The 72,089-nt window shown below is 47.8% G+C and overlaps 2 pseudogenes; both read right to left on the bottom strand.

The window, feature by feature from the left end:
• Nucleotides 1-33,987: 33,987 nt before the first annotated feature.
• LOC109939752 (uncharacterized) lies at nt 33,988-35,995 on the bottom strand (annotated as a pseudogene).
• A 5,730-nt stretch (nt 35,996-41,725) lies between these two features.
• On the bottom strand, nt 41,726-42,804 carry LOC109939751 (uncharacterized; annotated as a pseudogene).
• Between the last annotated feature and the right edge of the window lie 29,285 nt (nt 42,805-72,089).

Raw genomic sequence — 72,089 nt, 5'->3', positions numbered from 1 at the left:
TCCCTGTTGCAAGAGATAGAGAAAGAGGAAAAAGGAAAAGGATACGAAATCGAACGACGCGGCATACCTTTTCTAACGCGGTTATTACGGCGAAGGCGAAGCGTCGCGCGCTCCTCCCGTCGGAGGCGCCGCCTGTCCCGCCGCGGAGTTAATGCGACGGGGCGAGTGGTTGGCGGGGCGGCCGCTGCGCGTGCGCGATCTGTTCGAGGAACGGGTCACGGGTGCTCCGTCTTCACGCCGTGGGAGGAGGCTCTCTTGCTGTCCCAGGATGAGACGTGAGCCTGGCTGACGACGTGACTGCTGCGCCCGCCCGCCTGCCACCGCCATTACTGCCGGCCCACTTTCGGTCGCTTTGACCGACGCGCCAGGCTGGCGCTGCTGGGTCGCCTCGAGTCGCGGCATAGGCTCCGCAACCGAAGAGGCGCGACGGTGGCACAAGTGGTGGCGCGGTTGCTTGCATGCAGCAACTGGCGCGCCGGTTGCTTGACGCGTGGGCCTGGGCTTCCAAGCTGTCGTGTCAGAAGTCGGAGAAGCGCGTCCACCTGGCGCGGTTGCACGCCGCCTGCATGGCTGCCCGCCCCTTCCGCCCGTTGGTCTGGGAAAAAGTGGGGGGTCGCTTGTAACCGCTGCACGGTCGTGCGCACCACGCGCGGCGGTTTGGCTTCTTCTGCCCTGAGCCGGTTTGCATGACATGCGGGACCCAGCCCCCGAGTCGCAGGGGAGGGCCTTGGAGCGTGTTGGAGAAGACTCAGCCCGCGGCGTCTGGGGGCGCACGTAGGGAGAGCTGCCTTTAAAAGGAGGGAGACTCCTTTTAGAAGGCAACCATGTCTTCTTCCTCCCTTATGCGTCGTGTCTTTCCATCTTCCAAGCCCCCGGATGGGGGGTATCCGCCGCCTTTCCTCCTCCTCGTTGGAGGAACGCAACTCCATGGGAGTTGGTACCTCTCAGCCATCGTTCGGCTTCAAGGATTTTCATCACGCAGCCCGGTCGCACCCCTCCTCCGGCGGTCACCCGAGATGGCGACCTCCGGCTTGATGGTAGGGGAAAGCGAGCCGGGCTGCGGCCTCTGCCCCTCCCTCAGCCTCAAGGATTTTCATCACCAGAGCTGGGGAGGGGAGAGTGCCGAGTTGGGGTCGGCCCCTGCGCGGGCGGTGGCCCGCTCCTTCACTCAGTGATCGGAGGGAAGGGCGGCCGTCGTCCGTGGCGCTGGCAGCTGCAGCGTGCCTGGATTTCGGGCGCGAGTGGCTTCGGAGCCGCTCGCGGTGCCGGCATCCGCCACGGCAGCTTGAAGAGGTTCTGCTGCCGGCGAGATAGCCGGGGCCGGCCACGGACTGACCTCCAACTCTACGGCCTTCTGCCCGTCCTTGCCTCACGAGTTTTGTCGTGGGCGGGGGCCTCCTGGCAGCAGCATCCGCCCTAGGGTCAGTGCTGCCGCTGTTCGACCCCCCGGAGCAGAAGTCGTCGTCGTCGCCGCTGCTGGGGCAGGTGACGGCGCGCCATTCGTCGGCCTTCCGTTGCTCCGCAGGCCTTCCCCCTCGGAGTGGGGTTGTTCGTACCTGCGGAGGGGGAACCGGAGTTCCGTTCGTAATGACACTTCGAATGCCAGTGTTTTTTGTTCATTGTGGCTGTCGAGGCCTGAACATGTATGTAATTTCGGCACGGAGCCGTGTTTTTTCCTCGTTTTCGAGCACTAAGTCTCGCCTGTTGATTATCTGAACCGCTTTACCAAGCATGAGTCGCCCCGTGTCAAGGTGACGAGTGAGGTATCCGTATCCCTGAGGCGTAGGAATCCCTCGGCCCGATCGGCCTTGTTGTCTGGGGCTCCTCTAGCTTAGTTAAAGAGACCCCTCGGTCGCCCTTCGATGAGCCGAGGCCAGGGGTAGCGATATCAGTACGAACAGAGGCGGAGTTGGCTCGAAAATGGGAACCTGGTTGGCCGGAGCTTAGCCGGGTTGCCCATCAGCGGGGCTTGACGTCGGAGTTGATGACCCGAGGCTTCGGGTCGGGCTGGCGCCCTTGGAAGATGCTTGGCCGAGGCCCAGGGGTAACCGGCCGAGCCGCCTGCTCGGGCCGGATTCCCGGAGAAGTCCCCGGACCGCGTCGCCCTCCGAGGCTGGGTCGGACCTTGCTGAAGGCGTCGTCGATGCCGAGGGTGGTACGGCCCCCTTCGGCGTGAAGACCCGAGCCTGCAGGATCAGATCGTCTTGTAGCGTGTGCCTTCTGCGGCCGCCGAGGCCAGAAAACACACCCTCGTCGTGCTTGCGAAGCTGCGTCTTTTTTCCTCTTGTTTCGAGCATCTGGACTCTGTCGGTAACAGGGATGTTTGTGTGAGCGAGAGTTGCTTCTCGCGGAAGGGACGAGTGAGGTATCCGTATCCCAGAGGCGTGGGAATCCCTCGGCTCGGTCGGCCTTGCCGCTTACGCGTACTTTCACCCGTTCATGAGGCCCTGTCCCTGACTTAGTCGAGAAAGCTTGAAGGACTGCTTCGGCAGGAGAGCTTCCGAACGTGAAGACTTGTTCGGTCCACGGAGTCGCTTTATCCGAGCGCGAGTTACTTATCGCAGAAGGTGATGAGTGAGGTATCCGTATCCCGGAGGCGTAGGAGTCCCTCGGCTCGGTCAGCCTTGGCTGCTTACATGTACTCCGTCGTTTCCAGGATCCGCTTTCCGAAGTAGTCAAGAATCACGAAAGAAATCCTGCTAAAAAGAGATCCTTTTTCGAGGAAAAATTTGACGCAGAGGGGGTCTCCCCCCTTTTAGCCCCCGAGGGAGGGTCGGGCTTTGCCGAGGCTAGGCCGACCCTTCCTTGACGACTAAACTTTGCGTAGGTGCGAGGTATATGAACAACTTGGAAACATCTTAAGGGTAGAAGCGACGTAGCTGTTTGATGTTCCAAGCGTTGCCGTAGATCTCGCCTTGATTGTTGGCCAGCTTGTATGTTCCGGGCTTCAGAACTTTGGCGATGACGAATGGCCCTTCCCAGGGGGGCGTGAGCTTGTGCCTCCCTCGGGCGTCTTGCCGCAGCCGAAGCACCAGATCGCCCACCTGGAGGTCTCGGGACCGGACCCCTCGGGCGTGGTAGCGTCTCAGGGACTGCTGGTACCGCGCCGAGTGTAGTAAGGCCCTGTCCCGAGCCTCCTCCAGCTGGTCCAGCGATTCTTCTCGGCTAGCTTGGTTGCTTTGATCGGTGTAGGCCCTCGTCCTCGGGGAGCCGTATTCCAGGTCAGTGGGCAAGATAGCTTCAGCCCCGTAGACCAGGAAAAACGACGTGAAACCCGTGGCACGACTTCGGCGTCGTCCTTAGGCTCCAGACCACCGAGGGGAGTTCCTTCATCCACCGCTCGCCGAACTTGTTGAGGTCGTTGTAGATCCGAGGCTTGAGCCCTTGTAGAATCATGCCGTTGGCACGCTCCACTTGCCCATTCGACATGGGATGAGCCACGGCGGCCCAGTCCACCCGAATATGGTGATCCTCGCAAAAATCCAAGAATTTTTTGCCGGTGAACTGGGTGCCGTTGTCGGTGATGATGGAGTTTGGGACCCCGAAGCGATGGATGATGTTGGTGAAGAACGCCACTGCCTGCTCGGACCTGATGCTGTTCAGAGGTCGGACCTCGATCCACTTGGAGAATTTGTCGATGGCGACCAGCAGGTGCGTGTAGCCCCCGGGCGCCTTCTGCAAGGGACCGACGAGGTCCAGACCCCATACAGCGAAGGGCCAGGTGATGGGTATCGTCTGCAGAGCCTGAGCGAGCAGGTGGGTCCGCTTTGCATAGAATTGGCACCCTTCGCAGGTGCGGACAATTCTAGTGGCGTCACCCACCGCCGTTGGCCAGTAGAAGCCTTGCCGGAAAGCATTCTCGACAAGGGCTCGGGGCGCTGCGTGGTGGCCGCAAGCCCCCGAGTGTATTTCTTGCAGCAGTTCCCGACCTTCGGCGATGGAGATGCATCGCTGGAGGATGCCCGAGGGGCTGCGATGGTAGAGCTCTTCTTCATCGCCCAGCAAGACGAACGACTTGGCGCGTCGCGCTACCCGCCGAGCCTCGACTTGGTCGGAGGGTAGCTCTCCTCGACGGAGATATTGCAGGTACGGGACCCGCCAATCTCGATCAGGCGTGGCCCCGCTCTGCTCTTCCTCGACGTCCAGTGCCTCGCCCTTGGGGGCCGAGGGTACCTCGGGCTGAGCCGAGGGTACCTCGGGCTCGGGCGCGTCGTCGATCTTGACAGAGGGTTGATGCAGATCCCGGGAGAAGACGTCCGGGGGGACCGTCGTTCGCCCCGAGGCTATTTTAGCCAGCTCGTCTGCGGTTTCGTTGTAGCGCCGAGCGATGTGGTTGAGCTCGAGCCCGAAGAACTTGTCTTCCAGGCGCCGAACCTCGTCGCAGTAGGCCTCCATCTTCGGGTCGCGACAGTGGGAGTTCTTCATAACTTGGTCGATGACGAGCTGCGAATCACCGTGGGCGTCGAGGCGTCTGACCCCTAGCTCGATGGCGATCCGCAACCCGTTGACCAGAGCTTCGTACTCAGCCACATTGTTGGACGCCGGGAAATGGAGGCGCAGCACGTAGCGCAAGTGCTTTCCGAGGGGCGAGATGAAGAGCAGGCCCGCGCCGACTCCTGTCTTCATCAGCGACCCGTCGAAAAACATGGTCCAGAGCTCCGGTTGGATCGGAGCCGTCGGCAACTGGGTGTCGACCCATTCGGCCACGAAGTCCGCCAACACCTGGGACTTGATGGCCTTCCGAGGGGCGAACGAGATCGTTTCGCCCATGATTTCCACCGCCCACTTTGCGATCCTGCCCGAGGCCTCTCGGCACTGGATGATCTCCCCCAGGGGGAAGGATGACACCACAGTTACCGGATGAGACTCGAAGTAGTGTCGCAGCTTCCGCCTTGTCAGGATCACAGCATACAGCAGCTTTTGAACTTGTGGGTAGCGGATCTTGGTCTCGGACAGCACTTCGCTGATGAAGTAGACCGGCCTCTGAACGGGCAATGCATGCCCTTCCTCTTGCCTCTCGACCACAATCGCGGCGCTAACCACCTGAGTGGTCGCGGCGACGTAGACCAAGAGGGCTTCTCCATCCGCCGGGGGCACCAAGACAGGCGCCTTCGTAAGGAGCGCCTTCAGGTTGCCGAGGGCTTCCTCGGCCTCAGGGGTCCAAGTGAAACACTCGGCCTTCCTTAAGAGGCGGTACAGAGGCAGACCTCTTTCGCCGAGGCGTGAGATGAAGCGGCTCAGGGCCGCGAGGCATCCCATGACCCTCTGTACACCTTTTAAGTCTTTGATGGGTCCCATGCTGGTGATGGCCGCGATCTTCTCCGGGTTGGCTTCAATGCCTCGCTCGGAGACGATGAACCCTAGGAGCATGCCCCGGGGCACCCCGAAGACACACTTCTCAGGATTGAGCTTGACTCCTTTCGCCTTGAGACATCGGAATGTCACTTCAAGGTCGGAGAGGAGGTCAGAAGCCTTCCTTGTCTTGACTACGATGTCATCGACGTAGGCCTCGACTGTGTGACCGATGTGTTCGCCGAACACATGGTTCATGCACCGCTGGTACGTCGCGCCCGCATTCCTCAAACCGAACGGCATGGTGACATAGCAATACATGCCGAACGGCGTGATGAAAGAAGTCGCGAGCTGGTCGGACTCTTTCATCCGAATCTGGTGATACCCTGAGTAGGCATCGAGGAAGGACAGGGTTTCGCACCCAGCGGTGGAATCCACGATTTGATCGATGCGAGGCAGAGGGTAGGGAACCTTCGGACATGCTTTGTTGAGACCAGTGTAGTCCACACACATCCGCCATTTCCCCCCTTTCTTCCTCACAAGCACAGGGTTGGCAAGCCATTCGGGATGGAATACCTCTTTGATGAACCCTGCTGCCATTAGCTTGTGGATCTCTTCGCCAATCACTCTGCGCTTCTCCTCGTCGAATCGGCGCAGAGGCTGCCTGACGGGTCGGGCTCCGGCCCGAATATCCAGCGAGTGCTCGGCGACATCCCTCGGTATGCCGGGCATGTCCGAGGGACTCCACGCAAAGACGTCGGCGTTTGCGCGGAGAAAGTCGACGAGCACTGCTTCCTATTTGGGGTCGAGCCCGGAACCGATCCGGATCTGCTTGGTGGTGTCGCCACTGGGGTCAAGAGGGACGACCTTAACCGTCTCCGCTGGCTCGAAGTTGCCGGCATGGCGCTTCACGTCTGGCACCTCCTTGGAGAGGTTCTCCAGGTCGGCGATGAGGGCCTCGGACTCGGCGAGGGCCTCGGCGTACTCCACGCACTCCACGTCGCATTCGAACGCGTGTTTGTACGTGGGGCCGACGGTGATGACCCCGTTGGGGCCCGGCATCTTGAGCTTCAGGTAGGTGTAGTTGGGGACGGCCATGAACTTCGCGTAGCATGGCCTCCCTAATACGGCGTGGTAGGTTCCTCGGAACCCGACCACCTCGAACGTCAGGGTCTCCCTTCGGAAGTTGGAGGGCGTCCCAAAGCAGACGGGGAGGTCGAGTCGCCCGAGGGGCTGGACGCGCTTCCCAGGGATGATCCCGTGGAAGGGCGCAGCGCCTGCTCGGACGGAGGACAGATCGACGCGCAGGAGCTTGAGGGTCTCGGCGTAGATGATGTTGAGGCAGCTGCCCCCATCCATCAGGACCTTGGTGAGCCTGACATTGCCGACAACGGGGTCGACGACGAGCGGGTATTTCCCCGGGCTCGGCACATGGTCGGGGTGGTCGGCCTGGTCGAAGGTGATGGGCTTGTCGGACCAGTCTAGGTAGACTGGCGCCGCCACCTTCACCGAGCAGACCTCCCGGCGCTCTTGCTTGCGATGCCGAGCCGAGGCATTCGCCGCATGCCCTCCATAGATCATGAAGCAGTCGCGGACCTCGGGGAACTCTCCTGCTTGGTGATCTTCGTTCTTGTCGTCGTCGCGGGCCCTGCCACCCTCGGCGGGTGGCCCGGCCCTGTGGAAGTGACGCCGAAGCATAACGCACTCCTCGAGGGTGTGCTTGACGGGCCCCTGATGATAGGGGCACGGTTCCTTGAGCATCTTGTCGAAGAGGTTTGCACCTCCGGGGGCTTCCGAGGGTTCTTGTACTCGGCGGCGGCGACAAGGTCCGCGTCAGCGGCGTCGCGTTTCGATTGCGACTTCTTCTTGCCCTTCTTCTTGGCGCCGCGCGGAGCAGACGCCTCGGGAGCCTCTTCCGATGGGCGGCCCTGGGGCTGCTTGTCCTTTCGGAAGATAGCCTCGACCGCCTCCTGGCCAGAGGCGAACTTGGTGGCGATGTCCATCAGCTCGCTCGCCCTGGTGGGGGTCTTGCGACCTAGCTTGCTCACCAGGTCGCGGCAAGTGGTGCCGGCGAGGAACGCGCCGATGACATCCGAGTCGGTGATGTTGGGCAGCTCAGTGCGCTGCTTCGAGAATCGCCGGATGTAGTCCCGGAGAGACTCTCCCGGCTGTTGTCGGCAGCTTCGAAGGTCCCAGGAATTCCCGGGGCGCACGTATGTGCCCTGGAAATTGCCAGCGAAGGCTTGGACAAAGTCGTCCCAGTTGGAGATCTGCCCCGGAGGCAGGTGCTCCAACCAGGCGCGAGCAGTGTCGGAGAGGAACAGGGGGAGGTTACGGATGATGAGGTTGTCGTCGTCTGTGCCACCTAGTTGGCAGGCGAGGCGGTAGTCCGCGAGCCACAGTTCCGGTCTCGTTTCCCCCGAGTACTTCGTGATAGTAGTCGGGGGTCGGAACCGGGTCGGGAATGGCGCCCGTCGGATGGCCCGACTGAAGGCCTGCGGACCGGGTGGTTCGGGCGAGGGACTCCGATCCTCCCCGCTGTCGTAGCGCCCCCCACGCCTGGGGTGGTAGCCTCGGTGCACCCTTTCGTTGAGGTGGGCCCGACGGTCGCGTCGATGGTGCTCGTTGCCGAGGTGGCCCGGGGCCGCAGGCGCGGTGTTGCGCGTGCGCCCGGTGTAGACCGAGGCTTCCCGCATGAATCGGGAAGTCACGGCATGAGGTTCCGAGGGATATCCCTGCCTACGGGAGGCAGTGCTCTCGGCCCGTCGGGCCGCAGCGCCTTCCAGGAGATTCTTGAGCTCTCCCTGGATTCGCCGACCCTCGGTGGTTGATGGCTCCGGCATCGCGCGGAGGAGCATCGCTGCGGCTGCCAGGTTCTGACCAACCCCGCTGGATGCGGGCGGCGGCCTGACCCTGGCATCGTTGGCGACGCGGTGCTGGAGACCTTGGGGCAGGTGACGTATTTCTCCGGCCAGGGGTTGGCCCGCCCATGCCTGCCCGACGTCCCGACGGATCGGCTCAAGCGCTCCTGTTCCCTCGTTGAGCCTGGCCTGTGCCTCGCGGACTTGCTCGAGTTGTGGGTCGTAACCCCCCGCCGGAGCGGGGACCACAGCTAGCTCCCGTGGGATGTCGGCGCGAGGCACCGGCCTAGGAAGATCACCGTCCTCCGGCATGTCGAGATGGTTGCCTTCGGAGGGATCCCCTAGCTCGATGTGGAAACATTCGCGGCTTGGGCCGCAGCTCTCGTCGTCAAGGCTGCGGCTTCCGTCGGAACAGTCGGATAGGCAGTAGTCACATGCGGTCATGAAGTCCCGCATGGCACTGGGGTTGCCAAGTCCGGAGAAGTCCCAACAGATGCTGGGATCGTCATCTTCCTCGGACCCAGAGGGCCCGTAGGTCGAGACGTCCGTCAGTCGGTCCCAAGGTGACCGCATACGAAACCCCAGTGGGGTTGCACTCGCCTCAATGAGAGCGCCCGCCAAAACGTGGTCGTTTGGCGGGTTGAGGCCGAGTCGAAATGATGTAAGATGGGAGTTAGTCGGTACCTTTTGGTCGACGAGGAGCGACGTAGTCACATCGGGGACTGGTTGCACCGTCATCTCAGGTACGAGGGCGACGTCCTGCAGGCTTTCCGCGAGCGCGCCGGCGTCGTCTTCTTGCTCGGGGTCAGCGTGTCGCGGGGGGACGGCGCTTGCCTTCGTCTTGAACGCGAGGTCGACGTCCGGCGTGCCTTCCGTCGGAGCGTCGGGGGCGTCGATTCGCTCAACGGCCGACGAAGCGCGGCCTCCCGCTTGGCCTTGATGGCCCCGCCTCCTCCTTCGTTGGCAGGGGAGAGAACGGAGCGAGCTCGAAGGTTGCTCTTCCACCACGCGGGGAAGATGTCGTCGATTCCACCGCCGGCGGGCGGGTTGTCGGCCGCCATTGTCGTTGTCGCGCGGCGGTGGAAGAAGTATCATGTCGTAGCTGCCGTCGAAGGACATGAACTCAAGAGTCCCGAAACGAAGCACCGCCCCGGGCCGGAGAGGTTGCTGGAGGCTGCCCATCTGGAGCTTGACGGGGAGCTGTTCGTCAGCACGCAGCAGGCCCCTACCAGGCGCGCCAACTGTGGGCGTTTCGAGACAGGGGGTCCCTAAGCCGACGAGTGAGTGTGCTGCGTGCCCCAGCCCAGATGGGTCGAGCGCGTGGGCGAGCGCGAAGGGGGGAGAGGCGAGGTGGCCGGAGCCGAGCGTGAGAGAGGTGGAAGTCCCGCGGCCTTCGTGTTCGTCCCGCGCCCAGGTCGGGTGCGCTTGCAGTAGGGGGGTTACAAGCGTCCACGCGGGTGAGGGAAGCGAGCGGCCCCAAGAGAGCGCCTGTCCCGTCCTCGGTCCCGCGCGGCCAACCTTCTCTCAGAAGGCCCTGGTCCTCCCTTTTATAGTCGTAAGGAGAGGATCCAGGTGTACAATGGGGGGTGTAGCAGAGTGCTACGTGTCTAGCGGAGCGAGAGCCAGCGCCCTAGGTACATGCCAATGTGGCAGCCGGATAGGTCTTGGCACCTTGCTGGTGTGATGTCGTGGCTGTCGGAGGTGCGACGGAGCCTGGCGGAGGGACAGCTATTGGAGCGGTCGAGTCCTTGCTGACGTCGCCCTGCTTCCGTAAGAGAGCTGGGGGCCGCCGTCGTCACAGAGCTTGTGGAGCGCCATCATTGCCCATCCGGCGGAGCTGGCCGGATGGGACGCCGGTCTTGTTCTCCGTGACCCGAGTCGATTCGGGGTAGGATGATGATGGCGCTCCCTGTTGACGTGGCGGGTCTGTGCCCTAGGCAGGGTGACGTGGGGGCTCCTCCGAAGCCGAGGTTGAGTCTGTCTTCTATTGCCGAGGCCGAGTCCGAGCCATGGGGTCGGGCGAGGCGGAGGTCGTTCGGCCGAGGCCAGGGCGGAGTCCGAGCCCTGGGGTCGGGCGAGGCGGAGTTTCGTCGTCTTCCGGGTCTTAGCCCGAGTCCGAGCCCTGGGGTCGGGCGGAGCGGAGTTCGCCGTCTTCCGGGTCTGAGCCCGAGTCCGAGCCCTGGGGTCGGGCGGAGCGGAGTTCGCCGTCTTCCGGGTCTTAGCCCGAGTTCGAGCCCTGGGGTCGGGCGGAGCGGAGTTCGCCGTCTTCCGGATCTTAGCCCGAGTCCGAGCCCTGGGGTCGGGCGGAGCGGAGTTCGCCGTCTTCCGGGTCTTAGCCCGAGTCCGAGCCCTGGGGTCGGGCGGAGCGGAGTTCGCCGTGGCGCCTTTGGCAAGGCCTGACTGCCTGTCAGATTCACTCTGTCGAGTGGCACCGCAGTCAGAGTGGCGCAGGCGGCGCTGTCCTTCTGTTAGACTGGTCAGTGGAGCGGTGGAGTGACGGCGGTCACTTCGGTTCTGCCGGGGGGGCGCGTGTCAGGATAAAGGTGTCAGGCCACCTTTGCGTTAAATGCTCCTGCAATTTGGTCAGTCGGTGTGGCGATTTAGTCAGGGTTGCTTCTGAGCGAAGCCAAGGCCTCGGGCGAGCCGGTGATGTGTCCGCCGTAAAAAAGGGGGCCTCGGGCGAGACGGAAGTCTCTCGAGGTCGGCTGCCCTTGGCCGAGGCTAGGCTCGGGTGAAGCGTGATCGAGTCACTCGTGTGGACTGATCCCTGACTTAATCGTACCCATCAGGCCTTTGCAGCTTTATGCTGATGGGGGTTACCAGCTGAGAATTAGGCGTCTTGAGGGTACCCCTAATTATGGTCCCCGACATATATATTATACCTTGCTAAAAATTGTGTTTTATTCTAATCCTTCATTTATTCATGGATTACTTGCTGGTCATACTAGTTCTGTTCTCACTCTTATGCTTGCGGTGTCTTTTGTAGATGGCTCGTCTTAGACACACTGCACGAAAGTCTGTCATCCCCTTCTTACCCTCTCGTCTCGCGGAGCGTCCGCTTCGCCGTCCCGTGACCGGTCAGTCCAGCCACTTGGAGAGGCTGCACCACCACCTGCATGAGAAGCAGGAGCGTCAACGACAGGAGCAGGAGCAGCCAAGCTCTTCTTTCTCGCTCCAGCAGGAGATAGAGTCTGTGAGGAGCTGCTCCCCCGTGCTTCCCCTGGAGGCGCCCCCCTGCACCACCACTGAGTGCCCCAGCCCCTGGAGTAGCTGCTGGAGGAGACCCAAATGACGGAGGTGGCGATAGCAGCTCGAGCCACGACACCGACTTTTCTGCTGACCAGGAGCCGGAAGGATGGGTTGCTCGACCCATCACTCGCGACGCTGCTCGCGGGTGTCACTTCCATGATGCGCTCGACACCCTGCTACGTCGGGCACTTGACCAGCGTACTTGGTCTATCGAGTAGCGTTGTGTGGTCTTTCGGCACAGTCGCGGGGTCTACCCGGACCGCTGGGAGGCGACCTGCTTGGTGCGCCATCCGGAGAGCAGTCTCCGGGGTGCGGAGGTCTGCTCAGAGCACTATTCCATCTCTGAGCGGGACTCAGCTGAGGCGGCCATGCAAGATGCCGCACGGCGTGCGCTTTCGCACTACCGCTCAGTTCTCGGTGCGGTAGCTGACGGTCTCAACCTGAAGTATTACCCCCGTCGTCCATCTGGCAGCACATGAGGCGTGATTGTCTCACCTGTTGGTGAGGACAATCCTAGGTTGAGCAGCACAGTCAACCTAGCCGCCGTGCTAAACACAGAGCTGGGCCATGCATTAGACGAGCTGAGTAGGGCTCGTGCTGAGATTGCCCTGCTGCGGGCTGAGCACGCGGAACGTCGTCACCTGGATGATGGTTCCCCCGCTCCCGTCGGGACTCAGCACCCGTACCGCTCACCTCGGCGTGGACACCAGCCTTATGGCAATCTGAAAGTCGCCTAGAGGGGGGGTGAATAGGGCGAAACTGAATTTTACAAATATAAACACAACTACAAGCCGGGTTAGCGTTAGTAATAAAGAAACGAGTCCGCGAGAGAGGGTGCAAAACAAATCCCAAGCGGATAAGCAAGTGAGACACGGAGATTTGTTTTACCGAGGTTCGGTTCTTGCAAACCTACTCCCCGTTGAGGAGGCCACAAAGGCCGGGTCTCTTTCAACCCTTCCCTCTCTCAAACGATCCACGGATCGAGTGAGCTTTCTCTTCTCAATCACTTGGAACACAAAGTTCCAACAAGGACCACCACAAGATTGGTGTCTCTTGCCTCAATTACAAGTGAGTTATGATCTCAAGAACAAGCGAGAAAGAAAAGAAGCAATCCAAGCGCAAGAGCTCGAAAGAACACAAGCAAATCACTCTCTCTAGTCACTATGGCGTTGTGTGGAATTTGGAGAAGATTTGATCTCTTTGGTGTGTCTAGAATTGAATGCTAGAGCTCTTGTAGTAGTTGGGAAGTGGAGAACTTGGTTGCAATGAATGGTGGGGTGGTTGGGGTATTTATAGCCCCAACCACCAAAAGTGGCCGTTGGAAGGCTGTCTGTTCGATGGCGCACCGGACAGTCCGGTGCACACCGGACAGTCCGGTGCCCCCTGCCACGTCATCACTGCCGTTGGATTCTGACCGTTGGAGCTTCTGACTTGTGGGCCCTCCAGGGTGTCCTGTGCACACCGGACATGTACTGTTTGCTGTCCGGTGTGCCAGCATGGGCGATTCTGACTCCTGTGCGCGCTGCGCGCGCATTTATTGCTCTGCAGAGAGCCGTTGGCGCGGAGGTAGCCGTTGCTCCGGAGTCACACCGGACAGTCCGGTGCACACCGGACAGTCCGGTGAATTATAGTGGACTAGCCGTTGGAGTTTCCCGAAGCAGGCGAGTTCCTGAGGCCGACCTCCCTTGGCGCACCGGACACTGTCCGGTGTACACCGGACAGTCCGGTGAATTATAGCGGAGTCGCCTCTGGAAATTCCCGAAGGTGGCGAGTTTGAGCTGGAGTCCTCTGGTGCACCGGACACTGTCCGGTGGTGCACCGGACACTGTCCGGTGTGCACCGGACAGTCCGGTGCTCCCAGACCAGAGGGCCTTCGGTTCCCACTTAGCTCCATTGTTGAATCCAAAACTTGGTCTTTTTATTGGCTGAGTGTGAACCTTTTACACCTGTGTAATCTATACACTCGGGCAAACTTAGTTAGTCCAAATGTTTGTGTTGGGCAATTCAACCACCAAAATTAATTAGGGACTAGGTGTAAGCCTAATTCCCTTTCAATCTCCCCCTTTTTGGTGATTGATGCCAACACAAACCAAAGCAAATATAGAAGTGCATAATTGAACTAGTTTGCATAATGTAAGTGCAAAGGTTGCTTGGAATTGAGCCAATATAAATACTTACAAGATATGAATGGATTGTTTCTTTCTATATAACATTTTGGACCACGCTTGCACCACATGTTTTGTTTTTGCAAAATTCTTTTGTAAATTCTTTTCAAAGTTCTTTTGCAAATAGTCAAAGGTAATGAATACGATTTTGCAAAGAATTTTCAAGTTTTGAAATTTTCTCCCCTGTTTCAAATGCTTCTCCTTTGACTAAACAAAACTCCCCCTAAATGAGATCCTCCTCTTAGTGTTCAAGAGGGTTTTGATATATCATTTTAAAATACTACTTTCTCCCCCTTTTGAACACAATAGGAAAACCAATTGAAAATATTCAACACTAAGTTTTTGAAATTGGTGGTGGTGCGGTCCTTTTGCTTTGGGCTTAGTTCTCCCCCTTTTTGGCATGAATCGCCAAAAACGGAGTCATTAGAGCCCTCGAAGTGCTATCTTCCCCTTTGGTCATAAATGAGTTAAGATTTTACCAAAGACGAAGTCCGGTCCTTTTGCCTTGGGCTCTTACTTTCTCCCAAAGACGAAGTCCTTTTCTTTGATGCTCATTTCTCCCCAAGGAATAGAGAGTTGCTTGGAGTGATGGCGAAGTATGAGTTACGGAGTGGAAGCCTTTGTCTTCGCCGAAGACTCCAATTCCCTTTCAATATACCTATGACTTGGTTTGAAATACTCTTGAAAACACATTAGTCATAGCATATACAGAAGAGATATGATCAAAGGTATATAAATGAGCTATGTGTGCAATCTAACAAAAGAAGTTGCGGGAATCAAGAATATTGAGCTCATGCCTAAGTTTGGTAAAAGTTTGTTCATCAAGAGGCTTGGTAAAGATATCGGCTAATTGATCTTTAGTGTTAATGTAAGAAATCTCGATATCCCCCTTTTGTTGGTGATCCCTAAGAAAATGATACCGAATGGCTATGTGCTTAGTGCGGCTATGCTCGACGGGATTGTCGGCCATTTTGATTGCACTCTCATTATCACATAGCAAAGGGACTTTGGTTAATTTGTAACCGTAGTCCCGCAGGGTTTGCCTCATCCAAAGCAATTGCGCGCAACAATGCCCTGCGGCAATGTACTCGGCTTCGGCGGTGGAAAGAGCGACCGAATTTTGCTTCTTTGAAGCCCAAGACACAAAGGATCTTCCCAAGAACTGGCAAGTCCCTGATGTGCTCTTCCTATTGATTTTGCACCCTGCCCAATCGGCATCCGAATATCCAATCAAATCAAATGTGGATCCCCTAGGATACCAAAGCCCAAACTTAGGAGTATAAGCCAAATATCTCAAGATTCGTTTCACGGCCGTAAGGTGAGCTTCCTTAGGGTCGGCTTGGAATCTTGCACACATACATACGGAGAGCATAATATCCGGTCGAGATGCACATAAATAGAGTAAAGAACCTATCATCGACCGGTATACCTTTTGATCCACGGACTTACCTTCCGTGTCGAGGTCGAGATGCCCATTAGTTCCCATGGGTGTCTTGATGGGTTTGGCATCCTTCATTCCAAACTTGCTAAGAATATCTTGAGTGTACTTCGTTTGGCTTAGGAAGGTGCCCTCTTGGAGTTGCTTTACTTGAAATCCCAGAAAATACTTCAACTCCCCCATCATCGACATCTCGAATTTCTGTGTCATGATCCTACTAAACTCTTCACATGTAGACTCGTTAGTAGACCCAAATATAATATCATCAACATAAATTTGGCATACAAACAAGTCATTTTCAAGAGTTTTAGTAAAGAGTGTAGGATCGGCTTTGCCGACTTTGAAGCCATTAGCAATAAGGAAATCTCTAAGGCATTCATACCATGCTCTTGGGGCTTGCTTGAGCCCATAAAGCGCCTTAGAGAGCCTATAGACATGGTTAGGGTACTCACTATCTTCAAAGCCGGGAGGTTGCTCAACATAGACCTCTTCCTTGATTGGTCCGTTGAGGAAGGCACTTTTCACGTCCATTTGATAAAGCTTAAAGCCATGGTAAGTAGCATAGGCTAATAATATGCAAATTGACTCAAGCCTAGCTACGGGTGCATAAGTTTCACCGAAATCCAGACCTTCGACTTGGGAGTATCCTTTGGTAACAAGTCGAGCTTTGTTCCTTGTCACCACACCATGCTCATCTTGCTTGTTGCGGAAGACCCATTTGGTTCCTACAACATTTTGATTAGGACGTGGAACTAAGTGCCATACCTCGTTCCTTGTGAAATTGTTGAGCTCCTCTTGCATTGCCACCACCCAATCCGAATCTTGGAGTGCTTCCTCTACCCTGTGTGGCTCAATAGAGGAAACAAACGAGTAATGTTCACAAAAATGAGCAACACGAGATCGAGTAGTTACCCCCTTATGAATGTCGCAGAGGATGGTGTCGACGGGGTGATCTCGTTGGATTGCTTGGTGGACTCTTGGGTGTGGCGGCCTTTGCTCTTCATCCTCCTTGTCTTGATCATTTGCTTCTCCCCCTTGATCATTGCCGTCATCTTGAGGTGGCTCATTTGCTTGATCTTCTACTTCATCAACTTGAGCTTCATCCTCATTTTGAGTTGGTGGAGATGCTTGCATGGAGGAGGAAGGTTGATCTTGTGCATTTGAAGGCTCTTCGGATTCCTTAGGACACACATCCCCAATGGACATGTTCCTTAGCGCGATGCATGGAGCCTCTTCTTCACCTATCTCATCAAGATCAACTTGCTCTACTTGAGAGCCATTAGTTTCATCAAACACAACGTCACATGAGACTTCAACTAGTCCGGTGGACTTGTTAAAGACCCTATATGCCCTTGTGTTTGAGTCATAACCGAGTAAAAGGCCTTCTACAGTTTTAGGAGCAAATTTAGATTTTCTACCTCTTTTAACAAGAATAAAGCATTTGCTACCAAAAACTCTAAAATATGAAATGTTGGGCTTTTTACCGGTTAGGAGTTCATACGATGTCTTCTTGAGGATTCGGTGAAGATATAACCGGTTGATGGCGTAGCAAGCGGTGTTGACCGCCTCGGCCCAAAACCGATCCGAAGTCTTGTACTCGTCAAGCATGGTCCTTGCCATGTCCAATAGAGTTCTATTCTTCCTCTCCACTACACCATTTTGTTGTGGCGTGTAGGGAGAAGAGAACTCATGCTTGATGCCCTCCTCCTCAAGGAAGCCTTCAATTTGAGAATTCTTGAACTCCGTCCCGTTGTCGCTTCTTATTTTCTTGATCCTTAAGCCAAACTCATTTTGAGCCCGTCTCAAGAATCCCTTTAAGGTCTCTTGGGTTTGAGATTTTTCCTGTAAAAAGAATACCCAAGTGAAGCGGGAATAATCATCCACAATAACTAGACAGTACTTACTCCCGCCGATGCTTATGTAAGCGATCGGGCCGAATAGATCCATGTGTAGGAGCTCTAGTGGCCTGTCGGTCGTCATTATGTTCTTATGCGGATGATGAGTGCCAACTTGCTTCCCTGCTTGGCATGCGCTACAAATCCTGTCTTTCTCAAAATGAACATTTGTTAATCCTAAAATGTGTTCTCCCTTTAGAAGCTTGTGAAGATTCTTCATCCCAACATGGGCTAGTCGGCGGTGCCAGAGCCAACCCATGTTAGTCTTAGCAATTAAGCAAGTGTCGAGTTCAGCTCTATCAAAATCTACCAAGTATAGCTGTCCCTCTAACACTCCCTTAAATGCTATTGAATCATCACTTCTTCTAAAGACAGTGACACCTATATCGGTAAAAAGACAGTTGTAGCCCATTTGACATAATTGAGATACAGAAAGCAAGTTGTAATCTAAAGAATCAACAAGAAAAACATTGGAAATAGAGTGGTCAGGAGATATAGCAATTTTACCCAAACCTTTGACCAAACCTTGATTTCCATCCCCGAATGTAATCGCTCTTTGGGAATCTTGGTTTTTCTCATATGAGGAGAACATCCTTTTCTCCCCGGTCATGTGGTTTGTGCACCCGCTGTCGAGTATCCAACTTGAGCCCCCGGATGCATAAACCTACAAAACAAATTTAGTTCTTGACTTTAGGTACCCAAACTGTTTTGGGTCCTTTGGCATTAGAAACAAGAACTTTGGGTACCCAAACACAAGTCTTAGAGCCCTTGTGTTTGCCCCCAACAAACTTGGCAACGACCTTGCCGGATTTGTTAGTCAAAACATATGATGCATCAAGAGTCTTAAATGAAATGCTATGTTCATTTGATGCATTAAGAGTTTTCTTTCTAGGCAACTTAGCACGGGTTGGTTGCTTAGAGCTAGATGTCTCACCCCTATACATAAAAGCATGGTTGGGGCCAGAGTGAGACTTCCTAGAGTGAATTCTCCTAATTTTGCTCTCGGGATAACCGGCAGGGTACAAAATGTAACCCTCATTATCCTGAGGCATGGGAGCCTTGCCCTTAACAAAGTTAGACAAATTTTTAGGAGGGGCATTAAGTTTGACATTGTCTCCCCTTTGGAAGCCAATGCCATCCTTAATGCCAGGGCATCTCCCATTATAAAGTATGCTACGAGCAAATTTAAATTTCTCATTTTCTAAGTTGTGCTCGGCAATTTTAGCATCTAGTTTAGCTATATGATCATTTTGTTGCTTAATTAAAATCATGTGATCATGAATAGCATCAACATTAATATCTCTACATCTAGTACAAATAGTAACATGCTCAATGGTAGATGTAGAGGGTTTGCACGAATTAAGTTCAACGATCTTAGCATGTAATAGATCATTTTTATCTCTAAGATCGGAAATAGTAGTATTGCAAACATCAAAATCTTTAGCCTTAGCAAGCAATTTTTCATTTTCATTTCTAAGGCTAGCAAGAGAAATGTTCAATTCTTCAATCCTAGCAAGCAAATCATCATTATTATCTCTAGGATTGGGAATTGAAATATTACAAACATGTGAATCAACCTTAGCATTTAAACTAGCATTTTCATGTCTAAGGTTGTCAATCATCTCACGGCAAGTGCTTAGCTCACTAGATAATTTTTCACATTTCTCAATCTCAAGAGCATAAGATTTTTTAACCTTAACATGTTTCTTGTTTTCTTTAATTAGACAATCTTCTTGAGAATCCAAAAGATCATCCTTTTCATGAATAGCACTGACTAATTCATTTAATTTTTCCTTTTGAGCTATGTTAAGGTTGGCAAAAAGGGAACGCAAACTATCTTCCTCATCACTAGCATTATCATCACTAGAAGATTCATATTTAGTGGAGGAGTTAGATTTAACCTTTTTCTTTTTGCCGTCCTTTGCCATGAGGCACTTGTGGCCGACGTTGGGGAAGAGAAGTCCCTTGGTGACGGCGATGTTGGCGGCGTCCTCGTCATCGGAGGAGTCGCTTGAGCTTTCGTCGGAATCCCATTCCCGACAAACATGGGCATCGCCGCCCTTCTTCTTGTAGTACCTCTTCTTTTCCTTTCTTCTCCCCTTCTTGTCGTCGCCTCGGTCACTGTCACTAGATATAGGACATTTAGCAATAAAATGACCTGGCTTACCACATTTGTAGCAAACCTTCTTGGAGCGGGACTTGTAGTCTTTCCCCCTCCTTTGCTTGAGGATTTGGCGGAAGCTTTTGATGACGAGCGCCATTTCCTCATTGTCGAGCTTGGAGGCGTCTATTGGTTGTCGACTTGGTGTAGCCTCCTCCTTCTTTTCTTCCGTCGCCTTGAATGCGACGGGTTGAGCTTCGGATGTGGTGGGTTCGTCAAGCTCGTTGATCTTTCTCGAGCCTTCGATCATGCACTCAAAACTTACAAAATTCCCGATAACTTCCTCGGGGGTCATTTTAGTATATCTAGGATTACCACGGATTAATTGAACTTGAGTAGGGTTAAGGAAAATAAGAGATCTTAGAATAACCTTAACCATCTCGTGGTCATCCCATTTTACACTCCCGAGGTTGCGCACTTGATTCACCAAGGTCTTGAGCCGGTTGTACATGTGTTGTGGCTCCTCCCCTTTGCAAAGCCGGAACCGACCGAGCTCCCCCTCGATCGTTTCCCGCTTGGTGATCTTGGTGAGCTCGTCTCCCTCGTGTGCGGTTTTGAGCACATCCCAAATCTCCTTGGCGCTCTTCAACCCTTGTACTTTGTTATACTCCTCTCTACTTAGAGAGGCGAGGAGTATTGTTGTTGCTTGAGAGTTGAAGTGCTCGATTTGGGCCACCTCATCCTCATCATAGTTCTCATCCCCTACCGACGGTACCTGTGCACCAAACTCAACAACATCCCATATACTTTTGTGGAGCGAGGTTAGATGAAATCGCATTAAATCGCTCCACCTAGCGTAATCTTCACCATCAAAAGTTGGTGGTTTGCCTAATGGGACGGAAAGTAAAGGTGTATGTTTGGAAATGCGAGGGTAGTGTAGGGGGATCTTACTATACTTCTTGCGCTCTTGGCGCTTAGAAGTGACGGAGGGCGCATCGGAGTCGGAGGTCGATGTTGATGAAGTGTCGGTCTCGTAGTAGACCACTTTCCTCATCCTCTTGTGCTTGTCGTTTTTCCGATGCGGCTTGTGGGAAGAAGATTTTTCCTTCTTCTCTTTGTGGTGAGAAGAGGAAGACTTTTTCTCCTTCCGTTTGGAGGAGTCCTTCTTCTTCTCCTTCCTCTTGGTGCGGGACTCTTCCGATGAAGTGCTCCCGTGGCTTGTAGTGGGCTTTTCGCCGGTCTCCATCTCCTTCTTGGCGTGATCTCCCGACATCACTTCGAGCGGTTAGGCTCTAATGAAGCACCGGGCTCTGATACCAATTGAAAGTCGCCTAGAGGGGGGGGGGTGAATAGGGCGAAACTGAATTTTACAAATATAAACATAACTACAAGCCGGGTTAGCGTTAGTAATAAAGAAACGAGTCCGCGAGAGAGGGTGCAAAACAAATCCCAAGCGGATAAGCAAGTGAGACACGGAGATTTGTTTTACCGAGGTTCGGTTCTTGCAAACCTACTCCCCGTTGAGGAGGCCACAAAGGCCGGGTCTCTTTCAACCCTTCCCTCTCTCAAATGATCCACGGATCGAGTGAGCTTTCTCTTCTCAATCACTTGGAACACAAAGTTCCAACAAGGACCACCACAAGATTGGTGTCTCTTGCCTCAATTACAAGTGAGTTATGATCTCAAGAACAAGCAAGAAAGAAAAGAAGCAATCCAAGCGCAAGAGCTCGAAAGAACACAAGCAAATCACTCTCTCTAGTCACTATGGCGTTGTGTGGAATTTGGAGAAGATTTGATCTCTTTGGTGTGTCTAGAATTGAATGCTAGAGCTCTTGTAGTAGTTGGGAAGTGGAGAACTTGGATGCAATGAATGGTGGGGTGGTTGGGGTATTTATAGCCCCAACCACCAAAAGTGGCCGTTGGAAGGCTGTCTGTTCGATGGCGCACCGGACAGTCCGGTGCCCCCTGCCACGTCATCACTGCCGTTGGATTCTGACCATTGGAGCTTCTGACTTGTGGGCCCTCCAGGGTGTCCGGTGCACACCGGACATGTACTGTTTGCTGTCCGGTGTGCCAGCATGGGCGATTCTGACTCCTGTGCGCGCTGCGCGCGCATTTATTGCTCTACAGAGAGCCGTTGGCGCGGAGGTAGCCGTTGCTCCGGAGTCACACCGGACAGTCCGGTGCACACCGGACAGTCCGATGAATTATAGTGGACTAGCCGTTGGAGTTTCCCGAAGCAGGCGAGTTCCTGAGGCCGACCTCCCTTGGCGCACCGGACACTGTCCGGTGTACACCGGACAGTCCGGTGAATTATAGCGGAGTCGCCTCTGGAAATTCCCGAAGGTGGCGAGTTTGAGCTGGAGTCCTCTGGTGCACCAGACACTGTCCGGTGGTGCACCGGACACTGTCCGGTGTGCACCGGACAGTCCGGTGCTCCCAGACCAGAGGGCCTTCGGTTCCCACTTAGCTCCATTGTTGAATCCAAAACTTGGTCTTTTTATTGGCTGAGTGTGAACCTTTTACACCTGTGTAATCTATACACTCGGGCAAACTTAGTTAGTCCAAATGTTTGTGTTGGGCAATTCAACCACCAAAATTAATTAGGGACTAGGTGTAAGCCTAATTCCCTTTCACAATCCCGACTGCAAGACCAAGATAGACTTAGAACCATAGATCATCAGTGTTGAGTCTTGTAATAAATGCTTAATATAGAAGTTTTAGTCTTAGTCTCAGTCTTCGTCTTAGCGTTAGTCTCGCTCTTAGTCAGTCTTAGTTAGACATGGTAGTTTGCTTATCCTGTGCATTTATGTTTGTCATGATGAACTATGTTTGATTTGGATCTTTGTAATGACTGTCACCAGAGTGTGGGTATCCTCTGCATTTTGGTTTACCTGTTATATGTTAATGAAGTTAGTTATCTAGTTGGGAAGCCTTTTATTCCACTTTCCTCTTTATCTGAGAAGCTGTGTTGGTCTATGTTGGAGATCAGTGAAGATGCTCATCTGTTCAGTGTTGTGGAGAATTCTATACTCTTTTCTTATGTTGCAAGATTTGCAAGATCAGTTCTGATGTGTGGTTGCATTCTGCAGATGTCAGAAAACAGGCGCAGAGGAGGAAGGCGTGCTCAGCAGGAGCAGTTAGCTCAGCAAGATGAGGTACCCCAGCAACAGCAGCTGCCGCCCCCGCCCCCGATGTCCATCGAGCAGATGTTCCTGATGCAGACCCAGGCAGTTCAAGCCATTGGTCAGACTCTGGCTTCCATTCAGCAGCAGCAGCAACAGCCACCACCTCAGCCTCAGATGCCTCAGATGCCCAGGGACAAGCGTGCTGAATTCATGAGAGGTCATCCCCCAACGTTCTCTCATTCTTCTGACCCCATGGATGTTGAAGACTGGCTGCACACTATGGAGCGAGAGTTGCATACCGCTCAGTGCGATGACAGGGAGAAAGTCCTGTATGGTCCTGGTCTATTGAGAGGAGCAGCTCAGTCATGGTGGGAGTCTTATCTCGCCACCCATGCCAACCCCGACACCATCACCTGGGAAGAGTTCAGAGGTAGCTTTCGTCAGTACCATGGTGCTGTTTGGTTCACGAAATGTAACGTAAAGGGTAATGGTAATGGTTTACACTTGATTACGGGCGGTAACAAGTTTGAATAGTTCGGTATCAAATTTTAGTACGGTATCTGATTACGGTTGGACTAAAACAAACATGATTTAACGTAATCACTTACCCATTACGTTACAAATATTTGAACCAAACGGTACCCATGTTCCTGCAGGTCTGATGACAATGAAGAAGGAGGAGTTCCTGGCCCTCAAGCAAGGGTCATTGTCTGTCAGTGAGTACCGGGACAGGTTTCGGCAGTTGTCTCGCTATGCCCCTAAAGATGTCAACACCGACGCCAAGAGACAGTACCGTTTCCTGAGGGGTTTGGTTGACCCTCTGCAGTATCAGCTGATGAATCATACCTTCCCGACATTCCAACACCTGATTGACAGAGCAATCATGACAGAGAGGAAGCGCAAAGAGATGGAGGATCGCAAGCGCAAGATCAGTGGACCCCAGCCTGAAAGCAGCAATCGTCCTCGTTTCTCAAGCAATCAACCTCAGCAGTTCAGGCAGAACTAGCGTCCACCTTAGCAGCAGCAGTTCCAAATGCAGTATCCTCAGCATCAGCATCAGAATCACCAGAACAATCAGTCAAGAGGAGGTCAGTTCCAGAGGCAGAATCAGCAGACACCTCGTCTTCCTGCCCCAGCAAACCAGCAGAACAATCAGGCAGCACCAGCTCAGGTTGGAAACAGAGCTTGTTTCCACTGTGGAGAGCAAGGCCATTGAGTGATGCAATGTCTGAAGAAGGCAGCCCAACAGCAGTCAGGCCCCAATGCCCCCAGCAAAGCAGAATGTGTCTCAGCCTGGAGAAGGCAACCGCTCTCAGCCGCGCTATAACCATGGGAGACTGAACCACTTAGAGGCTGAAGCAGTTCAGGAGACCCCCAACATGATCGTAGGTATGTTCCCAGTCGACTCCCATATTGCAGAAGTGTTAATTGATACTGGAGCAACACATTCTTTCATTACTACATCATGGGTAGAAGCACATAATCTTCCAGTAACTACCATGTCAACCCCCATTCAAATTGACTCAGCCGGTGGTAGAATTCAAGCCGATAGCATTTGTTTGAATGTAAGTGTGGAAATAAGGGGGATAGCATTTCCCGCTAACCTCATAGTAATGGGTACTCAGGGAATAGATGTCATCCTAGGGATGAATTGGCTAGATAAGTATCAGGCGGTTATCAGTTGTGATAAGAGGACAATCAAGTTGGTGTCTCCACTAGGAGAGGAAGTGGTGACCGAGTTAGTCCCGCCTGAGCCGAAGAAAGGAAGTTGTTATCAGATGGCTATCAAAAGCAGTGAAGCAGACCCAATCGAGAGTATCAAGGTTGTGTCCGAGTTCCCAGATGTGTTTCCAAAGGACTTACCAGGTATGCCACCAGAGCGGAAAGTTGAATTTGCCATAGAGCTTCTTCCTGGAACCGCCCCCATCTTTAAGAGAGCTTACAGAATATCTGGACCTGAGTTGGTTGAACTCAAGAAGCTGATCGATGAGCTGTCAGAGAAAGGATACATCCGGCCAAGCACCTCGCCTTGGGCCGCCCCTGTCTTATTGGTGGAGAAGAAAGATGACACCAAAAGGATATGTATTGATTATCGAGCTCTGAATGAGGTCAACATCAAGAATAAGTACCCCTTGCCAAGAATAGAAGATCTGTTCGACCAGTTGAGAGGAGCCAGCGTGTTCTCCAAGATAGATCTGAGGTCAGGTTATCATCAGCTCAGGATTCGACCTTCAGACATTCCGAAGACGACATTCATTACCAAGTATGGGTTGTGTGAGTTCACTGTGATGTCTTTCGGTCTAACAAATGCACCGGCCTTCTTCATGAATCTGATCAACAATGTATTCATGGATTATCTTGATAAGTTTGTGGTGGTATTTATTGATGACATTCTGATATATTCTCAAAGCGAAGAAGAGCATGCAGATCATTTGAGGATGGTATTGCAGAGATTGCGAGAGCACCAGCTGTATGCAAAGTTGAGCAAGTGCGAGTTCTGGATCAGTGAAGTCCTGTTCTTGGGTCACATAATCAACAAAGAAGGATTGGCTGTGGATCTGAAGAAAGTGGCAGACATTCTGAACTGGAAAGCGCCAACATATGCTCAAGGAATCAAGAGCTTTATTGGAATGGCCGGATACTATCGGTGATTCATCGAAGGGTTCTCGAAGATTGCAAAACCAATGACAGCGTTGCTAGGCAACAAGGTTGAGTTCAAGTGGACCCAGAAATGTCAAGAGACCTTTGAAGCTCTGAAAGAGAAGTTGACTACAGCGCCTGTCTTAGTCTTGCCTGATGTGCACAAGCCCTTCTCGGTGTATTGTGATGCTTGTTACACAGGGTTGGGATGTGTGTTGATGCAGGAGGGAAGAGTTGTGGCTTACTCGTCCCAACAGGTGAAGGTTCATGAGAAGAATTACCCAATCCATGACCTAGAGTTGGCAGCAGTGGTTCACGCATTGAAGACATGGAGGCACTATCTATATGGACAGAAATGTGATGTTTACACAGACCACAAGAGTCTGAAGTACATATTCACTCAGTCAGAGTTGAATATGAGGCAACGAAGATGGTTAGAGTTGATCAAAGACTACGAATTGGAGATTCATTACCATCCAGGCAAAGCGAACGTAGTGGTAGAAGCTTTGAGCAGGAAGAGTCAAGTCAATCTGATGGTCGCTCGTCCGATGCCATATGAGTTAGCCAAAGAGTTCGACAGGTTGAGTCTCGGGTTTCTGAATAACACTCGAGGAGTAACAATTGAGTTGAAACATACCCTGGAGCGGGAAATCAAAAAAGCGCAGAAGAATGATGAGAAGATCAGTGAAATCCGGTGACTGATTCTAGATGGCAGAGGCAAACATTTTCGGGAAGATGCAGAAGGTGTGATATGGTTCAAGGACCACTTGTGTGTTCCTAATGTCTAGTCTATTCAAGAATTGATTCTCAAGGAAGCTCATGAGACAACTTATTCGATTCACCCTGGAAGTGAGAAGATGTATCAAGATCTGAAGAAGAAATTCTGGTGGTACAGAATGAAGAGGGAAATCACAGAGCATGTGGCTATGTGTGATAGTTGTTAGCAGATCAAGGCAGAGCACCAAAGACCAGCTGGATTGTTGCAACTATTGCAAATTCCTCAGTGGAAGTGGGATGAAATCGGTATGGATTTCATTGTTGGATTGCCTCGCACTCGAGCCGGCTACGATTCAATTTGGGAAGTGGTGGACCGCTTAACCAAGTCAACCCACTTCATACCAGTCAAGACCAACTACAACAGTGCAGTATTGGCAGAGTTGTATATGTCTCGGATCATTTGTCTTCATGGTGTGCCAAAGAAGATAGTGTCAGACAGAGGAACGCAATTCACCTCTCATTTCTGGCAGCAGTTGCATGAAGCCTTGGGTACACATCTGAATTTCAGTTCAGCTTATCATCCACAGACGGATGGTTAGACCGAAAGGACCAATCAAATCCTTGAAGACATGTTGAGAGCCTGTGCGTTGCAAGATCAGTCCGGATGGGACAAGAGGTTTCCTTATGCAGAGTTCTCTTATAATAACAGTTACCAGGCCAGCTTGAAGATGTCACCATTTCAGGCGCTTTATGGAAGGAGTTGTAGAACTCTGTTGCAATGGGTTCAGCCTAGAAAGAAGCAAGTGTTCAGGCCAAACATTCTGCTTGAAGCTGAAGAGAACATCAAGATGGTTCGAGAGAATCTAAAGATAGCGCAATCAAGGCAGCGGAGCTATGCAGACACAAGAAGGAGAGACCTGAGTTTTGAAGTTGGAGATTTTGTCTATGTGAAAGTGTCACCGATCAGAGGAGTCAGAAGGTTCGGAGTCAAAGGCAAGCTAGCACCCCGCTACATTGGTCCGTATCAGATTCTCGCAAGGCGTGGAGAAGTGGCCTATCAGCTCAGTCTTCCAGAAAACTTGTCTGCAGTGCATGATGTCTTTCATGTGTCTCTGTTGAAGAAGTGTCTGCGAGTGCCAGAAGAGCAGTTGCCAGTGGAAGGCCTTGAAGTCCAGGAGGCCTTGACTTACATTGAGAAGCCAACGCAAATCCTTGAGATTGCAGACAGAGTCACCTGAAGGAAGACCATCAGAATGTGCAAAGTCAGATGGAATCACCACTCTGAGGAAGAAGCAACCTGGGAGCCTGAAGATGATCTGATGGCTAAATACCCTAAGCTCTTTGCTAGCCAACCTTGAATCTCGAGGGCGAGATTCTTTTAAGGGGGATAGGTTTGTAACGCCCCGAATTTTGGAGTTGAATTTTTTCTTTTCTTCACTCGCCAAATTCGGGCATTACCCTTTCCTTTTTCCTTTTCTCCTCGCTAAGCCTTGATCTTTTCCAAAGTTATAGCGAGATTCGGCTTGAGATCTCGTGTAAAGCAAAACCCTAGAAATACTTTATTTTGTTTGCTGCACCATGCCGAACCATGCATTTGTTTTGATTGAGTGAAACTGTGAAACCACTCATTTAGAAAATAGATTTAAAAAGAGAAATAGAAATTCCCCCCCCTCTCTTTTTTTGTCGGCTTTCTGGCGGCCCAGCTGCCCCCCCCCCCCCCCCCGTGGCCCAGCCGGCTCGGCGGCCCAGCCGTGGCCCCGCGGCCCAGCTCGGCTCCCCCTGCCCCGCCTTGGGCCGGCTCGGCGGCCCAGCCGCCTCGCCCCTGTGCGCGCGCCGCGCCCCCCGCGGGTGGTTGGAGCCGCTGTCGCCCTGCCATGTGGGGCCCGCCCGCCAGCACCCCCCCCCAAATCGCCCTCTCCCTCTCCCTTAACTAACCCCCGCGCGCACGATCCTCTCCTCCCCACCTCGCGCGATCACCCTTGCCCACCCCGGCTCGCCCGACGCCGCCGCCCACCGCCCGCCCACGGTGAGCCCCGGCCCTCCCTCCCTCTCCCTCCCTCGCCCCCTTCTTCCTGCGGCTTGGGTCGCCTCGGCGCCCGCCGCCGTGCTCTCGGCGCGAGGCCATGGCAGCCACGGCACCCGCGCCCGGCCCTGGCATCCCGCCCCGTCCCCCGCGTCCCAGCCGGCAATGGCGTGCCCGCGCGGCCCCTGCTTTGGCCGCGGCGCGGCCGCGCTCGCCTTCCCTGGCGTCCGCCTGCCCCAGCCCCTCCCTGCGCGGCGCGCTCGGCGCCGAGCCGCCTGCCCCGGCGCGCTCCCCCGCCCCTGCCCCTATCCGGCGCGTGGCCCCGTTCCAGCGCGGCGTCCCCACCCCGCCCGGCGAACTCCCCTGCCCCGTCCCCGGCGCGGCCTCGGCGGCGCGCTCGCGCAGCCCCGCCCCGGTGCGGCTCGCCCCCATCCGACCTTGCCCCTACCCGGCGTGGCCGTGGCGCGCCCGCCTGGCTCGCCGCCCCTGCTCGCGGCGCAGCCCAGCGTGCCCCCACCCGACATGGCTCCCCAGCCCCGGCCGCCATCCCAGCGTACTCGCCATGGCGCGGCTCAGCCCCTGCGCAGCGCGGCCCCGGCCCGGCGCGGCTTCGGCTCGCGCGGCGCGTGCGCAGCTCGGCCCCAGCGTGTGCGCGACCCGTTTGCGACGCGTCAGCGCGGCCTTGCGCACGGTGCTTTAGCACGACTCGCCGTGCCCTCGGCGCGTTCGTCTACCCCTAGACGTGCCCGTCTACCCCCCCCCCCCCCCCCGTGTATTTTATTAGTGCATGTGGCTAGTACTTGTTAGTGTAACTCGATGGAATTAGATCACGTAACGATTAGTTATGCATCTACCCGTAATACGCTTCGAGTATAGCTTTAACCACTGCAAGACCTTCTTTCTTCTCTTTCTAGCCATGGCGAATGCAATATCGTATGTCATACTCTATGCATATTCAATCTATCTGTTCTCTTGTATGGTGTACAGTTTGTTTCCTAATTCGAATGGATGGATGTATGTATGTTTGCGCTCGCATAGAGAACGATCTGGTTGAGGAGCCCGAAGAACTCGCAGGAGAAGCCCTGAGCAGCAGTCGGTTGGTGGAGGCAAGTGTCCCTTGACCTATCTCTATCCTATACATTCTTTAATTCACCTCCCGCATTTCACAGTTATACCTAAGGATTGACTAGCTTTTGTTATCCATGTCCTTGTTTACCTATTTGGGTTGGATTATTATTGTTTAGCTTTATGCTATTGCTCAACTCTAATCAATAAACATGATGAGATTTATCAATGATACACTGTTTTCCTCCTTTATGATGTTATACTTGTGGCATTCAAGGGGGCTCAAGCGGTTTCTCGAGTGCCTCTCCGTAAGGACCTGTTCGTTGGATGACCGTCCGGGAAAACAGTGCAACCATGAGGGTGGAATGGGGTGCCCTTAGCTAAATAATTAGAGGAACCGGGGTGTAGTTCGCTTAGCCGTCGTGCCGTTAATGGGGCTCGGTGTATGCGGCTCGCTCTACCAAGCTTGGGTTCGCCCCCTTGGGGAGGAGTGCGGTGCATTTAGGAAACCTAACGAGCGGCTACAGCCTCGGGGAATCTTGGTAAAGGCTACGTAGTGACGCCCTGCCGGGCCACCTAGGTAGTGGTCAATGGGGAGTAGCTCTCTCCGGGCAGAAAGGGAATCACGGCTTGCATGTGGCAATGAGATTGATGGTTCTTGGTATTGACTCTGGTAATGGTAAGTGGTACTCTTTCCGTTTGGAAAGGAGTACGTTTGGGTTAATAACGTGGGTTAACTCTAAAACTTGGCTTTTTCTACTAGTAATAATAATCTGACCAACTAAAAGCAACTGGTTGACTTACCCCCACATAAAGCTAGTCCACTACAGCCAAACAGGATACTTGTTGAGTATGTTGATGTGTACTCACCCTTGCTCTACACACGAAACCCCCCCATCCCCAGGTTGTCAGCATTGCAACCCCTGCTTAGGAGAAGATGAAGCTGTGGAAGGAGACCACCAGGAGTTCCAGGATTACGACGAGTTCTAGGCGTGGGTTAGCGGCAACCCCCATTCGGCTGCCTGTGAAGGCCACGTTTATCTACGTTTCGTTTTCGCACTTTGATTATTGTAAAGACTATGTGGATGTCTCAGACATATGATGTAATCAACTATTATTCCCCTTTTTAATACTATTTGAGCACTGTGTGATGATGTCCATGTTATGTAACTGCTGTGTACGTGAATTGCTGATCCTGGCACGTACATGGTTCGCATTCAGTTTGCCTTCTAAAATCGGGTGTGACATGGCCTCCGGACCAGACCGTTTGACTTGTCAAAACACCAGTTTTCCCTTGGTTTTGGCCCTGGTGACAACCGACTTCCCCTCCCCTATCCCACAATCTAGTGGGAAAATTCTTTAACCCCCATACAAAAGGAGTTAGCTTAGGGAGATGAGAAGGCGCCATGTATAGAAATCTCGATGAGATCGGGCACGGATGTGTGACTACTCACGCAAGAAAACTAGCTAAAGAAACCGGGCCACGTATTTGATCTTGCCTGGCAAGCCAAAGGACGCCCCCCACCCCACACATGCTGTCGGTCAGCGCCTTGTCCGAGCTGCCCCGCTCCTATAAGACCCACCCTAGCCTCGGCAATGTTACCTACACAACCCAGACCCTAAATCGAGCGCGTCCTCATCAGAATTTCACCCTAGCAAAGAGCTCCGCCGCCCGCCATCATCGCACGAAGATGGCCACCATGGCCTGACTAGCCCGGCCACCCTCCATACGAATGCGCCCCGCATGCATCTTCCCGAAGAGCCAGTGAAGCTTCCCAAGCGCCTCATCAGAGCTTTACTCCCCTCCTACGGCGTGCCACGGCTCGCTGGATCCTAAAACCCCGTAAGTAAACGTAGCCAGCGCCACCCGGAGCACTGCCAACCAATTGCTCGTGCCCTTAGCCTCACCAACATCCAGTAATGCTCCCTGGTGAGAGCACCTAGAGGGGGGTGAATAGGTGATCCTGTAAAAATTAGCTCAAGAAAGCAAACTTGGTCTAATATTGGATTGGATATATCAAGAGCCAAGTCCGAATGAAGGGAGTGCGAGGAAAAGACTTCTTCACTTAATTGCTTTCACAAGATGAGTATTGAACTTATACCAATTATATAAGTGAAGTGAGAGAGAGGAATCTCAATAAAATAGATACAAGTGACACGACGATTTTTATCCCGTGGTTCGGTCAATTTTGGGTGTATGCTTCGTAGCCGAAGATCCTAAAGAAAGAGAACACCTTCGGCAGATCCTCTCAGGAGCAGCGCCGAAGCTATTACTTATAGAGCTTCGGTATAGTGATAGATCTCAGGACGAAAGGACGAACCGACTTAAAGATGGTTTGACTTAAAGACCCATGAAGTTTTGTGTCATTATTGTAGTCGATCGTAAATGACATAAATGTAATTTTACACAGGCTGCGCCCTGTGCCTATAAATAGGTGAACAGTACCCCTGCACTGTTCACGCAATACTGTAATTGTTGACGCATTACGCTGGAATTATTTTCTATCAAGACGAAGGTATAACTGTACCGAAATATTATGTTTTAATATTTAAGTTCATATTATGAAATATATGAAAAATGTAATTTGTTTTTAATAGATCTTCTTCTAATGTTTAATATTTTATATTTTATTTCGCATTGTTGTATGTCTGATCACGAAGGTATGACCTTCGTGGTATTCTGTCCATGGCCTTCGTCCGAAGTTCATTAAATTCTTGGGGAAATAATGTTTCAGCGGACGAAGGGCATTATTATTTAACATTTTATGTTGCCTTGTTCTTAATTCATAGCATTTGAGAACAAGTCCCCAACATTGGCGCCCACCTCCGGTGAACTCACTTCCACTTTTTTGAGCTGATGGCTTCGTTCAACAACCAAGCTAGAGCTGCTTCGGCTCCAAAGCTGGTACTCCCGATAACAGGCGGTTCATGCTCAGAGCCAGCTAACAAGAAGCAGAAGAAGGAGGCACAGAGAAGGGTACAACATGTCGGGGTGCAAGGACCCTTCATCAAGTCAAGATGGTCCCACATCCCAATTACCTTCTCTCAAGAGGACCTTCAGCTCAAGGATTACCCTCACAATGATGCTATGGTTATTTCTTGTGTTATCAAAGGATTTCTGGTCCATAATGTTCTAGTTGATACAGGCAGTGCAGCGGATATTATATTTGCTAAGGCCTTCAGGCAGATGCAAGAGCCCGAAGATAAGATCCATGATGCTACACATCCCATTTGTGGCTTCGGAGGAAGGCAGATTGTAGCGCTCGGCAAGATCACGATGCCAGTGACCTTCGGATTTGTCAACAATACAAGGACTGAACAAGTTGTGTTTGATATTGTTGACATGGAATACCCTTACAATGCAATCATTGGTCGTGGGACACTCAATGCTTTTGAAGCAATTCTTCATCCAACATATCTTTGCATGAAAATACCTTCGGACCAAGGGCCTATTGCTATTCATGGAAGTCAGGAAGCTGCCAGAAAGGCCGAAGGAAACTGGACAGGTTCAAAAGCAATCCATAACATAGATAGAGCCGAAGCTTGTGAGCAATTCAAGTACAGAAGGGAGAAGGCTGCTTCGGCTGATCAGTCGAAGCCCATGCTCTTATGTGAAGATATAGCAGAGCAGAGGGTGCTGCTGGGATCTCAAGTGTCTGAAAAGCAGGAGAAAACCCTAATAAGGTTCCTGTTCAATAACAAAGATGTTTTCGCATGGTCAGCTAATGATCTCTGTGGTGTCAACAGGGATGTTATTGAACACTCGCTCAATGTTGATCCATCCTTCAGACCCAGAAAGCAGAGGCTTCGGAAGATGTCTGATGACAAAGCCGAAGGTGCTCGAAATGAAGTGAAAAGACTTCTCAGCGCTGGAGTCATCAGGGAAGTAAAATACCCAGAATGGCTAGCTAACACTGTTATGGTGAAGAAGGCCAATGGTAAATGGAGAATGTGCATTGATTTTACTGATCTCAACAAGGCTTGTCCGAAGGATGAATTTCCATTGCCAAGAATAGTGTGGCAGAACCTCCCAAGTTATTGGGCCCACATGCACCTGTCCTTGTCTCAAAGACCTCAGACAGCTATGCATGTGCACTAAATAACTTAACAGGATCCGTCCGATTGCCCCAAGGACATCGGATAAACCACTTACAACCAGAACCGCGGGATTAAGTAACACAAATCACACACACAACATTTTTGCAGCGGAAATCTTATTACCAAATTTTACAGGTTATAAAAAATTTACATTATTTTGTCGAAGTGATTACAAAAGTATAAGTTTGAAATATATGCTAGCTCAAGTGACCATCCTCAATAAGAAGTATAGAAGAGTTACTTAGACTTATAAGAAGGTCGAGCCCACCGGCACTTAACACCATCAACAACATCACAAAGTTAGGACCTGAAAAACAACAGGGAATAAAACCCTGAGTATGGAATTACTCAGCAAGACTTACTCGACTAAAGAAAAGACTCTCAAGGATATGCTGGATTTGGGAATCAAGGAGAGGCTTTAGCAAGAATCAACTTAGATACTTTTGCAGAAATAGCTTACTAAAGTGAGTCCTTACTTTCAATATTTTAACGCCAGATTAAGTATTAATAGACTCTATTTGCATCTACTCTAATTTCAACATCTCATCAATACAACATCATTTTTATCCATAGTGTTCACATCCTGACTTTAGGTTGTAGGAAAGTGACCAAGTCTTCATAACCGCGAAGGTACGGCGATCCGAATCGATTATACTCAACTCAGGATCTCCAATCACATGACATATGTAGCACTTAACCCTTGCATATGTCAACCCGCCACCGGGGTTCTTAAGACCAGATCAGCTTCACGCAAACCGAGAGCACAGATACACCACCGTCCAGCCTCTTGCCACGGAGGGTACACGCTACTCTCGCCACCGCTCCACGCCCATTTCGTGTTATCTTATTCTGGCCTTAGTCTGCCCGAGGCAAGGCTTACCCATGACGAGGCATGTGACCAGTTAAAGGGTCCTCGGTCAGCACGCCTACATACGCATTAATCCTTAACCAACCTGGGTAGAACATCACCTATTCCTAACCCAAGTTTCAATTTAAGTATTTCCATCCTTAGGATTGTGTCTGTTCCTTAGGATGAAAGAGCATCACAGGGAACTTTGCAGTAAGATCCCACTATTGCTCCAAATGAAAATATTCTTGCAGGTAGAAGCCATCCTCTCCCGGGTTAGACTGAGGACAACCTCTATCCACAAGATCTAAGCAAGGCTAAGCATTTTTGTAAATCATATTTTGATACTTCACAGAAGTATCTATAAAGGTATGGATATCAAGGAAAGCAATGCATCAAAGGGTTCCAAGCAACTCCTATGAACCTAATGCACATTTCACTAGACTTAAAGTGTGCGAAAAGTATTTAAAACACAAGGAAAGGAGTTGCATGCACCGGGGCTTGCCTGGAATAAACACTATGTTAGTGTTTGTTAGATGACGTCCGCTTGACGAGTATCCCTCAACCGAACATTTGCTTGATTTAACCATCTTCAGGTTGGTCCATCAGCTTCATCCCGCGGATTAGCCCGCGCTTGGGGTCGACTTGAGTCATCTTCCGCATCACGTGATTAATTATCGCACCTCATGAAATGCATGATGCACATGTATGAGCACGAGTATAATATAGATAATCTACACTAAAAGGATGAAACACTTAAAACCAAACATTAAGCACCATGGATATCACAACAGGGCATCGACTACATCCATTGACATAATAACACTAGAATATCTATTTTTATTCCTAGCTTTTTATTAACTCTTTAAACTGTGTATCTTAATTACTTGATTTACCTATTTATCTAAATCGAACATCACAATATGTGTATACTAAATTAATAATAATTATTGCGACTAATAATTCTATTAATCTATTTATAGATCTAGTTGACAGGAAAACGAATGAACTTACCCTGACTAATTCGACGCGATAGTCGCAAGCACGACTACAGGTTCCGGTTGACGTCACCCAGGGGCCTTCTTTTCTTCGATAATCATTTGCTGAAGATCTTTTCCTCGACTAAATAATTTTGACGAATCGAACTTGAGTCGCGCAGGATGTCCGAGCTTTTTGTCGCGCACTTGGTGAACACCATGCTGCTGGCTCCATCTTCACTCGACTCTTGGAATTTCTTGACGACACGTGGAACGACGACGACACAGGAGAGTGACGTATATAGAGCTGCACACGCGACGCGACGACGAATGACGCTAACCGGTGGAATCGACGACACGATTGGGAATTAAAGCCGAGCGAGCCGAGAGGGCGCGCTGGCGAACAGGAAAGAGGACGCGCGGTAAGACTGAGCATCTATAAGAAAAAACGCGATGACCAGGGAACTCAGCACGGGCGCGATGATTTGGCAGACATGCCGCGACGGGGCTGTCCACACACAAAGACGACGACGTGGGACGAGTAGCGCACACACGTCGCAACAAATTGATGGTTGTTCAAGGCTTGATATTTCCTGGAGCAGAGGCAAGGGTGCTGGGAGTTTACAGCGGTGCTCCACGACGGCCATCACCGGCGTCGAGCAAGGGGCGATTTAGCGAGGTCGACGGCAAACAACGCGACGACGAGCTAGAATACCAGGGTGACCCGAGCGCAACGGATGAGCCGTAGCCAAGCAGTGGGATGCAGCTGCGCGCAGAGGAGTAACAGAAGTAACAGAGGCCGAGCAGAGAAACACAGGGGACGCGCGCGGGATGAAAGAATCGAGCCCGCGGCGCGCAGAGACTTCACGGCGCTCGGCGCGGCGAGGACGCACGCGCACGAGAAGATGGAGCAGGGAGCGCTGGGCACAGGGAGCTTCTTTCACTAGAGCCGAGCGGCAGCGGGAGTTCCGGCCGTGGGAGTTGAGGGAGATGAAGCTGGACGTCGCTGAAAAAGAGGTAGCGCCGGCTGAAGACAAGGGCGCGGCGCAGAGGAGCAGGGGAGCAGAGCTCCGGTCGAGCGCTCCATGGAGAGAAGCGCGCGCAGAGGTGAGCAGATGCTAGGGCGCGCGGTGTAAGGGAGCTTGAGCGCCGAGCTGGGGACGAAGGAACGCCGATGGATGAGAATCAGAGGAACTGCGCAGATAAATACTGACGGCTGAAAGATCTGAAGGGGAGAAGAGCGGCGGGGATAAGGATCGACGCTGGGATAGAAAGAATCAAGAAATCAGAGAAGAAAGTGAGAACGGCGGGAGAGAAGAGCACTGCACGTGGAAAAAAAATCTGAAGACCGTGCGCGCGGTGGAAGAGATAGGAACGGTGGGTATTTTTCCATTTTCCGGATTTTCTTTTCTCTCACTTTTTCTTAACGGCAATTAAAGATATTTTGAATCACATTTTTTAGATAAAGGATCAACGCACCACACAAATACACATGACATGCTTCGGATTCATTTTATTTAAACAGTCTGCTGTTAACGGATCAAACTAAACGATATCAGATTCGATGTTTTAATAGACATTCGATTTAGTTGAACTTAAACGAATTTTACTACTACCTGAATATTCGACTAAAGAACAATTTAATTAAACATCCGTAGATGTGATATTACGGATGACAAAAAGGGAACTACTTTATTTTTCACCAGAAACTTAGTCGTCGGGTTCTATTTAATTGTCTCGGGATAAAATCGTCCGAGTGGGTAAAGCTTCCGAATTTTGTATTCGCGCGAGCGATGAATTTTAAATACTCACCGGACGCACCGATTTTCAGAACAAATATGTTCTGAACAGCACGAAAACTTCGGAAGAGCCCGAATAAATGGAAGTAAAAATGATGTCGCACTCGCGACAAACGGAACAGATACGATTTTAAAATCGCGATAGGCGAAGATGTTTAAAATTTAACATCCGTTTTATCCACTGATATTACGTGCTTAAATTCATACTCGTTGTCGAGCAGAATATAAACACCAGGGGTGTTACAGCCCCCCCCCCTTAAAAGAATCTCGTCCCGAGATTCGGAGCGAAAGACTTCTAAGGGTAGAGAAGTATGTAACCCATGTTCATATCAGTAATAATCATGAGACATTTCCAATTAAAGGCGAGTGTCTCAGGATATTGTTTCTCTAGTGGGCATAACATATATTGCCTTAGGCCAATTTAGAGATGTCCAACAATAGAGGTGATATCTGCTAGAGGAACACACAGGGTTTCATGTGTGTAGTTGCTTTTTCTGATGACACTGTACTATCTGAGTCCGTTGGGCGAGCGGCAATTACGCGATTTTACCCAAACAGAATCAGATGCAACCTCTTAGGTAAAACACACCGAAAGAGGTTTACCAACAAGTGGCCATTTAAGGAATTCAAGTTCCAGGAAGATAATGAAAATTCGAGGAACACATTAGTGAAGATGATCAACAAATGTTGACTTCACAATCAATCCCCTTTATCGAGCACTAAGCATGACTCGACCGGATCACTCATGCTGAAAAGCACACGTGGGATGATCGAGGCATGACTAGAGCGATAATTAGGTGGTTATTGGCCGACTTAATCTCGATTCTTGAAAATACTTCCTTAAGAGGGGTTGTACAAAAGTGAGTTTAGACAGCTCGATAAAACAATCTCTAAACTCAGCCTTCGTTCATTGGGCAGTTACAAGTTAGTCAAAACCAACTTGTTGAATTACTTTTGACATTAAGCAAATCCTCTCAGTACCATTGGTAAGCCAAGGGGTTGAGAGTTCACTCTTTGTTAATAAGAGGTTATGTATGTGGGTAAAAGTTTATTTGGTCAAGTTGTTCATCCGTTTTTCTCATGCGAGATGAATCATCCACATGGTTAGGGAATATATGGATTAAATAAGAGAGCGAATGAACAAACTCCTGCATTTCAACAGCAGGGGAAACATATCTCTATTTTGAGAGCTAATCAGTTGTCTCTCGACACTAAAAAGCTCCAAGGTTTCACCTTTACACAAAGGATGTAAAGGAAACTTCTATGCGTGCAGTCACTATCAAGGTCAAGGGGAAAGAGACCACACAAGTAAGGGGTATGTCGTTTTGATCTAATGGAGATGACAGATGTTGCTTGATCACCTCGACAAACAACACCGAAATCGTTTCAAGGAAGGAGTCAGCGGAAGATAACACATCAGTGTAATTCCATAACGAATCATGACTAGAGACTTCGATACCGGCATGCGCCAAGCAGCAAAATCCTGTGTGCGCATTCACAGGAGGCTCTCAGTTTCGCCGCGGTACCATAAGTCCTTAACCATGACACCATTGCAAAACTGGCACCAATAATGAATCTCACGTGGTAAGAACAATTTGTGTAGAGATAACATATCAATATAGTCTTATAATGGATTATGAATACTAACTGTGATACTAGCGCGTGCCAAGTAGCGCAACCATGTGTGTGCACCCACAGGAGGCCCTCGGTTTCAGCGCGGTGTCACCGATTTTAGTCATAACACCATTACCAGACATAACCAATAAGAAATCTCACGCGACACCAATAGATTGAGCAAGGGTGACTATATACAAAGAATTACTCCACCTGTAAAAATGGTTACAAGTAGAGAGCCAAATAGATCATGGCCCGATGAAATGAACAAGATATGGCCATAACCTAACTGAATGAAAGGAGTACGATGGGAGACTGTTATTTCAGTCCCAAGCATATTTCTATGCCCATCGCAGAGATCACAAGGTCAAGGATTAGTATCTGATCAAATACGGAGGGGAAACAATCATAAGATCAAGTTGGTATGCCTTTGATAGATATGAGGAAACCAAAGGAATCAAATTAATGAAGATGATCAGGCAGGACTTTCCTAGGTTGGGTTGATAAAGCGACAAGATAATTCAACATGGCGATCCTTAAGAACAGGCGAACTGGTTAAGGTACATCAGCTTGCACCAATAAACAAGGGAATGGTTTTAGAAGGAAACATGACTCGAGATTCTTGTTGAAGCCTAGGCACAATTTATGTCTAATAAAGAAATTATCTACGCATTTATTTGCATGGGTTTAGTCATGGAGTGATAACGGAAAATTCAAATTCGGGTCATGGTTCACAAAATAAGAACATGGCCTAGTTTTAGGTTTAGGCAATCAATTACTAACTTACTATCGGCACATCAAGCACAAGAGCAAGCACATAAAACACCCTAAGAGGTCACCTAAGGAATGGAGGACACCTATTTCATCGAAGTTCATAATTCAGCATTACACCATATTATCTACAATCAATGGTTACTAGAATAAAGATGAGAGAAACATTTTGGGTGTATAGGTGACAAACATGATGCAACAATCAGGATGCATGCTCGTCCTATTCGTCCTCACTAATTTTGCCAACATATTGTGGCAATAACGTTCTATATCGGTGGCATACATTCTCTCACGGTAATTTGCTAGTCGTCAGCTACACATACGTTTTTGAGGTTAGTGTACCTGCAGAAAAATCCATCACAGGCCATTTCCCAATGATGCAAGTCACACATGACAGTTTATCACAGTTTATACTCCATATATTGCTATATGGAGGCCAGCTCATCATTAAGCGTCGAGCCATGCATAGGCGCCGTTGCCACACTTTAACCATAGGGCAACTCATTATGGTAACTCACCTTCTTACCTGAACGTAGGTGCGTTGTTACAAGTACATTACACTTCTCAGTATTCCCATGTCTGTATACCCTTACACATCCATGGGGTACTGAATTCCCGGAAAAGTAAGTACTCCACATCGCAGCCTTCATATATACATATGTAGAACATGTATATAATCAGGCGCTACAATTAAGCACTTCCCTAGACCGACGGTTGTTCGGTCATGCTCTCACAACTCACCTTACCTGAGCGTCGATCCATTCAAAACTGAATGGCCTCAAAAATAACAATACACATGTATGCAATACCCACCCGGTTGTGGGTTATGGTTTTCAACTAAGCCACCTGATAGTCCTTAACTTAGGGCTTAATAGAGGATGTCGCTAGCATTATAGTTTTCAAAACTGTTTTTCAAAGCCAAACAATGTGTTTAGTTGAAAATAGGTTTTTCAAAACCAAAACTTTTGTTTTGAAAATACGTATGTGACCGTATATACTTAATCCAGCTCCGATACCCGCTGTGGCAGAACCTCCCAAGTTATTGGGCCCACATGCACCTATCCTTGTCTCAAAGACCTCAGACAGCTATGCATGTGCACTAAATAACTTAACAGGATCCGTCCGATTGCCCCAAGGACATCGGATAAACCACTTACAACCAGAACCGCGGGATTAAGTAAAACAAATCACACACACAACATTTTTGCAGCGGAAATCTTATTACCAAATTTTACAGGTTATAAAAAATTTACATTATTTTGTCGAAGTGATTACAAAAGTATAAGTTTGAAATATATGCTAGCTCAAGTGACCATCCTCAATAAGAAGTATAGAAGAGTTACTTAGACTTATAAGAAGGCCGAGCCCACCGGCACTTAACACCATCAACAACATCACAAAGTTAGGACCTGAAAAACAACAGGGAATAAAACCCTGAGTATGGAATTACTCAGCAAGACTTACTCGACTAAAGAAAAGACTCTCAAGGATATGCTGGATTTGGGAATCAAGGAGAGGCTTTAGCAAGAATCAACTTAGATACTTTTGCAGAAATAGCTTACTAAAGTGAGTCCTTACTTTCAATATTTTAACGCCAGATTAAGTATTAATAGACTCTATTTGCATCTAGTCTAATTTCAACATCTCATCAATACAACATCATTTTTATCCATAGTGTTCACATCCTAACTTTAGGTTGTAGGAAAGTGACCAAGTCTTCATAACCGCGAAGGTACGGCGATCCGAATCGATTATACTCAACTCAGGATCTCCAATCACATGACATATGTAGCACTTAACCCTTGCATATGTCAACCCGCCACCGGGGTTCTTAAGACCAGATCAGCTTCACGCAAACCGAGAGCACAGATACACCACCGTCCAGCCTCTTGCCACGGAGGGTACACGCTACTCTCGCCACCGCTCCACGCCCATTTCGTGTTATCTTATTCTGGCCTTAGTCTGCCCGAGGCAAGGCTTACCCATGACGAGGCATGTGACCAGTTAAAGGGTCCTCGGTCAGCACGCCTACATACGCATTAATCCTTAACCAACCTGGGTAGAACATCACCTATTCCTAACCCAAGTTTCAATTTAAGTATTTCCATCCTTAGGATTGTGTCTGTTCCTTAGGATGAAAGAGCATCACAGGGAACTTTGCAGTAAGATCCCACTATTGCTCCAAATGAAAATATTCTTGCAGGTAGAAGCCATCCTCTCCCGGGTTAGACTGAGGACAACCTCTATCCACAAGATCTAAGCAAGGCTAAGCATTTTTGTAAATCATATTTTGATACTTCACAGAAGTATCTATAAAGGTATGGATATCAAGGAAAGCAATGCATCAAAGGGTTCCAAGCAACTCCTATGAACCTAATGCACATTTCACTAGACTTAAAGTGTGCGAAAAGTATTTAAAACACAAGGAAAGGGGTTGCATGCACCGGGGCTTGCCTGGAATAAACACTATGTTAGTGTTTGTTAGATGACGTCCGCTTGACGAGTATCCCTCAACCGAACATTTGCTTGATTTAACCATCTTCAGGTTGGTCCATCAGCTTCATCCTGCGGATTAGCCCGCGCTTGGGGTCGACTTGAGTCATCTTCCACATCACGTGATTAATTATCGCACCTCATGAAATGCATGATGAACATGTATGAGCACGAGTATAATATAGATAATCTACACTAAAAGGATGAAACACTTAAAACCAAACATTAAGCACCATGGATATCACAACAGGGCATCGACTACATCCATTGACATAATAACACTAGAATATCTATTTTTATTCCTAGCTTTTTATTAACTCTTTAAACTGTGTATCTTAATTACTTGATTTACCTATTTATCTAAATCGAACATCACAATATGTGTATACTAAATTAATAACAATTATCGCGACTAATAATTCTATTAATCTATTTATAGATCTAGTTGACAGGAAAACGAATCAACTTACCCTGACTAATTCGACGCAATAGTCGCAAGCACGACTACAGGTTCCGGTTGACGTCACCCAGGGGCCTCCTTTTCTTCGATAATCATTTGTTGAAGATCATTTCCTCGACTAAATAATTTTGACGAATCGAACTTGAGTCGCGCAGGATGTCCGAGCTTTTTGTCGCGCACTTGGTGAACACCATGCTGCTGGCTCCATCTTCACTCGACTCTTGGAATTTCTTGACGACACGTGGAACGACGATGACACAGGAGAGTGACGTATATAGAGCTACACACGCGACGCGACGACGAATGACGCTAACCGGTGGAATCGACGACACGATTGGGAATTAAAGCCGAGCGAGCCGAGAGGGCGCGCTGGCGAACAGGAAAGAGGACGCGCGGTAAGACTGAGCATCTATAAGAAAAAACGCGATGACCAGGGAACTCAGCATGGGCGCGATGATTTGGCAGACATGCCGCGACGGGGCTGTCCACACACAAAGACGACGACGTGGGACGAGTAGCGCACACACGTCGCAACAAATTGATGGTTGTTCAAGGCTTGATATTTCCTGGAGCAGAGGCAAGGGTGCTGGGAGTTTACAGCGGTGCTCCACGACGGCCATCACCGGCGTCGAGCAAGGGGCGATTTAGCGAGGTCGACGGCAAACAACGCGACGACGAGCTAGAATACCAGGGTGACCCGAGCGCAACGGATGAGCCGTAGCCAAGCAGTGGGATGCAGCTGCGCGCAGAGGAGTAACAGAAGTAACAGAGGCCGAATAGAGAAACACAGGGGACGCGCGCGGGATGAAAGAATCGAGCCCGTGGCGCACAGAGACTTCACGGCGCTCGGCGCGGCGAGGACGCACGCGCACGAGAAGATGGAGCAGGGAGCGCTGGGCACAGGGAGCTTCTTTCACTAGAGCCGAGCGGCAGCGGGAGTTCCGGCCGTGGGAGTTGAGGGAGATGAAGCTGGACGTCGCTGAAAAAGAGGTAGCGCCGGCTGAAGACAAGGGCGCGGCGCAGAGGAGCAGGGGAGCAGAGCTCCGGTCGAGCGCTCCATGGAGAGAAGCGCGCGCAGAGGTGAGCAGATGCTAGGGCGCGCGGTGTAAGGGAGCTTGAGCGCCGAGCTGGGGACCAGAGGCGGATCCAAGGGTGGGGCAAAGGGGGCCATGGCCCCACCTTAATTTTTATATGCTATTATACCTAGATTTAGATATACATCAAAATAAAAAAAAAACTTTTATATAGTAGGTACAACCAAATCTAATGAAACCTAGTTTTAATCTAACTTTTTCTCGACAGTCCATTGCTCAGCCCACTCTTCATACAAGTAGTTCGATTCTTTCCTCTAGCGGCTAGCTACTCGACCTACTCGTGGCTCGATCGCTCCTTCGATCATGACTGGATCGGTAGTGGGTGACCAGACCCGTCCGCTATCAGTGTCACCTTGTCTTCTCGTCACTCGTTAGTTCATCGCGTTGTCGGGATCCCACACGCAGCGCCACTACTTTGCCTCCTATTCCGCATCGACTGGTGGGCAAGCTATTGGTGGGATCCTGCCTTGGCACCGTGGTGCCACCACCATCTGCCCTCACTATGTCACCAGGGTCCCACCACGTCGTCGCAATGCAACAATTGTTGTCGCTTGCCACTGCCTACAACCGCTTGCCCTCGCTGCCTCTCGCATGTTGCTGCCTCATCATCGCCATCTCAAGGCAGACTCACCACACAATGACGCGTCGATGTGGCTGCTTCACCCGCCTTTCTGTAGGGTGGCCTAAATGGTTTTCTGATATTCATATCATTTTAGAACGCTCCTAGTATTATCACCTAACCTTGTTATTATCATGAAGCTATTTTTATCTAGTCGTCTAGTATCATGGTTTGTATCTTACGGTATCGCCCCAGCTAAAATTTTGTTTTGCGTCCGCCACTACTGGGGACGAAGGAACGCCGATGGATGAGAATCAGAGGAACTGCGCAGATAAACACTGACGGCTGAAAGATCTGAAGGGGAGAAGAGCGGCGGGGATAAGGATCGACGCTGGGATAGAAAGAATCAAGAAATCAGAGAAGAAAGTGAGAACGGCGGGAGAGAAGAGCACCGCACGTGGAAAAAAAATCTGAAGACCGTGCGCGCGGTGGAAGAGATAGGAACGGTGGGTATTTTTCCATTTTCCGGATTTTCTTTTCTCTCACTTTTTCTTAATGGCAATTAAAGATATTTTGAATCACATTTTTTAGATAAAGGATCAACGCACCACACAAATACACATGACATGCTTCAGATTCATTTTATTTAAACAGTCTGCTATTAACGGATCAAACTAAACGATATCAGATTCGATGTTTTAATAGACATTCGATTTAGTTGAACTTAAACGAATTTTACTGCTACCTGAATATTCGACTAAAGAATAATTTAATTAAACATCCGTAGATGTGATATTACGGATGACAAAAAGGGAACTACTTTATTTTTCACCAGAAACTTAGTCGTCGGGTTCTATTTAATTGTCTCGGGATAAAATCGTCCGAGTGGGTAAAGCTTCCGAATTTTGTATTCGCGCGAGCGATGAATTTTAAATACTCACCGGACGCACCGATTTTCAGAACAAATATGTTCTGAACAGCACGAAAACTTCGGAAGAGCCCGAATAAATGGAAGTAAAAATGATGTCGCACTCGCGACAAACGGAACAGATGCGATTTTAAAATCGCGATAGGCGAAGATGTTTAAAATTTAACATCCGTTTTATCCACTGATATTACGTGCTTAAATCCATACTCGTTGTCGAGCAGAATATAAACACCAGGGGTGTTACAAATAGATTCTCTAGTAGATGCAGCAACTTCGTCAGAGCTCATGAGTCTACTAGATTGTTATTCAGGCTATCATCAAATCTGGATGAAGAAGGAAGATGAGCCAAAAACCAGCTTCATCACCCCTAGTGGTACATATTGTTACCTCCGGATGCCTGAGGGGCTCAAGAATGCCGGAGGAAGCTTCAGCAGAATGACAGCGAAAGTTCTTCATTCTCAAATAGGCAGAAATATGCTAACATATGTTGATGATATCATAGTAAAAAGCACGAAGCAAGAAAATCATATTGCTGATCTGCAGGAAACATTCGCTAACTTTAGGCAAGCTGGCCTGAAGTTGAATCCATAGAAATGTGTTTTCGGAGTAAAGAAGGGGAAATTCCTTGGTTGTTTAGTTTCAACAAAAGGGATCGAAGCTAATCCAAATAAAATCGAAGCTATCCTTCGGATGGAGCCGCCAAGCACAAAGAAAGGGGCTGAACGGCTAACAGGAAGACTGGCATCTTTGAATCGATTTATATCCAGATCAGCAGAGAGAAATTTACCATTCTTTGAAGTGCTGAAGTCGACCGAAGTCTTCCAATGGGGATCAGCTCAGCAGAAAGCCTTCGAAGAGCTGAAGCAGTATCTGATAGATTTAACAACCCTTACTCCACCAGCGCCAGGGGCTCCTCTGCTGTTGTATGTGGTAGCTTCGCACTCTGCAGTAAGTGCAGCGCTTGTCCTGGAGAAGATTGAAGGACAATTGAAAAATCAAGCTCCAGTGTACTTCGTCTCCAAAGTTCTCAGTTTATCAAAGAAAAACTATACAAAATTGGAAAAGGTGTTGTATGCTGTCTTAATGGCCTCCAGGAAGCTCCAACATTATTTTCAAGCATACCATATAATTGTTCCTTCATCACAGCCTTTGAAGGATATTATGAGAAACAGAGAAGCTACTGGAAGAATTGGAAAGTGGGCTGCGGAACTCAACGAGTTCAACATTGATTATGTGCATAGATCTTCGATTCAGTCCTAGGCGCTAGCAGACTTCATCGCTGATTGGACGCCGGGGGCTCAGGAGGAAGAAGCAAGTAAAGATGTCGAAGCTTGAACAGTGTTTTGCGATGGTTCCTGGTGAACCTTCGGGGCAGGTGCAGCTGCCGTTTTAATTGCACCTTCCAAAGTCAGAACATGCTATGCAGTGAAACTTGATTTTAGCTGCACAAATAATATTGCTGAATACGAAGCTTTACTTTTGGGGCTTCGGAAGTTGAAGGCAATGAGGATAAGAAGGGCTGTTCTCAAAACTGATTCCCAAGTTATTTCTAGTCATGTTGACAAGAGTTGCAAAGCAAGAGATCCGAAGCTTGAGAAATATTTGGATACAGTTCGAAGGCTTGAAGCTTCCTTCGAAGGGTTTTCTGTCAAGAATATTCCACGAGGAGAAAATGAGCACGCTGATCTGCTAGCCAAGTCAGCGGCACATGGGCTGCCTTTACCTTCGGAAGTATTCTTTGAAACAATAAAAGCACCTTCGGTCGACCTTCTTGAAAGAGCAGTGCTCAATATATCTCCTGTTTATAGCGAAGATTGGAGAACTGAGATCATGTCTTTTCTCCAGGGCAATTTCCTTTCAGATGACGAAGCTTATAATAAGAGAATAGCGGTAAGAGCCCATCCATATGTAATAATAGAAGGGGAGTTATACAAGCATGGAGTCTGTTCTCCATTACTCAAATGTTTATCTAGAGCTGAAGGTATAGAGCTGATGAAAGAAATACATGCAGGCCTGTGTGGATCTTATATCGGATCCAGGCCCTTGCTGGGTAAAGTTTTTCGTCAAGGATTTTATTGGCCGAAGGCAGCTTCAGATGCAGCAAAATTAGTCCAAAAATGCGAAGGTTGTCAAAAATGTGCAAGAGATCAAAAACAACCTTTGTCTCTAACTCAATTAATACAACCTACTTGGCCGTTGCAAAGATGGGGCCTTGATATGCTAGGCCCACTTCCACCAGCACAAGGAAATTTAAAATATGTTGTGGTGGCAGTAGAATATTTTTCTAAGTGGATTGAGGCGAAACCTTTAGCCACAATAACTTCGGTCACTGTCCAAAAAATTTTCTGTCAGAATATTGTCTGTCGCTTCGGAGTGCCGAAGGCTATTACTGTGGACACAGAACACAGTTTGATGCCGAAGCTTTCAAAGAGTTTTGTGAACAAATTGACACGAAGATTCATTTTACATCGGTTAGGCATCCGGAGTCAAATGGACTTGTCGAAAGAGCTAATGGCATCATAATGACAGGAATAATGAAGTTAATCTTCAATCAGCCCAGGGGAAAGTGGCTAGATGAATTAATCAAAGTGGTGTGGAGCCACAACATAACAATGTCAAGGTCAATAGGCTTTACACCATTCAAATTGCTGTTTGGTGACGAAGCAATAACCCCAGAAGAAGCTAAAGCGGGATCAATAAGAACAGTGGCTTCGCCGGAGGACGAAGCTGATTATTTTGTGGCAAAAGATGCTATAGAAGGGATCAGGCTTCAGGCTGTGGAGAATATCAATAAATATCAAGCCGAAACAATAAAATGGCGTGACAGAAAAGTTCGGTTAAAAAATATCAAGCCAGGGCACTTAGTACTTCGGAGAGTGGCCAACCCAGATACAGTAGGCAAGCTACAGTTGAAGTGGGAAGGACCTTTTCTGGTAGTATCTTCGTCAAGACCCGGTTCCTACAGGTTGAAGGATATGGACGGCAATGACATTCCTAGATCTTGGAATGCGGATGAGCTTCGGCGGTATTATGTGTAGCCTAATGTAATCTTTTTTATTCTTTCCTATGGCACCCTTTTCCTTTCCAAAGGGGGAGAAAGGTTTTTAATGGGGCCATAACATGTAATTTCTCTTTTTCTCATTTTAGCTCTACAAGAGCAATATCCCCCCAAAAATGTAAATGTAAAAAATGAGCATGCACCATCGAGTGCAAAGAGAAAAGGAAAAACAGGGAGAAGCTCGAAAGACGTCCCTAAGGAGATGCAGAGCACGACGAAGCTACAAAAAGCCGTTCCTAAGGGAGCGCAGCGTAAGTTTTCTGCTCAAAAGTCGTTCCTAAGGGAATGCAGAGCTTACAGCGAAAAGTCAACGCTAATTCCGCCGAAGTATAAGGCGAAGCGCGAAAAGTCAACACGATACCGCCGAAAGTAAAAGGCGAAGAAGTTCAAAAGACGTTCCTAAGGGAATGCAGAACTTACAGCGAAAAGTCAGCGCTGATACACCGAAAAATAAGCGGTGAAGCCAAAAAATAAACGACAAAGATTTATTATTCCTAAGGGAATAAGAGTTTTGATTGTGGCTTCGTATGTGTCTTTGAACATTCATTTGCACGATACATTACATCATACATTTGCATTCATAAACATTCACTTAGACATACATAGGATCATCATCATCATAACATACACACTTGCTTCGGCTCTAAAAGAGAAGGCTTCAGGAAAAAGGAAAAGAGGCAATTTTATGCTTCGTTGTGTACGAAAAGAAGGGAAGATGTTTTTGCCTTTGGCTCAAAAATACTAATTTCGTCCACATCAAAGCACTTTATACATTGATGGAAAGGTAAGAATATATTACAAGGTATGGATAAAGTTCACGAAGTGAAATTTAATTACATCATTCTTTATACAAGTTATTACAAGAGTTTTTTGAGCTATTTCTACAGACTACTCGAGCTTCATCAGTATTCATGGAGCTTTGTCTTTTTACTCCGTAGCTTCAGCTTTGGCTTCGTCATCCTGTATGTAAGTATTATAAGCAAAATTCAAATTCAAAGGAAAAGGTAAGCATAAGGTATGATTTTGTTACCGGCTTAAGGTGGCTTTGAGCTTCGTCACCAGCTTTGCTTCGTCCACCCTTTGTCCATAGTAATTTTATAAATCTATTTGCAATACTTCGGGCAAGGTTGGGAATGTTATCCAAGTCTGTTGGTGATAAGCTGAAGTTTGGTCTATTGATAACCTTTCCGTGTTCACAGCCAGACTTCAGAAAGGCAACAGTTGTGCCCCGAGAAGCTACCAGGGCACAGAAGTCACCATGTCCAGCTATAACTTCGTCAAGATCATCAATTTCACCTTCAATATGCTCGAAGGCACCAGGCAGGTCTTCAGCCGAAGGAGTAAACTTCTCGCTGCTGGCTCCAACAAAATAGAACACCTGTTTCAGCCGTTGAATGCATCGATTGCTGAACTCCAGACATTTATTCTGAAGGCTTGTCAATGATTTTTTCAGCTCTCAACTTTTTTGGACTTCGGCCTCAAGTTTTGCATTAAGCTTCAACTTTTCTTGTTCGAAGTTTTCTGATTGAGAGAGAAGCTTCGAATTTAATTCTGTTATTTTAGCTTCAGCCTCCGCTAATAAGCCTTCGGTTGTTTGAAGCTCGAAGTCTTTCTTTTCGATAGCAACTGATTGCTTTTTTATCTTGTTCTCTAAGTTCTCAATTATAACTTCGTGCTTTTTATCTTCTAAGTTCTGCTGCATTTTTAAAGCTTTGCTCAACAGCATACTCTGCGCACAAATAACCTTCGTTAGAAAACATCTATGTTATTAAAAACAATAAAAGTTAGAGAAAAGTTGTTTACCTTAAAATTGGAATAAAATAAACTACCGACAATGTGTTGTCGTCGGTAGCGGCTGATATCTGCTTTGAGCTTCGACAAACTGATACTCTTTGATAGAGTACTGATAACCTTCGCGCCGGTCTGATCTCGTACGCAGCCCAACCTTTCATCATCAATGCCACCGAAGAGAAGCGCTCCCAGCCGATACCCGCAAGATATAGCATATTCTTTTAGTTCTTCTTTTTCAGCTTTTGTCAGCTCTTGGCCAACTAAGTTTTGAAAGTTAAAAGCTTCATCTTCCGAAGTATCTTCGGCCATTTCTTCCTTCTTGGGGTTTGCGGCCGTAGTCTCTTCTGTGGCTGCGGCAGCCTCTTCTGCGGCAGCTTCTTCCGCGGCCATGTTTAGTAGTATTTTATCTATATCAGCAACCATGCTTTATAAATTAATATCTTTGGATCTGGCAGCTTCGGCTCTGGCCTCTTCTGCGGCAGCCTCCGAAGGTACATCTTCAGTAGCTGTCATGCTTTCAATAGCCGGCACCTTCGGAGCTGAAGCTCCTGGTGGTGTTGCTTCAATGACTTCTGTTACAGTAATGATTTTTTGCCTCTTTGGCCTAGATGCCTTCGTTTTTGCGGGCTCCTTTTCCTTCTAAAAAAGCTTCGTCAGATGTAGCCCCAGTGGACTTAGTTTGACAGGCAAAGATTCAGTCATTACCTTTAAGATTTCCTCTACTTCGGTAGCAGAGGGTGTCGCAGAAGTCCCTTCTTCTTCATCAATTGGTTTTTGCTTCGGAGTCAAAGCCTTTCTTTTCTTCGGAATAACTGTTTTTGCCTCAGACTCTTGTTTTTTCTTCTTCGGTTGATCTTCATCGTCTTTGTTTAGAGAACTAGCTACTCTCTTCCTTTTTTGGCCTTCGGCACCCTTGTCTAGCCGCTCGTAGTCAGGATATTCAAAACATATAGCATCCATCACTCGGTTTAGCCTTCACTTCGGACGGGTGCCGAAGGCTGCAGTCATCATTTGGTCTTCTTTTTTAGAATAATTCCCGAGTATTTCATTGCACATCACTTCGATTGTGTCCAGCCATTCTTGGCAGGGCACTTTGAAATGTATTTTGAATTTGTAATGGTAAGGCAACCGGATAAGTTCTACTTCCTTCTTTTTTCCTTCAAGCTTCGGCATGGCCCACTCTTTCATAGTTGGAAACACTTTGAAAGCTAAGAATTCCTGCACTAAGTCCCTAGTGCCGATGTGCTCTGCGATAACTCTAAATTCAGCCAGCGCAATTTGGGTTGGACCCTCTGGTGTCATATTGCACGGGGGTCTGGTTTCTCCGAAGATCAACTCTAACGGACTCTGGACCAGCTTCTCCTTATCATCGTCAACCTTGACGTAGAACCATTCAGATTTCCAACCAGCTGGCCACTTGCTTCGGTAACTGATCACTGGAAATTTTGTAGTCTTGCGGTAGGCAAAATTGTAACAGCCGAAGTTTTCATGTAACCCATCTCCTCTAGCCTTGGTCTGGTAATGCAGCTCATGCACTCGGCAGAAACCTTCGGCAAACGGTTCCACCCCTTGGCTTCAGAGAGCCCAAATGTAAACGCTAAGCCTAACAATAGCGTTAGGAGTTAGCTGATGAAGGTAGATCCCAAATTTCTTCAGTACATCAGCAATCATCTTATTCAAAGGGAATCTTAAACCAGCTTTAAAGAAACTTTTAAAGATCACTACTTCATCTTTCCTTGGCTTCGGAGTAGTTTCTTCCTCACCAAAACAAACCAGCTCTTTCTTTTCTTCACTTAAATAGCCCAACTTCAACATCTTAGCTAAGTCACCTTCGGAGATGGTGGATTTTCCGAAATCCAGATGGCTGGGTTTGCTCGGCACCGCGCTGCTATAATCATCTTCAGACTCGGTTTCCTCAGCATCAGCTTGCTCTGCTTCAGCGGTAGGGACGTCCTCCGATGTTACCAGCCCAGACCGCTTCATTGCTTCGGAAATCGGAACAGTCTCAGTAGCTTCGGTCTCATCTCCCTCACGATCAACCCTAGCAGTGAAGCGAACTCTGGCCATTTGATTATGAATTTCTTGAAATTTTTGTTGTTGACTTTTTTGATTTTCACGAAGCTTCTCCTCTTGTGATGAAGCAGAATCAAAAGCGACACTTCGTTTGAGCACGATGATCAAGCTTCGGCTATGGCTAAAATTTTGGCAGCAAAACAGTGCAATAGCAATGAATGCTGTGGTAACTTCGAACCTACCCGTCTGTTTATATAGTGCCGCAGGGGGAAGGTGAATCGTCAAGGTCTCCCGCACCGAGCAAACAGTCACCCGCACTCGCTGAACGGTGGGCCACAAGGTCCAAGAAGGTGAATTACTGGGGCGCGCGTAACTGCTGCAACATGGGGCCACCGTGCGTGCGGATTATTTTAATCGTTTCTCGCCAACGAGCTTAGGGAAGGTGCTTTTCGGATCTTCGGCATCCCGAAGCCTAGAAGACTTTTTCACGGATCAAGCTCGTTACGAAAAACGATCTAGCACCGCGAAGGGGCTATTGTTGGGTGTATGCTTCGTAGCCGAAGATCCTAAAGAAAGAGAACACCTTCGACAGATCCTCTCAGAAGCAGCGCCGAAGCTATTACTTATAGAGCTTCGGCATAGTGACAGATCTCAGGACGAAGGGACGAACCGACTTAAAGATGGTTTGACTTAAAGACCCATGAAGTTTTGTGTCATTATTGTAGTCGATCGTAAAGGACATAAATGTAATTTTACACAGGCTGCGCCCTGTGCCTATAAATAGGTGAACAGTACCCCTGCACTGTTCACGCAATCCTATAATTGTTGACGCATTACGCTGGAATTATTTTCTGTCAAGACGAAGGTATAACTGTACCGAAATATTATGTTTTAATATTTAAGTTCATATTATGAAATATATGAAGAATGTAATTTGTTTTTAATAGATCTTCTTCTAATGTTTAATATTTTATATTTTATTTTGCATTGTTGTATGTCTGATCACGAAGGTATGACCTTCGTGGTATTCTGTCCGTGGCCTTTGTCCGAAGTTCATTAAATCCTTGGGGAAATAATGTTTCAGCGGACGAAGGGCGTTATTATTTAACATTTTATGTTGCCTTGTTCTTAATTCATAGCATTTAAGAACAAGTCCCCAACAGTCAAGTATAATATACTTTCCTACTCCACATTGTGGCGTCCCAATGGACGAGGGTTGCACTCAACCCCTTTCAAGTGATCCAAAGATCAACTTGAATACCACTGTTCTCTCTTTATCTCAATAATATCCCTTTGTGAGGAATCTCAACAATATGAAGTCTCTCATGCCTTACACAATTGATCTCGAATGAACAGAAGAGTAAGGGAGAGTAGAAACACACACTAGAACTTAAGTCGTAGCAACAACACGCACACAAGTCAAGAAAAGAGTACACAAAAACAACACAGCGGAGTCATAGCTCAAAGAAGCGCTCAAATCTCTATCTCAATAAAACAATGGCGTGATTGCGAAGTCTCGGCATTGTAGGATGTTCAATGGGTGTTTGGTGGAGTGCTCCATGTGCCTTAGGGGTCCCTTTTATAGCCCCAAGGGACCTAGGAGCCGTTGGAGCTCCATTTGGTAGGCTTTGGTTGCCTTTTGTCCGCGAGTGCACCACACAGTCCGGTGCGCACCGGACAGTGAATAGTGCGCGGGCAGAGAATCGCGTGATTGGTTGGTTTCCTGTTCTAGGGGGCACCAGACCGTCTAGTGTGGGGCACCGGACTGTCCGGTGCACCACATGACCGTTGGTCCTCGGTCGACGTGGTAGCTAGCCGTTGGTGGCTGGCACATCGGACACTCCGGCGCTCCGTGCAGACGGTCTGGTGATTTATAGTCGACGTAGGCTAGAATTCCCGAGAGAAGGCAGTTGACCGGTGCACACCAGACTATCCGATGGCTGGCACCGGACCATCCGGTGCAACACAGTCCAACACACTTTATCCTTTTTCTTTCTTGTTCTCTTTTGCTCCTTTTGAGTTGGTTTCATAAAGTCCCTAGCACTTAGACAAATATGATTAGCACAAACAATTGACTAAGTGTCCAGAGCCTACCTTTTCACTTGGACCATATAGATTTGCACTATGTCCTCTTCCAGCTCAATTTGCTTCATGTACCTTTGCTCATTTGTCATGTTAGTCTAAACAAAATGTGTTGTGCATTTAATCACCAAAACAATATAGAAATGGCCCAAGATCACATTTCCCTTTCAATCTCCCCCTTTTTGGTGATTCATGCCAACACATCAAAAGAAACTCAAAATGCACTAACATATCCAAATTTGAGCTAAAAGATGCAAATTGAAGACCAATAAAATTATCATAGGATTTGGCATATTTGGATGATTGATGCCACCACTTGGTTTGTTTTCGCTAAACAAATTCATTTTCCTATCTCTATGTCATAAACACTTTGTTTTGGCAAATCAAAATAATTTTCGGGACTAGTTTTGATCAAGAGTCAGAAAACTCACCATTTTCCCTTAATTAAATTTCTCCCTCACAAGAGAGCAGTTTTTGCAATAAAAGGTTTTGATCAAAAACCAAGTATACTTACACTAAAATTTTGAAAAGTTCACAAGTGGTTAGCTGATCCAGTTGCTTTGGCCTTAATTTCTCCCCCTTTGGCATTAAGCACCAAAACAGAAGAACTAGTGGCCTTTGAACCCCATTGCCTTATAGAAATTGCAACTAAAAAACCAAGGGCAACGAGAGAACACAATAAGGACTTGGAGCAAAGATCATTGATACTGGAATGCAGTGGAAGCCTCTTCTTTGTCTAAGTTCACCTTTTTTCCTTTCAATCCATCTTTGAGACTACATCATAAGTACTCAAGCAAAAAAGTCAGTCTCAAAGAGTCAAGTTGTAGCACATCCTCCCCTAAACATATGCATCTTTTGCACAAGGACTTGTGAGGTCCGGGGATGACTTGTACAACTTGAGCACCGAATATAAGCACGTAAAGATTATGATGCTAAAAAGAACATGATCAAAGGCATAAAACACATGTATGCTATAGATCAATACAAGTTCCACAAATCTAAGACATTTAGCTCACTACGCAATCTGCAGAACCTTTTCTCATCTAAAGGTTTGGTGAAGATATCGACTAGCTGGTTCTCGGTGCTAATGTGGTGAACATCGATATCTCCCCTTTGCTGGTGGTCTCTCAAAAAGTGATGCCGGATGTCTAGGTGCTTAGTGCGGTTGTGTTCAACAGGATCATCCTCTAAGCGGATTGCACTCTCAATATCACATAGTAATGGGACTATGCTTAGATTGTAGCTAAAGTCCTAGAGGGTTTGCCTCATCTAAAGTAGTTGCGCGCAACACTGACCTGCGACAACATATTCGGCCTCAACAATGGATAGGGCAACAGATGTTTGTTTCTTAGAGCTCCAAGACACCAGGGACCTTCCCAGAAATTGACAAGTCCCTAATATGCTCTTCCTATCAATCTTGCATCTAGCATAGTCAGAATCTAAATATCTGATTAGGTCAAAGGTAGACCCCTTTGGATACTAGATCCCGAAGCAAGGCGTATGAACTAAATATCTAAGAATTCGCTTCACGTCCACAAGATGATATTCCTTGGCGTCGGATTAAAATCTAGCACACATGCATATGCTAAGCATTATATCCGGTCTACTAGCACAAAGATAAATTAATGAACCTATCATAGACCAGTATGCCTTTTGATCAACGGACTTACCTCCCTTGTCAAGGTCTAAGTGTCTATCGGTTCCTATTGGCGTCTTGGCGGGCTTTGCGTCCTTCATCCCAAACCTTTTGAACAAGTCATGAGTGTACTTTGTTTGGGATATGAACGTTCCTTCCTTGAGTTGCTTTACATGAAATCCAAGGAAATTGTTCAACTCACCCATCATTGACATCTTGAATTTCTGCATCATTATGCTGCTAAACTCTTCACAATGCTTTTGATTAGTAGAACCAAATATTATATCATCGACATATATTTGGCAAACAAACATATCACAATTACAAGTCTTAGTAAAAACAGTAGGATCTGCTTTCCCGACCTTGAAAGCGTTAGAAATGTTAAAACTCTAAGGCATTCATACTATGCTCGTGGAGCTTGCTTAAGTCCATAGAGCGTCTTAGAGAGCTTATAAACATGGTCGAGATACGTGTCATCCTCAAAGCCAGGGGGTTGCTCCACGTACACCTCCTCCTTGATTGGTCCATTGAGGAAGGCGCTCTTCACGTCCATTAGAAACAACTTAAAACGTATGGTGAGTAGCATAGGTCAACAATATACGAATTGACTCTAGCCTAGCTACAGTAGCAAACCTTTTGCCACAAATCGAGCATTGTTTCTTGTCACCACCCCGTGCTCATCTTGCTTGTTGCGGAACACCCACTTGACTCCCACAACATTTTGCTTCGGTCGTGGCACCAGGCTCCACACTTCATTTCTCTTGAAGTTGTTGAGTTCCTCCTACATGACCAACTCCCAGTTTGGATCCTGCAAGGCTTCTTCTACCCTGAAAGGCTCAATAGAAGAAACAAACGAGTAATGCTCACAGAAGTTAGCTAATCGTGAATGAGTAGTTACTCCCTTGCTAATGTCACCGAGAATTTGATCCACTGGATGATTCCTTTGAATGGTGGCCCAGACTTGAGTTGGAGGTGCCTATGGTAATTCTTCCTCCTTGTCCTTTTCTTCCGGTGCTCCCCTTTGATTCATGCCTTCTTCTTGAGGTACCTATTCCTCATCTCAAGTTGGGGGTTGCACCATTATTGAGGAGGATGGTTGATCTTGTTTTTGTTGTTCCTGAGGTCGCACATCACCTATTGTCATAGTTCTCATTGTGGCCGTTGGAACTTCATCTTCATCTATATCATCACGATCAACTTGCTCTCTTGGAGAGCCATTAGTCTCATCAAATACAACGTCACTAGTGACTTCAACCAAACCCGAAGATTTGTTGAAGACCTTATATGCCTTTGTATTTGAATCATAACCTAGTGAAAGCCCTTCTATAGCTTTGGGAGCAAACTTTGAATGTCCACCTCTCTTAACTAAGATGTAGCATTTGCTCCCAAATACACAAAAGTATGAAACATTATGCTTGTTACTGGTTAGTAGTTCATATGACGCTTTTTGAGGAGGCGATGAAGATAGAGACAATTTATGGCATGGTAGGCCGTATTCACAGCTTCTGACCATAACCGCTCTGGCGTCTTGTATTCACCCAGCAACGTCCTTGTCATGTCAATTAGTGTCTTGTTCTTTCTCTCTACTATACCATTTTGTTATGGTGTGTAGGGAGCGGAGAACTCATTCTTGATGCCTTCCTCCTCAAGATATTCTTCTACTTGGAGATTCTTGAACTCAGATCCATTGTTGCTCCTGATTTTCTTTACCTTGAGCTCAAACTCATTTTGGGCTCTCCTTAGGAAGTGTTTTAATGTACTTTGGGTTTCTGATTTATCCTACAAAAATAATACCCAAGTGAAACGGGAAAAATCATCAACAATTACAAGACCATACTTACTTCCTCCGATGCTAAGATAAGCAACGGGCCCGAAGAGATCCAAATGAAGTTCTAGTGGTCTTGATGTTGTCATCACAGTCTTGCTTGGATGAGTAGTTCTCACCCGCTTGCCTGCCTGGCACGCTGCACAAGGTCTGTCTTTCTCAAAACAGACATCGGTTAGTCCTAACACATGTTCTCCCTTTAGAAGCTTATGAAGATTCTTTATTCCAACATGTGATAGCCGGTGGTGCGAGAGCCAGCCCAAGTTTGTCTTAGCGATTAAACATGCATCTAGATCGGCATTCTCTTTAGTGAAATCAACTAAATAAAGCTTGTCGTCTAAGACACCTTTAAAAGCTAATGAACCATCACTTCTTCTAAAGACATACACATCAATATTTGTAAACAAGCAATTATAGCCTATGTTGGTCCTTGTTTTCGGATGCTATACACCAAGAACAAGGCAACACAATTGTTAACGATTAGAGACCTTCGTCCTTTGAAGAATTATCTCCCGTAAGATATAATGATCTTCAGACAAAGGTCATGAAGGGCATACCGTCATCATTTCAGTGAGCAAAGATGTAAACAGAGTCAAATGAAACACAAAAAGAATATAAACAATCATTCCAAATCATTAGATTATTTATATTCTTATTTTATAAACATGGATAAACATCAATAGTATTTAAATTACATTTGTATCTTTGGCTCGACAGAAGGTGGAAAAGCGGGAGTGACGCGAGAGTGATTACAATTCAGCATGAATAGTACGGTGGTACTGTTCATCTATTTATAGGCACAGGACGCAGCCTGGACAAAATTACATTCATGTCCCTGACATTTACTGTTATCCAAAAGGCAAGCTATCGAGGACTAAGCAGTCTTTTCCCCTTTAGGTCGGTTTCATCTTCCACCATCGTCCTTGTGCTAAGACGAAGCTTCTCCAGCCACAGCTTCAGAGCTAGTTCATCCTTCCTCTAGACCGCGCCTTCATACCATGCACACCTTCATCTCAAATCCAAAGCCTCCTGAGGCAGTATGTTATACTGGAAAACATGTTAGTTAAGTTTTTGAGGACTTTCGGAAGAGGATGGCCCCCAACAGCCTATATGACATAATTGACTTACAGAAAGCAAATTGTAACCAAGCGCTTCTACTAATAATACATTGGAAATTGAATGCTCGGTAGTGATGACTATTTTACCCAAATCTTTGACCTTGCCATGATTCCCATTTCAAAAGATAATCATATCTTGGGAATCCTTTTTCTTTACGTAGGAGGTGGGTTGTGCATCCGCTGTCAATAATCCAACTTGTGTCCCCAGATGCATAAACCTGCAAGGTTGTTTAAGCTTGGGATTTAGGTACCCAACTCTTGTTGGGTCCTACAAGGTTAGTCACATAAGATTTTGGAAACCAAATGCAAGTCTTGCCTCTCTTGCACTTAGGCCCCAGATTTCTAGCAACTACTTTATCATTTTTACAAATTAGCACACATGAAGGATCATAAGTACGATAAAGCATAGTTGGGCCATTAGACGCATTCCTAGGCGCATGTGAAACAACATGATGAACACAGCGCCTAGTTCTACTCCTACCATGAACATATGAAGAGCTATAAGATGCAAACATGACATGAGAATCAAAGACAGCACCATGACGTATAGGTAAAACAGTATGATCATAGCAACCATCATGATGCGCAATATCAGAGGCATTCTTAACATGAGCATACAAATAGACACATTTCTTCTTATCATGAAAGGAATGCGAACTACTGGCCAAGGGTGCCTTCCCTTTCTCCTTGATGAGATCGGAGGCCCTTTGGCTTGTTAATTTCTTGGTTCCCTTTTGGAAACCAAGCCCATCCTTAATAGAGAGATGTCTACCAATGGTGTAGGCATCCCTGACAAATTATATCTTTTCACACTCATTCTTGCAAGTTTTAAGTTGAGCATTAAGTTTTCTACTTCATTATTCAACTCAGAGATAGTGGAAGCATGATTATTGCAAGCATCAACATCAAAATCTTTACATCTACTGCAAATAGAAACATGATCCACAGATGAACTAGCAATATTTATTTTTTATATTCTAGCATTTAAATCAACATTTAATCTCTTTAGGCTAGAAATAGACTCATGGCAAGAGGACAATTTAGACAGAATTTCATTCTTCTTAATTTCCATAGCCAGAGATTTTTCAGTATTAACTCATTTGTCATGTTCTTCATACAGAATATCTTCTTGTTTTTCTAATAATCTATCCTTCTCAATAAGGGCATCAATCAATTCATTAATTTTGTCAACCTTGGACCCATCTAAGCCCTTAAAGAGATGGCTATAATCTACCTCATCATCGGAATCATCATCACTAGATCTCGATTCCGCGCTTTTTCTCAACGGCTCCTAGCTACCTTGGGGCTATAAAAGGGACCCCTAGGCGCATGGAGGAGAACACCAAGCATTTCTACAACATTTCTAAGCACCAAGATCTTGATTCCGCGCATTCGTTTCATTGTAATAGCATATAGAGCTCTAGTGGAGTTGTGACCTCATTGAGTTGTGTTGCGAGCTCTTGTTGCGACTTGTGTGCGTGTTGTTGCTCTGATTTTTGAATCTTGTGTGCGTTGCTCTTCCCTCCCTTACTCCGTGTTTCTTTGTGAATTTCAAGTGTAAGGGCGAGAGACTCCAAGTTGTGGAGATTCCTCGCAAACGGGATTGAGAAAAAGCAAGCAAAACACCGTGGTATTCAAGTGGGTCTTTGGACCACTTGAGAGGGGTTGATTGCAACCCTCGTCCGTTGGGACGCCACAACGTGGGGTAGGCAAGCGTTGGTCTTGGCCGAACCACGGGATAACCACCGTGCCATCTCTGTGATTGATTTCTTGTGGTTATTGTGTTTTGACTCCTCTCTAGCCACTTGGCAATTATTGTGCTAACGAAGTTTTGTGGCTTAAGTTTTCAAGTTTCACAGGATCACCTATTCACCCCCCCTCTAGGTGCTCTCACATAGTAGATAATCTTCTTGAAGCACCTTTTCTTCTTCCCATCCTTTCTCTTGTTATTTGAGCATGAGTCAGTGGGCTTGTCACGTTTGAGCTCATCAATGCTGAGAGTCTCCTTCTCCTTGTCGTTGATCACCATACCCTTGCCCTTAGGATCCATCTCTTCGGGCGGTTAGTCCCTTGATGAAGAGAACGACTATAGCACCCCAAAAATTCAAATCTTGAAAATTTCTCAAACTCTCTCTAAATTCAAAATGAGTTTTAAATTTCGTTTCAAAATGTTTGTTTACGAGTTGATCTCAACAAATAAAATATAGTGGTCTATATTCTCTCCAAAAATTCTCCTCAAAATATCTTACAAATATTTCCCAGTGACCCCCCTCAAATTGTTTCCAGAAATACTGCCCAAATATTCCACCGATATTTCTCCAAATATTTTCCTCCTGAGAAATACCGTCAGAATCATTTTTAAAGTCCCTACAAATATTTTCTTAATAATTTTCCTCGTGCTCATAAGTATACATACGCCTCCAGTGTCATACAGTGAGCTCTACAAGCTAATTCCACTTATACACGACTAATACATGTTTATCTCCTACTAATCCTCGCCTCCTCCCACTAATCCTCGCCTCCTCTCCCTAATCCCCACCTTGCCTATAAATAGAGGGGCAAGGTCCTCCCATCAATCCACCCCAAGCCATTTTAAGGCAACTCACTCTCCCCTCACTCCCACTCCCACTCTCACACAAGCACAACACACGCACAAGGATGAAAGGGAAATGTGCCTTTGGGCCATTTCTAAGTATTTTGGTGATTGAGTGCAAACACAAGTGCTTAAATGTGAAAATATGCCCAAGGATGATCAAAGTGCAAATCACAAGTTAAGGTATGTTTCTAAGCCTTAGTACATTGGTTTTGTGTACTAATATAATTGTCTAAGTGTTAGAAACAGATAGAAGAAGAGAAGAGAAGACTTGGCTGTGTACAGCCAAGGGGCTGCTTCGGTCTGGGGCACCGGACTGTCCGGTGGTGCACCGGACAGTGTCCGGTGGTGCACCGGACAGTGTCCGGTGCGCCAGGCTGCCTCGGCCGAAGAGGCCGCTCTCGGGTTTTTCTCCGGCGACTTCGGCTAAAATTCACCGGACTGTCCGGTGTGCACCGGACTGTCCGGTGAGCCAACGGTCGGCCGGGCCAACGGTCGGCCGCGCGATCGGCGCGCGACACGTGGCCGAGCCAACGGTCGGAAGGAAGCACCGGACTGTCCGGTGTGCACCGGACTGTCCGGTGCGCCAGATCTGCAACGGTCGGCAACGGTCGGCTTCGCCATTTAAGGAAACAAATCGGGCACCGGACAGTGTCCGGTGTGCACCGGACTGTCCGGTGCGCCACGAGACAGAAGGCAAAGATGGCCTTCCAGATTTGTTCCCAACGGCTCCTAAGCTGCCTTGGGGCTATAAAAGGGACCCCTTGGCGCATGGAGGAGGACACCAAGCATTCCTACAACTCTTCTAAGCACCAAGACATCAATCTCACGCATTCGTTTCATTGTGATAGCATATAGAGCTCTTGTGGAGTTGTGAACTCTTTGTGTTGCGTTGCGAGCTCTTGTTGCGACTTGTGTGCGTGTTGTTGCTCTGATTTTCGAGTCTTGTGTGCGTTGCTCATTCCCACCTTACTCCGTATTTCTTTGTGAACTCAATTGTAAGGGCGAGAGACTCCAAGTTGTGGAGATTCCTCGCAAACGGGAAAAGATCAAAGGAAAGAAAAACACCGTGGTATTCAAGTTGATCATTGGATCACTTGAGAGGAGTTGAGTGCAACTCTCGTCCGTTGGGACGCCACAACGTGGAGTAGGCAAGTTTTGTACTTGGCCGAACCACGGGATAACCACCGTGTCAACTCTGTGATTGCTTTCTTGTGGTTATCGTGTTTTGAGTTCTCTCTAGCCACTTGGGCATACTTGTGCTAACCCTTAACAAGTTTTTGTGGCTTAAGTTTTGAACTTTTACAGGATCACCTATTCACCCCCCCCTCTAGGTGCTCTCAATTGGTATCAGAGCCGTTCTCTTCAAGAAAGGGACTAACCGCCCGAAGAGATGGATCCTAAGGGGAAGGGAATTGTGATAAACGACAAGGAGAAGGAGTCCTTCGTCAACGAGCCAAGGGATGACAAGTCCAATGACTCGGGCTCGGGCCACAAGCGAAGAGATGGGAAGAAGAAGAAGACAAGACGCATCAAGGAGATCGTCTACTACGACAGCGATGAGTCCTCTTCTTCCCAAAAGAACGACGACCACGACAAACAAAGGAAACCGGTTAATTCGAACTTTTCATTTGATTATTCTCGTATTCCACATAGTTCGAATTCGCATTTGCTTTCCATTCCTCTTGGTAAACCTCCACATTTTGATGGGGAGGACTACGGATTTTGGAGTCACAAAATGCGTAGTCATTTATTCTCTCTCCATCCAAGCATATGGGAGATTGTAGAGAATGGAATGAAATTTGATAGCTCGGATAGCCCTATGTTTATCAATGAACAAATTCATAAAAATGCACAAGCTACTACTGTTCTCTTAGCATCTTTGTGCAGGGAAGAGTACAATAAGGTGAGCGGCTTGGACAATGCCAAGCAGATATGGGACACTCTCAAGATCTCTCACGAGGGGAACGACATCACCATGCTCACCAAGATGGAGTTGGTGGAGGGCGAGCTTGGACGATTCGCCATGATAAGGGGAGAAGAGCCAACTCAAACTTACAACCGGCTCAAGACCCTTATCAACAAGATAAGGAGCTACGGAAGCACGCGTTGGACGGATCACGACGTCGTCCGCCTAATGCTCAGGTCATTTACCGTTCTTGATCCTCATCTCGTGAACAATATTCGTGAGAACCCCAGGTACACGATGATGACGCCCGAAGAAGTACTTGGAAAATTCGTGAGCGGGCGGATGATGATCAAGGAGGCAAGGTACGTCGATGACGCGTTGAACGGTCCAATCCACGAGCCTCAACCCATTGCTCTCAAGGCATCGAGGAGCAAGGAGGCACTACCAAGCAAGGTGGCGCAAATTGAGGCGGCCGGGCTTAATGATGAAGAAATGGCTCTCATCATTAAGCGCTTCAAGACGGTGCTAAAGGGTCGCAATGGACAGCCGAGCAAGACTAAGACCAAGGGGAAGCGATCATGCTTCAAATGCGGTAAGCTTGGTCATTTTATTGCTAACTGTCCTGATAATGAAAGTGACCAGGAAAAGGGAAACAAGAGGGAAAAGAAGAAGCATTATAAGAAGGCAAAGGGTGAGGCGCATCTAGGCAAGGAGTGGGACTCGGATTGCTCCTCATCCGACTCCGACAATGAAGGACTCGCCGCCACCGCCTTCAACAAATCAACCCTCTTCCCCAACGAGCGTCACACATGCCTTATGGCAAGGGAGAAGAAGGTATGTACTCGCAACTCTACCTATGCTTCTTCAAGTGAGGACGAATCTAGTGATGAGGATGAAGTAGATTATTCATGTTTGTTCAAGGGCTTAGATAGATCTAAGATAGACAAAATTAATGAATTAATTGATGCCTTGAATGAAAAGAATATACTTTTAGAAAAGCAAGAGGATTTGTTGTATGAAGAGCATGATAAATTTGTTGAGGCACAAAAATCCTACGCTTTAGAGGTTAAAAGAAATGAAATGCTTTCTTTTGAACTATCTACTTGTCATGAAACCATTTCTACTTTGAAAGGTGTCAACAATGATTTAAATGCTAAATTAGAAGTAGCAAATAAATCCAACTCTTGTGTTGAACATGTTGAAATTTGCACTAGGTGTAAGGATGTTGATATTAATGCCTGTAGTGAACACTTAGTTTCCATTTCAAAATTGAGTGATGAAGTAGCTAGTCTTAATGCTCGACTTAAGACTAGCAAAAGTGATTTTGAAAAACTAAAATTTGCTAGGGATGCCTACACGGTTGGTAGACACCCCTCAATTAAGGATGGACTTGGCTTCAAGAGGGAAGCCAAGAACTTAACAAGTCATAAGGCTCCCATTCCCGCCAAGGAGAAAGGGAAGGCCCCTATGGCTACTAGTGCTAAAAGGAACCATGCCTTTTTGTATCATGATAAAAGACAAACTAGAAATAGAAGTTATGATGCTTTTGATTCATATGTTTATGATTCTCATGCCATGTGTGCTCCTAGTTCTTCTTATGTGTATAATAGAAATGTTACTAGGAGAAATGTTGTTTCTAAAAGAAATATTGCAAATGTTCATAGAAAAGTAGTGAATGAACCCTCTACAATTTATTGTGCTTTGAATGCTTCATTTGCAATTTGTAGAAAGGATAGAAAAGTAATTGCTAGGAAGTTAGGGGCAAAATGCAAAGGTGATAAAACTTGCATTTGGGTCCCTAAGGAAATTGTGACTAACCTTGTAGGACCCAACAAGAGTTGGGTACCTAAGTCCCAAGCCTAAATTTGCCTTGCAGGTTTATGCATCCGGGGGTTCAAGCTGGATTATCGACAGCGGATGCACAAACCATATGACGGGGGAGAAGAAGATGTTCACCTCCTACGTCAAGAATAAAGATTCCCAAGATTCAATTGTATTCGGTGATGGGAATCAAGGCAAGGTAAAAGGTTTAGGTAAAATTGCGATTTCTAATGAGCATTCTATCTCTAATGTATTTTTAGTAGAGAGTCTTGGATACAATCTGCTATCTGTGAGTCAATTATGTCATATGGGATATAATTGTCTATTTACAAATATAGATGTGTCTGTCTTTAGAAGAAGCGATGGTTCATTAGCTTTTAAGGGTGTATTAGACGGCAAACTTTATTTAGTTGATTTTGCAAAAGAAGAGGCCGGTCTAGATGCATGCTTAATAGCTAAGACTAGCATGGGCTGGCTGTGGCATCGCCGCTTAGCACATGTGGGGATGAAGAACCTTCACAAGCTTCTAAAGGGAGAACACGTGATAGGTTTGACTAAAGTGCATTTCGAAAAAGATAGACCTTGTGCAGCTTGTCAAGCAGGTAAACAAGTGGGAGGAGCACATCACAGCAAGAACGTGATGACCACTTCAAGACCCCTGGAGCTGCTGCATATGGACCTCTTCGGACCTGTCGCCTATCTGAGCATAGGAGGGAGTAAGTATGGTCTAGTTATTGTAGATGATTTTTCCCGCTTCACTTGGGTGTTCTTTTTGCAGGATAAGTCTGAAACCCAAGGGACCCTCAAGCGCTTTCTCAGGAGAGCTCAAAATGAGTTTGAGCTCAAGGTGAAGAAGATAAGGAGCGACAACGGGTCCGAGTTCAAGAACCTTCAAGTGGAGGAGTTCCTTGAAGATGAAGGGATCAAGCACGAGTTCTCCGCTCCCTACACACCACAGCAAAATGGTGTGGTAGAGAGGAAGAACAGGACGCTCATCGACATGGCGAGGACGATGCTAGGAGAGTTCAAGACCCCCGAGTGCTTTTGGACAGAAGCCGTGAACACGGCGTGCCACGCCATCAACAGGGTCTACCTTCATCGCCTCCTCAAGAAGACGTCGTATGAGCTACTAACCGGTAACAAACCCAATGTATCGTACTTTCGTGTATTTGGGAGTAAATGCTACATTCTAGTAAAGAAGGGTAGAAATTCTAAGTTTGCTCCCAAAGCTGTAGAAGGGTTTTTGTTAGGTTATGACTCAAATACAAAGGCGTATAGAGTCTTCAACAAATCATCGGGTTTGGTTGAAGTCTCTAGCGACGTTGTATTTGATGAGACTAATGGCTCTTCAAGAGAGCAAGTTGTTGATTGTGATGATGTAGATGAAGAAGATGTTCCGACAGCCGCTATACGAACCATGGCGATTGGAGAAGTGCGGCCACAGGAACAAGATGAGCAAGATCAACCCTCTTCCTCAATTATGGTGCATCCCCCGACTCAAGACGATGAACAGGTTCATCATAAGGAGGCGTGTGATCAAGGGGGAGCACAAGATAATCATGTGATGGAGGAAGAAGTGCAACCGGCACCTCCAACCCAAGTTCGAGCGATGATTCAAAGGGATCATCCCGTCGACCAAATTCTGGGTGACATTAGCAAGGGAGTAACTACTCGATCTCGATTAGTTAATTTTTGTGAGCATTACTCTTTTGTCTCTTCTATAGAGCCTTTCAGGGTAGAGGAGGCCTTGCTAGATCCGGACTGGGTGTTGGCCATGCAAGAGGAGCTAAACAACTTCAAGCGCAATGAAGTTTGGACACTGGTGCCTCGTCCGAAGCAAAATGTTGTGGGAACCAAGTGGGTGTTCCGCAACAAACAGGACGAGCACGGGGTGGTGACGAGGAACAAGGCTCGACTTGTGGCAAAAGGTTATGCCCAAGTCGCAGGTTTGGACTTTGAGGAGACCTTTGCTCCTGTGGCTAGGCTAGAGTCCATTCGTATTTTGCTAGCATATGCCGCTCACCATTCTTTCAGGTTGTACCAAATGGATGTGAAGAGCGCTTTCCTCAACGGGCCAATCAAGGAGGAGGTGTACGTGGAGCAACCCCCTGGCTTCGAGGATGAACGGTACCCCGACCATGTGTGTAAGCTCTCTAAGGCGCTCTATGGACTTAAGCAAGCCCCAAGAGCATGGTATGAATGCCTTAGAGACTTTTTAATTGCTAATGCTTTCAAGGTTGGGAAAGCCGATCCAACTCTTTTTACAAAGACATGTGATGGTGATTTGTTTGTGTGCCAAATTTATGTCGATGACATAATATTTGGTTCTACTAACCAAAAGTCTTGTGAAGAGTTTAGCAGGGTGATGACGCAGAAATTCGAGATGTCGATGATGGGCGAGTTGAACTACTTCCTTGGGTTCCAAGTGAAGCAACTCAAGGAAGGCACCTTCATCTCCCAAACGAAGTACACGCAAGATCTGCTAAAGCGGTTTGGGATGAAGGACGCCAAGCCCGCAAAGACGCCAATGGGGACCGACGGACACACCGACCTCAACAAAGGAGGTAAGTCCGTTGATCAAAAAGCATACCGGTCAATGATAGGTTCTTTGCTTTACTTATGTGCTAGTAGACCGGATATTATGCTTAGCGTGTGCATGTGTGCTAGATTTCAATCCGATCCTAAGGAGTGTCACTTAGTGGCGGTGAAGCGAATTCTTAGATATTTGGTTGCTACGCCTTGCTTCGGGCTCTGGTATCCAAAAGGGTCTACCTTTGACTTAGTTGGATACTCAGACTCCGACTATGCTGGATGTAAGGTCGATAGGAAGAGTACATCGGGGACGTGCCAATTCTTAGGAAGGTCCCTGGTGTCATGGAACTCTAAGAAACAAACATCCGTTGCCCTATCCACCGCTGAGGCCGAGTACGTTGCCGCAGGTCAGTGTTGCGCGCAACTACTTTGGATGAGGCAAACTCTCCGGGACTTTGGCTACAATCTGAGCAAAGTCCCACTCCTATGTGACAATGAGAGTGCTATCCGCATGGCGGAGAATCCTGTTGAGCACAGCCGCACAAAGCACATAGACATCCGGCATCACTTTTTGAGAGACCACCAGCAAAAGGGAGATATCGAAGTGTTTCATGTTAGCACCGAGAACCAGCTAGCCGATATCTTCACTAAGCCTCTAGATGAGAAGACCTTTTGCAGGTTGCGTAGTGAGCTAAATGTCTTAGATTCGCGGAACCTGGATTGAATTGTAGCATACATGTAGTTATGCTTTTGATCATGTTCCTTTTTTGCATTATGTTGCTTATTATGGTGCTCAAGTTGTACAAACACTCCCTGGACCTCACAAGTCCGTTGCAAAGTGATGCACATGTTTAGGGGGAGATGTGTTACAACTTGACCCTTTGAGACTAACCTTGTGCTTGAGTTTGATAATTTAGTCTCGAAGGAGGATTGAAAGGGAAAAGGTGGACTTGGACCATGAAAGACTTCCACTGCACTCCGATGAGAGGGTAACTAATTCCAAGTTCATCTCATGAAATCTTATTGCCATTTGCTCTTAATTGAAGACTTTGGTGAGGCAATGAGGTTAAAAGGCCAAGATTGATCCCGTTTTGGTGCTTGATGCCAAAGGGGGAGAAACTAAAGGCCAAAGCGATAAATGGATCAGCTACCACTTGAGAGATTTTGAAAATAGTAGAATAGAGTTTTTGTTGTGTCAAAAGCTTTTATTGTCTCTCTTGTCAAAAGTTGGCTTCTTGTGGGGAGAAGTATTGATTATGGGAAATAGGGGGAGTTTTTGAAATCTTTGATCAATCTCTTTTGGAATGACTCTCTTTATACTTCAACATGTGTGTTTGACTTAGAGATAGAGATTTGAGTTTGATTTGCAAAAACAAACCAAGTGGTGGCAAAGGATGATCCATATATGCCAAAATTGAATAAAACCAATTTGAGTTTTTATTTAAAGTGATTTTGCACTTGTTCTAGTTGCTTTATATTGTGTTGGCATAAATCACCAAAAAGGGGGAGATTGAAAGGGAAATGTGCCTTTGGGCCATTTCTAAGTATTTTGGTGATTGAGTGCAAACACAAGTGCTTAAATGTGAAAATATGCCCAAGGATGATCAAAGTGCAAATCACAAGTTAAGGTATGTTTCTAAGCCTTAGTACATTGGTTTTGTGTACTAATATAATTGTCTAAGTGTTAGAAACAGATAGAAGAAGAGAAGAGAAGACTTGGCTGTGTACAGCCAAGGGGCTGCTTCGGTCTGGGGCACCGGACTGTCCGGTGGTGCACCGGACAGTGTCCGGTGGTGCACCGGACAGTGTCCGGTGCGCCAGGCTGCCTCGGCCGAAGAGGCCGCTCTCGGGTTTTTCTCCGGCGACTTCGGCTAAAATTCACCGGACTGTCCGGTGTGCACCGGACTGTCCGGTGAGCCAACGGTCGGCCGGGCCAACGGTCGGCCGCGCGATCGGCGCGCGACACGTGGCCGAGCCAACGGTCGGAAGGAAGCACCGGACTGTCCGGTGTGCACCGGACTGTCCGGTGCGCCAGATCTGCAACGGTCGGCAACGGTCGGCTTCGCCATTTAAGGAAACAAATCGGGCACCGGACAGTGTCCGGTGTGCACCGGACTGTCCGGTGCGCCACGAGACAGAAGGCAAAGATGGCCTTCCAGATTTGTTCCCAACGGCTCCTAGCTGCCTTGGGGCTATAAAAGGGACCCCTTGGCGCATGGAGGAGGACACCAAGCATTCCTACAACTCTTCTAAGCACCAAGACATCAATCTCACGCATTCGTTTCATTGTGATAGCATATAGAGCTCTTGTGGAGTTGTGAACTCTTTGTGTTGCGTTGCGAGCTCTTGTTGCGACTTGTGTGCGTGTTGTTGCTCTGATTTTCGAGTCTTGTGTGCGTTGCTCATTCCCACCTTACTCCGTATTTCTTTGTGAACTCAATTGTAAGGGCGAGAGACTCCAAGTTGTGGAGATTCCTCGCAAACGGGAAAAGATCAAAGGAAAGAAAAACACCGTGGTATTCAAGTTGATCATTGGATCACTTGAGAGGAGTTGAGTGCAACTCTCGTCCGTTGGGACGCCACAACGTGGAGTAGGCAAGTTTTGTACTTGGCCGAACCACGGGATAACCACCGTGTCAACTCTGTGATTGCTTTCTTGTGGTTATCGTGTTTTGAGTTCTCTCTAGCCACTTGGCCATACTTGTGCTAACCCTTAACAAGTTTTTGTGGCTTAAGTTTTGAACTTTTACAGGATCACCTATTCACCCCCCCCCCTCTAGGTGCTCTCAAAGGATCGTTCGGTCGTTCATTCGATTGTTCGTCCACCTGTTCATAGTTTGTTTGTTCGTTCGTCTGTTCATTCAATCGTGTCATTTGTGTCACACCCGGATATAAGGGACAAAGCCGGGTGCATCTCATACATGCGCCAAAGAAGACAACACATATAATAACAGTGTATAATGTCACAATTTAATCAGAGTACTTATTACATATCGGAAGTCTTACAAAATAAATTATAAATATGGATCAAACTAAAATCCATCCTTGGCGCCAGAAAGTCAACTGGGAGACGCCACCTAGATCGAATCGAACTCCTCGTTGTGTGGCTCCTCTTGAACCACCTATTCTTTTCCTGTGGCGGGTGTGAGACAGCAAGGGTGAGCTCACACATCTTCATCGCTCAACAAGTTGTGGGGAATAATGTGGCATGAACTCACCAAAGGTGGGAGTTCATGTGATGTGCAAAGCTGATCAACAGTAAGGGTTAAAACTGAGCATTGCTTTTAATAAGTTGGTCAAATTTTATTAGCAGTTACTAAGTGTAAGTAAATACCAAACCATAATAAATAATAATAGAACAAAAATTAATAATAATCCCATGCAATGCAAATGACAACTTGAATTTAAGTTCCATAAATTAATCATGCGAGAGTCCTGAGCTGCTCATGACCGTGAGCTCGGCTAGTATACCAGTTTTACACTCTGCAGAGGTTGTACCCTGTACCCACAAGTCGTGTATCCCATGCCGCCATGGTTTGCAAAGCCCTTAGACACTACCGAGGTGAATGGCTAGGGATCCACTATGAGGCCTTTACAAAGTTCCACTAGCTTCCGAAAACCCGCTACAGTTTATGGGAAGAGCACTTGCAAGAATCCCCCATCTAACCGCCATCACAGCAAAATCAACCCGAGAACCTCCTTGCATGAAACTCCCCTACTGCCCTTGCCCCTTTCGGGTAAGGTAGTCTTCCACTAGCTTTCCTAATTAGTTAGCCAAGGGCGTCCCATTCCACCCTTGTGGTGGCACGTATTTCTCAAGTTAAGCTCCATGTTCCAATTAAAAATATAATGGTATTGACATGAACATAAGTAAAATAACAAAATAATTGGAACATGGATATAATGAAATATTAACCCAAAACCATATAAAGCAATAGCAAAAACTACCCAAGTGATTCAGGAGTAACAAGGTAAAAGATAATCAGACTAGGGTGACCTATTGGGTCCCATCAAATTAAACCTATGCATTGAATAATGATAATAAAGAATATTATTGGGTAACAAAAGTGGATCAAGGGCACAACATGCCTGGCACTTGAGATTCCAGTTACCAAGATGATTTTTCAGATCCTCGTGACCGCACTGCTAGTCGTAGCAATACAAGCAGACATGATATAGACAAAATTAACATCACACCAAACATAAGATCATACTGCATAATAATGATCTACGCGTTGCTACGAGATCGTGGGAACGAGAACCAATAAAATCGGAGTTATGCTTTTATAGAGGACTTATGTGATTAAAATATTAAACTATATTATAAATTGGTTAATATAAATCATATAAGAGGTTATTCAATAAATAATTATCTCAACTTTAATCTAAGTTATAAATTTACCATAAATTATATTTTGGTGGATAATGATGAGCACATTAACAAGACTAACCAACGTAAGTTAATTAGAGATCTAATCATAAAATAATGAGACATGGTATAATAAATGTTGTTACTACGTAGTAAGTACTTGTATGAGACTAACGCAACTAGAATGAGTCAATTCGGATTTAAAACGAAGGAGTTATGATTTTCTTAAGATTCTATGTGTCTGGCATAGGATTAATTAGGAAATCAATTTTATCACTGTTTTCATGTCAAAACAGAGACACTAAGTATTAAACAGTATTAATACAAAATTATAGAAACTGGAATGGATTAAAAAGGAGCTAGTATGATTTTTCTATGAATTATACAAGTTCCTACAATTATTTTTGCATTACAAATCATTTTGTAAATGGTTTTATAAGTGTTATTCACTAACTGGACTGTGCACTAATTTCAGAGAAGCTTAGGGGCTCTGGTGCAAACCTTCCTAAGACAGAGAGCGCCCCCTACGCGGACAACGGGTTAATTCATGGGGACCACAGGGGTTCAATTGCAAGATCACCCGGCCGAAGGGTTATGATCTAACATGGGTCGTCTGATCTTAAATGGGTGGCTCGGATTAGACCGGGACTCCACTAAACGGGTATGCAGCAGTCACCGTTGGATAAAGATCCAACGACGTGGGTTTTATTAAGGCATGATCCGATCCAAACCATCGGATCGCCGATCAACGCCTAAGATCAAAACAACGAATGGGTACACTCAGTAATCTAATCCTGCACGTATGTGATCAGATCAACGGTCACAAACCACCCAGCGAAACTTTATGTCATCATCTAATCACTACCGTCCATATCTAGATCAACGGTCCACACGCTTCTTCCCCAAACCGACACGGCTGAGCGACCGAACAGCACTCCACGGCGGAACAATCCCGTCGGCGCTCGTTGACCCAGCGCCCAACGATGTCTGATCCCGCGACCGATGGCTATAAACACAGCCCGGCGCAAGGTGAATCAGACGAGACCCCCAATTTAATGATTGAATGATGGTTCTACCCTACCCACGCGCGACGCGGCGCAACGGAACCAGAGAGCTCCGACGAGCAAT

Source organism: Zea mays, chromosome 5 (assembly GCF_902167145.1).
Source record: "Zea mays cultivar B73 chromosome 5, Zm-B73-REFERENCE-NAM-5.0, whole genome shotgun sequence".
Lineage (NCBI taxonomy): Eukaryota > Viridiplantae > Streptophyta > Magnoliopsida > Poales > Poaceae > Zea > Zea mays.
The sequence above is the reverse complement of the archived record's forward strand: the minus strand, read 5'-3'. Positions and strand labels throughout refer to the sequence as shown.